Source organism: Pteronotus mesoamericanus, unplaced genomic scaffold, assembly GCF_021234165.1.
Source record: "Pteronotus mesoamericanus isolate MK-2021 breed Mesoamerican mustached bat unplaced genomic scaffold, CSHL_Meso_final contig_65, whole genome shotgun sequence".
NCBI classification, from domain to species: Eukaryota; Metazoa; Chordata; class Mammalia; order Chiroptera; family Mormoopidae; genus Pteronotus; species Pteronotus mesoamericanus.
Genome location: NW_026555228.1, coordinates 5,137,189 through 5,209,277, shown reverse-complemented (window position 1 = coordinate 5,209,277; position 72,089 = coordinate 5,137,189). Strand labels below are relative to the sequence as shown.

At 40.6% G+C, this 72,089-nt stretch overlaps 1 protein-coding gene and 1 pseudogene across 3 annotated transcripts; both read left to right on the top strand.

Annotated features, from left to right (window-relative positions):
* The first annotated feature begins 36,672 nt into the window (after positions 1–36,672).
* GEMIN8 (gem nuclear organelle associated protein 8) lies at positions 36,673–58,284 on the top strand. Of its 3 annotated transcripts, XM_054581076.1 has the most exons (5): positions 40,906–41,002; positions 44,316–44,361; positions 44,946–45,091; positions 45,239–45,414; positions 54,941–58,284. In XM_054581076.1, the coding sequence occupies exons 1-5, from the start codon at positions 40,998–41,000 to the stop codon at positions 55,195–55,197; spliced, it is 630 nt and encodes a 209-aa protein (XP_054437051.1). In that variant the 5' UTR covers positions 40,906–40,997; the 3' UTR covers positions 55,198–58,284. The 3 variants fall into 3 exon arrangements, with proteins under 3 accessions (XP_054437050.1, XP_054437051.1, XP_054437049.1); XM_054581075.1 differs by lacking the exon at positions 40,906–41,002 and adding an exon at positions 36,673–36,854 and having other exon boundaries at positions 44,946–45,414; XM_054581074.1 differs by having other exon boundaries at positions 44,946–45,414.
* A 2,462-nt stretch (positions 58,285–60,746) lies between these two features.
* Positions 60,747–61,138, top strand: LOC129076840 (cytochrome c oxidase subunit 7B, mitochondrial-like; annotated as a pseudogene).
* Positions 61,139–72,089: the final 10,951 nt, after the last annotated feature.

The window sequence follows — 72,089 nt, the reverse complement described above, 5'->3', positions numbered from 1 at the left end:
TAACCATCTAAAAATATTTTTAAAATCCTTCTTAGCTCACAGGCTGCACAAAAACAGGTGGCAGGCCATATTTAGCCAGCAGGCCATATTTGGCCCATAGACCAAAGTTTGCCAACCATGTTTTCCTCCCGTGTGTGTGTGTGTGCATGTGTGTGTGCACAATCAGGCATTTGGAGAAATAAATCTTTGTCAGAGTTTCTAATCAATTCCTTTGAAAAACCTGAACAACTAAGCCAGGGAATATGAATGTCAGGCTATGGATGCGTATTGCTAAATTGATCTACAGAAAAGATGGACAGCTGGTCTTCAGGAGTGGAGGGTTGGACAGGGCAGGGGAAAGCAATAGGGGGGAGGGAAATGGGGAGAACTGTAACCGAATAACAATAAAAAAGAAAAGAAAAGGTGGACAGCCTGACAGCAGCGTCCAAAAGTGCCTATCTCATTGTAACCAGGCCAGTTTTTACTATTATCATTTCTAACTTTTGATAATTTGATAGATAAAAAATTAGTGCCATGTTTTACAATGCATTTTTCTGATTGCTATTGATGTGGAACCATTTTTCATTTTCACTGACCATTTGCATTTCCTATTTGTTACTGAAATATTATCTGTTTTTTTGTTAACGTCATGGGAGTTCTTTATATACTGGGCATATTAATTCTTATTCTTGGCAAATATTTTCCTAATGTGTTGATATTTTCATTTTATTTTGATATTTTCATTAGTAGAGATGATTTTAAATTTAATAACTTGATTATACATTGAATATAAATATACATTGATTAATTTTAGATTTATAAATTTATTAGCCTATTCATTTTAGTTTCTTCCATTGCTTTTTTACATGAAAAGTCATTTCCTACTTGAGATCATTTGAATACTCAACCAAATTACCTTCTGAATTTTATTGTACTTTCATATCTTATATTATTCATAACTCTGTATATCATCTGGTATACATTTAGTGTATGGTGTGAGGTGAGGTCTAAAACTATTTTCTTTCCAAATTGATTTTTTACGAATTTGATTTTTCCACTGCCACTTATTACATAATCCATCTCTCTCTCCACTGCTTTGTGAATATTATTTTTTAATATAAATACTGGGGTCTAAATAAGGGTAAAATGGAATCTAATCAAAGGTAAGTATAGGGGACATTTCTAAGGCATCCCATTTATCTGTCCTTTCTTACACTAGCTCAGCAAAGTAGTTCTCCTTAACTACAGTTTTCTTTATAGGATTTTAGTTACCTGCGCTCATCCATGGTCCAAAAATATTAAATGGAAAAGTCCAGAAACCAACAATTCATAAGTTTTAAATTGTGTGCCGTTCTGAGTAGTGTGATAAAATCTGAAGCCCCACTCTGTCTGGCCTGGGGTGTGAAACGTCCCCTTGTTCAGTGACTCCATGCCGTATAGACCACTCTGCCCACTCGCACTCAGGAGCCCTGTCGCTTATCAGTTCTGCTGTCTCTGTATCACAGTGCTTGTGCTCAGGTCACCCTTATTTTACTTAATCATGGCCGCAAAGTACAGAAGTAGCGATGCTGGCATTTGGATATGCCAAAGAGAAGTCATAAAGTGCTTCCTTTTAATGAAAAGGTGAATGTTCTGGGTTTAATAAGAAAAGAAAAAATACATGCTGAGGTTGCTAAGATCTACAGTAAGAACAAATCTTCTATGTGTGAAATTGCCTAATTTATAAATTAAACTTCATCATAGCTATGTAGCGTTTTGTACGATGCGTTTTCCTACACATACATATAGGGTTCAGTACTATCTGTAGTTTTGAGCATCCACTGGGGGTCTTGGAACATATCCCCCACGAAAAAGAGGACACTATTTATTGCATTGTCACTTTAACATACAGTTGAACATCTGTTAGTGTTCAAATGTATAGTAAAAGGCCACTCCACTTTATTGCTGCAAGTTCTTCTCAGAATACATTAAAGGGCATCTTGGAGTATTTATGTTAGGAAAGTAAAACCCAGCATATACACAAATAATCTACACAAAAACCACAGAGAGATTGAGTTTACTAAGAGAAAAGAACCAGATGTGAGTGCCCCCCCAAAAAATTATCTGAGAGAGTGGCAGACACACCAATATTTCAGGAGAAATTCTTGCCCCATTTACTTTAGGCCTATAGATAACAGTCAATTCTCAATTTTTCCTTCCAGTTAAATCTATAATAAAAATGTCTAAAACTCCACGGAACATCAATCCCATATTAGCTATGATGTTAGCCTTGTCCCTGACCAAATGTATTAACAGAGCCTTCACAGAAAATGTGCTCTGTGTAAAGAGCGTCTCTTTCGGCCTTCCCTGGTCACTTTCCTTGGGTGAGTTGTAAACACAGAAATCCTCAAAAGTGTGCCCGCAGGAGAAAGAAATGCAGCAGCCAAGCCTCAGATTGATAGTATAGACCTAGATTGGCAAACTACCACCTGCCAGCAGGCCAAATCTAATCTGTAGCTGTTTTTTGTACCTAAAGCGAGTGAAGCACAGCCGTACCAGCTCCTTCTCCTACTGTCCATGCAGTGGCAGAGCTGAATAGTTGCAACAGAAACTCTGTGGCCTGCAAAGCTAAACATATTTAATATCTGGCTCTTTATAGAGAAAGTTTGCTGAGTAGGTCCCAGAATATGTGCTTCGCCACTCCCACTAGCACAGGCCCCTGCAGAGACGCCTCACTGATTGTAAAGGCACTCATATCTCTAGTTCACCTCAGTAATTTCTGTCTTCCTTTAATTAGAATCAAACCCGGACCTCAGCCATTCACACAGAAAACCAGAGGGTTAATGCAGTCAGAACTTTTAATTTTCTTCCACTAAGGCTGCAGTCAGCTTCTAACTCAATCTGGTTGTCAAGGCCTGAGAAATGCTCAAACTGGGACTAAAAAATCAAGGTAAAACAGCTAAGAAAAGGGCACTGTGCCTCTTTCGTTGTGCTATTTCTGATGCATAAGAGAAGCCTAGACTAAGATGAAAATAGCAATGTGGAAATATCCAAGTTTTGGGATCTCCAAAATAGATGCATTATTTTTAAACACATTTCCAGTGTCAGTGTGAAGCCTCTTCAGGTAAGGAGCCGAGACATTTACAGGCCTTTGCTAACAGAGAGGTAATTGCTGGCTCTAGGCCAAGTGGTTAAGTTCCCCAGCCATAAATTGAGTAACACTTTGCACCAATAGTCTTGTGTTTCTACACAGGCAAATGAGAACAGAAAAAGATCAAATGATAATGATGTTTTCAGTTTTACACTGTGTTTCAGACTTCAGTGTTCAAAACATGTAAATTGTCTTTCAAATCATTTCCTTAAAACTCAGCCACAAATTTGGTGAACAAAATTATAGGAGCCCTTTATTGATTCTGCTTTACCAGAAAATTAGGTATTCCATGTATGTAAAGGTTCCAAATAATTAAATTTGAAGTGCAGAAATCTTGGTCATAATCATTTTGGAAAAAAATTTTTCCAAAATATATTGTTTTATCCTCGATGATATGCAAAACACTCAATTTTTTCATGACCAAGGGCCATCATTTTGAGCATTTAAGGCTCTGTCAAGAATCATCTATGCCCTCAAGGAATTCATAGACTAGTGCCAGCAAAGATTTTCTGTAAAGGACTAGATAGTAAATATTTTTGGCTTTGTGGGCCACATATGGTCTTTGTTGCATGTTTCCTGATTGTAGGGAAATAGATTCTAGCTGGGAACATTAGACTTTTTGGAGGATCTGAGTTGAATCCCCAAAGGACAAGTATCATACTTTGTTTCCAAAGGTAAATATATAGCCAAAATATATAAAGAACTCTTATGACTCAACAACAAAAAGACAAACAACCTAACTGAAAAAAATGGGCACGGGACTTAAACAGACATTTCTCAAAAAAAGATATACAAACAAGCTCCTGAAAAGACGCTCAACATTATTAGTCTCCAAGGAAATGCAAATAAAAACCACAATGAGATACCACTTCACACCCACTAGAATGGCTATAATTTTTTAAAATGGAAAATAACAAGTGTTGGAGAGAATGTAGAGGCATTGGAACCATTATACATTGCTGGTGGGAATGTAAATTGGTTCAGCTGCTATGGAAAACAACCTGGAAGTTCCCCAAAAGCTTCAACCTAGAATTAGCATATGACCCAGCAAATCCACTGCTAGATATATATCTTAAAAAAAATGAAACAGGTACTCAAACAAACATTTGTGCACACATGTTCAGGGAAGCACAATTCACAGTAACCAGAAGGTGGCAACAGTCCAAATGTCCATTAACTAATGCCTGGATAAACAAATGTGCCATCTAGCCACACCATGAAATACTATTCAGCCATAAAAAGGAATGAGGCTTTGATACACGCTATAGTGTGAACCGCAAAAACATGATGCTGAGTGAAAAAAGCCTGACACAGAAGGTCACACGTACGATTCCATTTGTATGAAATGGTCAGGATAGCTAAGTCCATAGAGACAGAAGCAGATTGGTGGTTCCCAAGCTATGTGGGAAGAAGGGACTGGGGAGTGACTGCTTAACAGATATAGGGTTTCCTTCTGAGACAATGGAAATCTGTTAGAACTTTCTACAAGTAGTGATTGCACAACATTGTGACTATACCAAATGCCACTGAATTGTTCACTTTAAAATGGCTAATTTTATGCTATGTGCATTTCACCTCATTTAAAAAATAACTTAAAAAATAAATATACAGGGTAGTCATAAAATCAGGAATTGTAGATGCTATTTCATTGTATTGTGATATAATAGCAATAAGTCATTATATATAAATATGTGCGTGTGTTTCCACACTTTGGGGATACCTTTCATATGTATTGCTTTCTTACTGTTAAAGTGGCAGATATTTGTTGTAAAGTTCAAGGCATATAGAAAAATGTCATTATGATAACTAAGATGTATTAAGCCCTGGCCACTTGCTGGCACTATACTGAATCAAAACAATCAACACATGTATGAATACTTACAACTATCCTGTAAGCTGGACATTATGTCTATGCCCAATATAAAAGATAAAGAAATAAAGGCTGAAAGAGATTAAGAAACAGGCCTAACAATGGAAATCTAATAAATAGCAGAGCCAAAATTGGAACCTCAGAGTTTGACATCAGAAGTCTGCCTCTGAAACATCACCTTCCATTACCTGGAAAGAAGCGATAGAGTCTTTCCCAATTCTACTCTCCAGAGGTCATCACCATCGACTAAACATTTTCAGATACCTTTTTAAAACAAAATGAGGATCCCGCTATAGTCAATATTCTAAAACCCAGTTTTTCAATTTAATAGATCATGAGCATATTTTCACATCTAAACACTTATTTTATCCTTCAGAGCTCCCAGGGATTGGGCTAAGCCTATGACTTCTCTGCCCTGAAAAACCACAGGCCCAAAATGGAGTCACCTGTGCTAGGCCACATCACCAAATGAGGGCTTAATACCTAACTGCAGTTTCAATATTCCCTCCCTTAATGTAATCCTCAGGTCTATCTAGAATTTTCTGGTGAGCACCAATGCGATAATCTGTCATATAGTCCCTCTCTGTCTCTCCAAGGAATATGAGGTAACCCCTAAAAAGACTTTTTTGTTCCCCAAAGGGAAGTGACCTAATCTGAAATAATCCTTTTTTGTTGATTGTTTATACCTTCCTTGTCTTGCCCGTAAAAGCTTTTCCCATTCCATAGCCCTTGGAGGCATCTTTCTATTTGTTATAAGTTGCACAATTCATGAATTGTTTAATGAAGATGCCAATTACATCATGAAGATTTACTTGGTTGAAGTTTGTTTTTGACAATCCCATGAAGCAGTCCCTACGTCGTCTTCGGTGTGAAGCGGAGTAACAGATGATTCGCTTGGAAGGGAAAGCACAAATGTAAAAGAGCAGTCATCATTTGCAGAGCAGACTTCTTAAACTAAGGGGGTGGTGTGACAAGTCTTCAATTACCAAGGCTCCTGAGACAGAGACTTGCCCAGTCATCAAAGCACAATTTTCAGTGTTATTCAGGCAGTCAGATGGCACTCCGTGAGATTTAAAGACTTCATTTGCTGCCTTCAAGCCAAAATATTCTTAAGATAAACATAAAGCCCTGCTTAAACATGAACATATGCAACACCAAGGAGCAAAACCATTATTTTGCTCTAATGAAGTAAGTGAAATAAACTCCACTGGAAAAACACATACTAAATGCAAAGGCATAGTTCCCATTTTCTTTCTCTTAAAAACCATGTTTTATTCACATAAATAATACAAGTAATCTGAGAAGGAACAGAAAAGGAAAGAAATCCTCTCTTTTAACTAGGCAAATGAATCATCCAAAAATTCCTTTGATGCCTGAGAGACTGCTTGAATTATAGAATTATGGCTTGATGCTCTTCACTCCTGTCACCGTCATCCTGTCATTTTTCTCTTTTGTTGTAAAAGGAAAGTCTGAATTTTCCCTTTTCAACACCAAAAGTTAGCAGCTCTGCCCACATGAAGGTAAAAATGCCGAACAAAATGTTTTTAAAAATTAGTCATAGGTACATTTTATCTAAATGATGACAACTTACAAAAGTTTGTTCAAAGTGCTCATTTAATAAGTCAACATTTTAGAAAAATTAGAACATATAACCCCATAGAAATAGTATGAAACAAGGTCAAGATAATCTAAAATTTTACTGAGTCTATTGGGTAGCTACATATGATATAAATACATAGTGTCATTGTACCTCCAACTAATTTCTATGTATTTCTATGGGAAATTTGTCCAAAATACTCACACGATATGCCCTAAATCTGGCTTCCTGGCAATCACATTCTTAAAGAGAAAGGTTATGAGGTGCAGTAGATAGATCGTCCAATGCAAAAAAAAAAAATGTTTGTTACATCAGCATAGGTATTATATAGATAATTTCAAATTTCTTTTTAATACATATTAAATTTTCAAGGTTTAAAATTCAAAGTTAAAAGTACCAAACGGGATGAACCCAAAGAGACCCATACCAGGACAAATCATAATTAAAATGACAAAGGTTAAAGACAATGAGAATCTTAAAAATAGCAAGAAAAAGACAGTTAGTATTCTACACGGGAGCTCCCAAATGACTGTCAGCTGATTTCTCAACAGAAACGTTTCAAGCCAGAAGGGATTGACAAGAAATATTCCAGATGATGAAAAGCAAGAACTTACAACCAAAACTATGTAACTGAGCAAGGTTATTTAAATTGAAGGAGAAATAAAGAGCTTCCCAGACAAGAAAAAGCTAACACGATTCATTACCAACAAACCAGTATTACAAGAAATGTAAATTTCAAAGGCTCTTGAAGAAGAAGGAGAGGAAAAGAAGGAAGGGGGAAAGAAGAGGAGGAAGGGGGGAGGAGGAGAAGGGGGAGGAAACAAAGGAACATAGTTGTGGAAAATACAAAATGGCAATTAATATGTGCCTATCAATAATCACTTTAAATGTAAATGCTTAAACACTCCAATCAAGACATAGGTTAGCTGAATGGATAAGGAAACAAGACCCAGGTATATGATGCCTCCAACAGACCCATCTTAGAAAAAAAGATACACACAGACTAGAAGTAAAGGGGTGGAAAAAGGTATTTCATGCAAACAGAAATGAAAAAAAGCAGGGGTAGCAATACTTATATCAGATAAAATAGACTTTAAAACAAAGGCTATAGTAACAGACAAGGACACTACCTAATGATAAAAGGAGCAACCCAACAAGAAGATATAACCCTTCTAAACATTTATGCACCCAACATAAGAGTGCCTAAGTATATAAAGAAAATCTCGATGAACATAAAAGGAAAGTTTGACAGTAATACAGGCATAGTAGGGGATTTTAACACCCTATTGACATCAGTGAATATATCTTCCAGATAGAAACTCAACAAGAAAACAGCAGCCTTAAATGACACACTAGATCAGATGCATTTAATTGATATCTTCAGAGTATTTCATCCCAAGGCAGCAGAATACACATTCTTTATAAGTGTACATGGAACATTTTCCAGGATACACCACATGTGAGGACACAGAACAAGTCTCAATACACTTTGGAAGACTGAAATCATATTAAATATCTTCTCTGATCATAATGGTATGAAACTGGTAAAAATCAATCACAAGAAGAAAACTAAAAAACATAAAAAGACATGGAGGTTAGATAACATGTTACTAAACAATGAATGGATTAACAATTAGATTAAGGAAGAAATCAAAAGATACCTTGAAACAAATGAAAATGAGAACACAACAACCCAAAATCTATGGGACACAGTGAAAGCAGTGCTAAGAGAGAAATTCATAGCATTACAGACCTAGCTGAAGAAACAAGGAAAACTCAAATAAACAATCTAAACTTACAGTTAAAGGTACTAGAAAAAGACAAAACAATAACAATGCCCAAAGTGAGTAGAAGAAAAGAAATTTATATTTATACACATAGACACTAACACACACACGTGCGCACACGCATGCGCACACACACACACACATACTGAGGAATAAATTTAACCAAAGATGTAAAAGACCTCTATTTGGAAAATGATAAGACACTGAAGAAAGAAATTGAAGAAGATACCAAAAAGTGAGAACAAATACCGTGTTCATGGATATGAAGAATTGACATCATTAAAATGTCCATACTACCCAAAGAAATCTATAGATTCAATGCAATCCCTATCCAGATGCCAATGATGTATTTCACAGAACTAGAACAAATATTCCAAAAACATGTATAAAACCACAAAATGTCCAAATAGCAATAGCAATCTTTAGAAAGAAGAACAAAGTTGGAGTCATCACGCTACCTGATATCAAACTATACTACAAGGCCATAGTAAACAAAACACCATGATACTGGTATAAATAAAGACATATAGGCCAATGGAACAGAATAGAGAGCCCAGAAATAAACCCATAACCTTATGGTCAATTAATATTTGACAAAGGAGGCAAGAACATACAATGAGGTAAAGATAGTCTATTCAGTAAATGATGTTGGGAAAATTTGACACATAAGTGGATAAAGTGAAATTAGACCATCTTCTTATACCATACATAAGAATAGACTCAAAATCGATTAAAGACTTAAGTGTAATATTCGAAACCATGAACATGCTAGAAGAAAACATAAGATGTAAAATCTGAGATTTCCTGTATAAACCTTTTTTTCTTATATATCTCCTCAGGCAAGGGAAACAAAGAATAAACAAACAAGTGGAACTACATCAACTAAAAGGCTTTTGCATAGCAAAGGAAGCCATCCACAAAATGAGAAGACAACCCACTGAATGAAAGAAACGTATTTTCCAGTAATACATCTGATAAGGGATTAATATTTAAAATTTATAAAGAACTTACACAATTCAATACCAAATAATCCAATTAAAAAATGGGCAAAGGGCATGAATAGACACTCCTCCAAAGAGGACATACAGATGGCACATAGACATATGAAAAGATGTTCAACATCACTAATCATCAGAGAGGTATAAATCAAAACCATTACATGATATCACTTCACACCTATCAAAATGGCTACCATCAATAAATCAACAAACAACTCTGGAGAGGATGTAGAGAAAAGGGAACCTTCTGGCACTGTTGGTAGGGATGCAGATTGGTGCAGCCACTGTGGAAAACAGTATAGAGGTTTCTCAAAATATTAAAGAGGAAGTGCCTCATGACACAGAGATTCCACTTATGGGAATATAGCTGAAGAAACCCAAAACACTAATTCAAAAGATCATAAGCACCCCTATGTTCATTGCAGCGTTATTTATGATAGCCAAGATTTGGAAGCAGCCCAAGAGTCCAGCAGTAGATGAGTGAATAAAAAAGCTGTGATACATTTACACAATGAAATTCTACTCAGATGTAAAAAGGAAAGAAATGTTATCTTTTGCAACAGCATGGATGGACCTGGAGAGTGTGATGCTAAGTGAGATAAACCAGTCAGAAAAAGACAAATACCATGTGATTTCACTTATATGTGGAATCTAATGAACAAAATTAACGAACAAAATAGAACCAGATTCATAGATACAGAGGACAGGCTGACAGCTGTCAGAGGGGAGGGGGCTGGGAGGCTGGGTGAAAAAGGTGAAGGGCTTAAGCAGAAAAAAAACTCCTCATAGACACAGACAACAGTATGGTGATGGCCAGAGGGAAAGAGGGGTGGGGGGAAGAGAAGAGAATAAAGAAAGTATAAATGGTGATGGAAGGAGACTTGACTTGGGGTGGTGAACATACAATACAATATATAGATGATGCATTATAGAATCATACACCTGAAACTACTATAATTTTATTAACCAATGTCACCCCAATAAATTCAAAACAAAAAAATTCAAAGTTACCAAAGGGCATTTAGGAAAAAGTCTCATTTTACCATGTCTCTACCCACCCATTTCCCCTCCCATGTTATTAGTTTCTTCTGTATCAGCTAAATGTCTTGTCTGCACACCCAAGCAAATATGAATCCATTTTTCTCACTTTTTATACCCATAATGGAAACATTGGAATCTCCATGGCTTTTGTGCACTTAATGATAATGGTTTATTTTAATAAGGGACTATTAGTAAGGTCTTTGAACCTCAATTTTAATTCAATGTCATAAAAGGAGTTTTTCAAAGTGACATTCACTAGACAATGAATATCTGAATCACCGAAAGCAGATTCCTGGGCACAGTCTAGACCTAGAGAATCAGAAATGTATACACACTAAAGTGTGTGATCTGAAGATGTGGGGGAAAGAGCATTGGCCCTGGAGTCAAGTAGATCTGGGTTGGATTCAAATCCTGTCTCTCTGGAAAGCAGGGATAATGACATCTACCTCCATGTCCCTAGGAAGTATAGAAATGATTGCATGATCATGTTAGAAAGCGATCTCAGGAACTGGTTTGCGAGCTCATGAGCACCCATTGTTGCGTCACTTTCCCACTCGACTAGAGTTTCTTTTCTCTCCCAATAAAATACTTGCATTTGAATTCTTTCTCAAGAGCCTTCTTCTAAGGGAATCCAAGTTGATGTTATAAAGATGAGGAGTGAATATCTATAAAGTGCTAGAAAATTGTCAATCATAATAAGCACTATATAGATTTGCTATCATTAGTACTATTATTATATAATAAGCATATGGATTTGCTATCGTTAGTACTATTATTATTACTACATCTCCATTTTTTAATGGATGGCAACCTCACTAGTAATAATTGTCCCAAAATTCTCCTACTTTTTTTTCGCAAAAGAATAGTTTATTCTCCAAGCAATTGGACAAAATTTCTATTCCCCATGGGCTACAGCAGGCATTTACCCTTGGCAGTAGTTCTTAAAATCTTAATCACATGTTTCTGAATTACATTTTTTGTTGTTGTAATCACTCTCCAAAGCCTTCACACTCTTCTTTCTCACTCAGATATGAGGCATGAATTATTAATTAAATGACAACATTATTACAGCAAGTAATTGAATTACTCCATAGCTCGTGCCTGCAGTGATTAACATCCATCAAAATAAAAGAGGAGGAGTTGTGTTGCCTTTATTACAGATGGTTTGGTTTCATGGGTTTTTGATCAAATTAAATAGAATCAAACTAACAAGTAGTTAAATTAAGTGAACGTCATCATGCTTATATTACCTTTATTTGTTCCCAGACATGACTGAACATTGAGGCTCCACTTTGTAGTCTACATATTTTTCATTAACACACTTTTTCCTTCTCAGTGCAGACCCAGGAATGTGATTGTGTTTTTAAGCTGATGAACCATGTTCTCATCAGACCATATGCAGCAGTTGTTTTGCACACAAGAAACTACTTAAAAGTAAGTCGGGAACAACCAATTAAATCAAAAAATTATTTTGCAGCCACTGTACCAATTATAAGCATAACCAAGAAGCAGTTTGTGTGCAAAACCACTCATAAAATCAGAATGGTGTCAGAGCTGGTCGATAGCTATCAATTTTTATTAGTGTAAAGTAAAACAGTAATGCAGGGGAACGCTGAGCAGGCCAAAACTGAGTCAAAGGGACGTTTTCTCATGAATAGACAAACACATTGTCTCTCATAAACAGACACAGAATTGCATGCAGGGAAGTCTGTAAAGAGAAGACAGACCACCTGCAGAATAAGAGCTCCCCACCAAGCCATATCTCCGTCAATATGCAGAGCATCATGAACCACACAAAAGTAATGAAATCTGTACTCATAAAAATATTCATGTCAGCTGTGGACTTCAACAGAGACATAGACTACTTTTCTTCTTAAACTCACAAAGATGAAACCTGCCTTAACTGGAATCTCCCTCTCTTTAGACACTGTTTTCTCACTCAACTTCAGTGCACAAATACACATTTAACTGCAGCCATCACTCACAGGTTGGCTAAAAGCAGATTAGAGGAATTTGTTCTAGTCTAAGTAGCCTAGGATAGTCCCATTTATGGCCATTATGCTAGCTAAATTGGTAATAGTTCCATTTTCTCTCTCAAAAGTGTCCTCATTAGGAAGTTTCTTGACAAGTATTTCCTCTCTTAATACGTAAATGACAGTCTACTAGATAGAAGAAGGCATGGATGGGTACCATGCCTTTATTCTGAACTAAAGGCAAGATATCACTGTGGAGCTCAGGTGCTTCCATGCTTAAAATTTCTTACATAATAAAAAGAAGTTGTCCCTAAAGAAAAACAAGTTTCATGCATACAAACAGCTCTTTAATTTCATCAAAGACAATAGAAACATCGACCTATAGAAATATCAGTTATGGAGCAATAGGATCAGGTGGGTGGAAGAACATTCTAGAAGTCAATAACCTCACTTTGTCCTCAATATAATAGTATGCTATCTGACTTTTACCTGCCTCAAAGGGATCTTCTAAGCAATTATCCATCAAGAAGATAAAGTATTGAAAGAGGCTGGCTAAAGAATGTGGTGGAAGCTCTGTACCTAGAGATATACCAGAAGAAAATTAATAACCACCTCTCCTGAGTGCTATGGACATTAATCTTTTTGGACCAGCTGATTTTTCGATGTACCTTTCTGCCATACAAATGTATGATTCTTTAGAACTTTGAAATCATCTGTAGGCAATATGCTGATACAAATGTTATAGCATTAAGTACATCTAGAGAAAAGGTGATCTTGCGTAGATACCAATTTGTAAATGGTCAAATTAGAAAAATAGCTTACCAGCTTAAACAATGAAATTATTTCTTAAAAGTGTATTCTAGTTACTCAATAAATATGTGTTCCTTAGGAAAAACCTGGAAAACACAGGTATAGGAAGTGAGAAAACAAAATCACTCAATTCCAACATGGTTAACATTTTAGCTTATGTCTTATGTACAATTAGATGAATTATGATGAAAATATACACCCATGGAACCTCCACTTAAATCAAGAAATACAAATTTTCATCTTCCCCAGAAGTTTCCCTTATGGCTCCTTCCAGTCAATTCCCACCTTCCATAGACAACCACTGTTCTGATTTCTGCCTGTTCTTGAACTTCATAAAAATGGAATCACACAACACAGTGTTCTTGAGATTCATTCACATTTCTGCACACTGTCAATACATGCCTCTCTCACCACCTGTGACAAGTCGAAGGCTGGCCAGAAGGAATGTGCACTGTTTTGGGAATGGATTGTAACTCCCTCCTTATCTCCTTTTGGGAGCAGCTTCTTGTTGTGTGACTGCTTCTTGACCTTTCCTTTGTGCATGTACACACTGAGGTCATGTAGTTTAGAGTCATGCATAGGACACGTGCTTCCTTTGTCTGGGACCATTTACAACGAGCCTCAGGCTGGAGGAGGTGTGGTCTCTCTCGCACTGACCCAACACCGTAGGGGTGCTCCCCTGTAATGTGAGTAATGAATGGCATGTCCACATCTGCTAGTCCTCTGGGTGGGTTTTTTTGGAATATCATGAACACTTTAGCAGCTCCCCAGTTTGGGTCTCCTGCACTACACATGTATAAGCATTTCACTCATTTTTATTGCTGAGTCATTTTCCACCATGTCAATTTAGTAGCATTCCATTGCATGGCTAACCACATTTTGTACTCAATCTCCTATTGATAGTCGAGGGTGAAAAGAATGTAGAATGGGTAGTAGCAGAGAGTACTGATCAGTATCAGTTGTGGCCTCAAGAACAGCCACAGAGATGAAGTCTGTAGCACCAAGTTTCCTCATGACATTTTATTCAGGAAAAGAGACTGACCAGACTTGTAGAGAAGCTGTTCCTAGAACTTAGTATAAGATGCAAGGACATCCAAGTGGCACAAAGGGTGAGTGGTAGTAGATAATCTGGGGCACCAGCCAAGATCCCTTTTAAAGACTGAGGCACTCATTTCTCCAGCTGCTGGAAGTGGTAGTAGCTGATGGCCCTCAGCTGAAGAATGTTGACTTACCTGAGGTTACAGTCCCTCCCTAAGGGAAGCCAGCAGCCCTCGAGTAGTCAAATTGAGGGTATAAAAGCCAGGCCTCTCTTACCTCAAAGCAGGGCAGCTCTGAATGGTTATCTCAGTCGCAGGATTCCCTGAGAGACAGACTAAATCCTCTGTTGCAGCTCCTTCGTTATTCGAGTTCTCCCTCTGCTTAATCATACTTCCCGCACCCCTCACGAGCATTGTTGCTGAGAGCAGTCGTGGATGAAGCTTCTGCTTGCACATGTCATGGTCTCAGCACCAGTTCCTCATCACATCTGACCAAGAAGCAAGCTTTCAAGTAAGGTAATGTTCTCCAATTTTGTCCCTCTGTTTGAAGATGGTTTTGATATTCTAGGCCTTTTGCATTGGCATGTAAATTTTAGAATAACCTTCTGGATGTCTACTAAAAAGCCTGTTGGGATTTGGATTGGAATCGTGTGGAGTCTGTGGATCAATTTGGGGCTGGGATTAATCTTTTTCTATATGGATATTTAGTTGTTCCAGAAACATTTGTTGTAAATGTTTTTTTTCCTCCATAGGATTACTTTGACATGATCATATCACCTGCATGATGTTGGATAGAAGTTGTGAGAGCCAACGTCCTTGCCTTCTTTCCAATCTTTAGAGGAAGCAATTAGTCTTTCGCCAATGAGCCTTTCACCAATATCAGCTGTAGGTTGTCCCCCACCATCATCACCACCGAGTTGAAATGCCATCTCTATTAAATACCAAATTCCCCTATATTCTTGGGCCTTTTCCCATTGACCTTTTTCTACCTACACTAGTATCATAAAGTCTTAATCACTACAGTTTTTATGGGCCATTTTTATATCAGGTAGAACAAGTTTTTCTTTTTTGTGATTTTCTTGGCTATTCTTCATTAGTTTATTCTTCTTTAGAATACCATTTGTTTTATTTGTCCCTTTTTTGTTGTTGTCCCTCTGTTTCTTCTTTCTTGCTTCCTATGCACTTAATCAAATGTCATTCTACTAGTCCATTTTAATTACTCTATTGATTTTTTATCTATATCTCTTTGCATTTCTTTTACTAGGTATTCTAAATATTAGAACATGCATCCTGAACTTATCAGAAACTATGTTGGTTTAACATTACAGCACTTCACATAAGATTTAAAAACCTTGTAGCAGTATAATTCTATTAACCCTCCCTTCTTATCATTGTTGTATATTATACCTGTATATTGTTAATGTCAAAAAAATTTTTGCTTTAGAGTCAGCTGTATTTTACATAAATTAAGATTAAAAACAAAAGAGCCTTTTACACATATGCAAATATTTATCATTTCCAGCATACTTTATTCCTTCTTTTGTATTTTACATGCCATTTCCCTTCAGCCTAAATAAATTCTTTTTCATTTCTTGCAGTTTAGTACTGCTCAGAACAAATTCATTTAGCTTTTAGCTTTTATTCTCTTAAAAATTTTTTCTTTTTTTAAATTATTTATTTATTTATTTTTAGAGAGAGGGGAACGGAGGGAGAAAAAGAGGGAGAGACATCAGCGTGAGAGAGAGACCTCAATCAGTTGCCTCTCGTAAATGCCCCCACCAGGAACCAAACCTGCAACCCAGGCATGTTTCCTGACTGGGAATCAAACCGGTGACCTTTTGCTTTGTAGGATGACGCCCAACCAACTGAGCCACACTGGTAAGGGCTTGTATATTCATAATTTACTTATATTTAAAAAAAACATTTTCTCTGCATATAGATTTATGTGTTTGTTTTTATTTTATTTTTATTGGATATAGAATTCTTTTTTTTTTTTTTCAGGATTCTCCTTCTAGGCAACTGTTCTAGGAAACCATCTGTATCAATATATAGAATTCTGATTGAATTTTTTTGAGAACTTTTAAAGTGTCATTCCATTGTCTCTGTGTCTCTATGTTATATCTGATGAGAAGTCAACCACAGTTCATTGCCATTGTTTTCTGAAATGCCTCCCTCCCCCTCAAGCTGCTTTTAAGATTTTTCTCTATACCTTTGGTTCTCAGCAGTTTGACTGTGATGGACCTAGGGGTGGTTTTCTTTCTTGTTTTCTTATTTGTTGTTCTCTGAGCTTCTCAGGCCTATAAAGTGATAGTTTTCATCACTGTAAACCTTGCAGCCATTATTTCTTCAAACATTTTTTTTCTGCTCCTTCCTCTCCAATTCTTCCCAGACAACAATTATACTTATGTCAGATCACTTGACCTGTCACTGAAGGCTGTTCATGTCTTAAGTCTTTTTTCCTTATTCTTTAGTTCAGATAATTTCTATTGATTTGTCTTTAAAATTAATTGAGCCTTTCTTCAGCCAGTTCCAAGCTACTGTTAAGCTCATCCTGTGAATGTCTCATTTCTGTTATCATATTTTACACTTTTAGAATTTTATTTGGTTCCTTTTTATAGTTTTTATTTCTCTGGTTCCTGATCCAATCACTCATTTTTTAAAAAAAAGATTTTATTTCTTATTAGAAGGAGGGGAAGGGAGGGAGAAAAAAACATTGACGTGGAACAGAATCATTGATCAGTTGCCTCCAACACACCCCCAACCAGGGACCCTGCCCACAACCCAGGCATATGCCCTGATCAGGAATCCAACCAACAACCTTTAGGTTTGCGGGATGATGCCCAACCCACTGAGCTACATCAGTCAGGGCTGATCACTCATTTTAATAATTTTTTAATTTAAGTTTTTGGATGTGATTATAATAGTGCTTTCAAAGTTCCTGTCCTCAAATTTTTGCTTCCATTCACTGCTTTTTTTCCTGGCCTTAGGTCATATGATACTGCTTTTTTTGTACATCTTATAATTTGTATTATATATTGAACATTATAGATAGTATATTTTAGAGAATCAGAACTCTTGTCATACCATGTGAAATTGTTGAAATTTGTTTTTACCAGGTAATTAAATTACTGGCTAACCTTGAACTTGTGGAGGCTTCATTTTACAATTTATGGGGGTGGAATTGTTTTGATTTGTCCTTACTCTTAGGGTTAATGTTTTAGTCCTGTGACAAAGTTTTAGCACTCTAGGCATGGTCTTTCTAGGCTTTTCAGTGGAAATCCCAAAGTATTTGCCAAACCTATGTAACTTGGCAGGACTCATACTCCAAACTCTGTCTCCCCATTGTAGGCGGGAGTTTCAGTGTCTGCCCACATTTTTTAGCTTTACTGCTTTTGCCTTCCACTAGTTTCCTTGCAGGCTCCTTGGTGCAAGTTCAACTCAGGGATCAGCCAAGGATGTAAGGGGAGATCATACACAGATTTGCATGCATTTATGAGATGCATTTATACCATCTAAGGGGAGATTATGTGCAGCCACCTCTGTGACTCCCTACTTTGAGGATTTTACCAGTCAAATTCCAGTCACTCTTACATGTCCTAATTCAATCTTCTGGCACCTCTAGCCAATGTGACATCAGCTTTCTGTTTGAGCTTTAGTGCAGACTGGAGTATACCTTCAGAGGAAAAAAGCTATATGAACTTGGATCTTACCCAGTATAGCTTACTTCTTTCAGGAGTCAAATCCAATTTCTGTAAACGTTTTTGTCACTTTCTAGTGCCTTCAAATACTTATGTTGTTGATATTTTTGTCACACACTTACAATTTATATATGGAAGAGGGTTAGTCCACCCCAAGCCACTCTGCCATCGCTAAAACTGGAAATGCTCTGTACATACTGCTTGGTAACTTGCAGTGTTCACCTAACAATTTAGCTTGACCATTTCCTTTAGAGTTAGGATTTCCTTCTACAATATAATTATTTCATATTCAAGCATAATTTTTTTCACATAAACCACACTACATTTGTGTCTAAATCATGGAAACTGCTAAAATACATAACTTTCGTTTTCTCATAAGATTAGGATGACAGTCTGGTTGGTGGCACCGCGAAGATGGTGAGAAAACATTAGGTTACCTTCTGTGAAACCCCAGAACTTTACAAACAATTCCAGTGAGAGCTCGTATAATTTGTGTGATTTCTCCCTTCCGGCTGTACCTTAACTGATATACCAGCCAAAGGGATACTCAAAACCCGTGACTTGGGATCTAAAAGGAACCCTTCTCAAAAAAGCAAATGCTCTTCTTGAATTGCAAATATCTAGAAATAAATGATGAGCTTTAAGTATTAAAAAAAGGTACATGCTCTACAAACGAATAAACAAGGAAAACAAACAAAAGCTCACAGACACAGACTTCGGTATGGTGGTTACCAGAGAGAAGGAGGAGGGGGGCTAGTAATAGGAAAAGGGGGTCAAATACATAGTGTCAGAACATGATTTGACTTTGGGTGGTGGGCACACAAGTCAATACACAGATCATGTATCACAGAATTGTACACTTGAAACCTATATAATCTTATTAACCACTGTCACCCCAATAAATTTAGGGTTTTTTTTAAAAGAGGGGGAAAAGCAAATGCTCTATGCATGTTTCAGATACTTTCCATTCCTCAGCAATTACCTTGACCCACTAGTATTTTCTTCATGGGAGCTCTAGGTAAATGTGTAGAAAGAAAAACCGACACTAATGGGAACCTTTTATTATACATCAGAGTTTGCCATTGCTTTATATTTCAAGCATGCTCTATGATTTACAAAAACAGTAAAACAAGAGAGCCTGACAGGATGTGCTGTCTGTGGAGAAGTCTTCATATATATTACCAACTGCGAACCACCCTATCCAAAGGCAAACTGGGGTGCTTTGCTTAATACACTCTTTGGCAGCATTTACCACTTAGAGTAAATAAAAATTTCAGGCATTAGTTAACAGGTGTGACAAGATTTATGTTTAGGGGTTTTTTTAAATTCTAGAGTTTTCTAGGCAATTCCATCTCCTGGAAAAGAAAATACCTCTTTCAAGTTTATGCCTGTGTTTATTATTCACCATGAAGAGGAAATAGCTGAAATGAAATGACCACAAAATGAGGTTTTTCTTTGGTCATCAGAATGTGGAACACAGCTTTTCTTGCATTATCATTCTGCTATTGGATTCAGAAGTATAGCTGCAATTGTCTTTACTCATGACACCTGAGCCCCTGCGTTTAAAAAAAAAAATGTAAGCGTACTGGAAGATAAAAGATTCCTCAGCACCACAACCTGTAAGGATCCCACTGAATAGAAATGCTGACTGAAAATTTAAGTAACGAATTTGATAAATCATCACATGGTACTTATACGAACCTGTTTTAATAAGAAACATATTTTGAAAGACAATAGGCAAGGTTTATCTTTATTTCAATCAAAAAGCTTGCCTGTGGCCACAAATGCTGTTGAGTGGCCACCATCCAGAGGTGAGGTAGCAGAGTTGCAAGCGAGGTGGTAATTTCCTTTTGTTTTGTTTAGGGATAAATAAAAGATGTTTAATTTGAACCATCAAACTTTAAATTATCACATCATCTGTGAGGAAAAGCAGACAGCTGTCTGGTGACCACTAGTGTAGCCTGTCCTGCCTGAATTTTCCATGCGCTTTGACCACCCTATAATTGTCAGAATTTTCTCAGCCTACTCTCAAGAAGAGGTTTGATTTTTATGTACAAGAATGTTCTTTAAGTACTCAACTCGGTAACAAGAAGCAGGCTGAAATAAATAAGAGCATGAAAATGATGCAAATAACATATTTCAGCCAAAGACTGAATGTTCTGAATAGGCAATTAGTGACATTTGAAAAGCAGGAATAGTAAAAAAGAAAGGATTGAAAATGAGGGTCACTGCGGGAGAGGCAAGGACAAGTGCTTGGGTAAACAAGATCCTTAAGTCTGTAAAATTAGATGAAAGTTGGACTCATCAATGCAATAACCCCGCGTGAGTTATGAGAGAGAGAGAGAAAAAAAATCTGAGACGGTTGTGGATACAGACAGAAGACAAACCTGGACCTTACACAGCAGCTCCACAGAAGTGCTGCACTGCCACAGAAGAGTTTGCATCAGTTCAGGGTTCCTAAAAGTGATGCCCATATGTAACTGAGAGAAGAGGCAGAAAGAAAAACCTCTACTGTCCCCAGGAAATTTCCATGTGGACCTACAATGCAGAGGGATAGACCTCTGAAATAAGAGTCTGGAAGAGTTGCCTTCTTGAAAGGAAGAAGTATGGCATTTAAATGCTTGCTGTGGCTCTGGCTGGTGTGGCTCAGTGGACTGAGCACCGACCTGCAAACCGAACACCACTGGTTTGATTCCCAGTCAGGGCACCTGCCTGGGTGGCAGGCCAGGTATCCACTTGAGGGTGTGCAAGAGGCAATAGATCAACATCTCTTGCACCAATGTTTCTCTCCTCCTCTTTCTCCCTCCCTTCCCTTCTCTCTAAAAATGAATTTAAGATTTTTTTAAAAAAGAAATGCTTTTTTAAAAAAAAATTTTGTTTATCAAGATCTTCATGTGGTATTTCAGTTGATTTTCTTTGTAAAACAAATTCATTATATTCATTCTAAAAATGTAAAGTGAAACTTAACTACCATTTATTAAGCTCTTATCTATGTGCAATGCATGGAACTAAGCACTTTACAAGCATTATCTCATTTTATCTTTACAACTCTTCAATAGGTATTATTATCCCCAGTTTACATATAGTACAAGTATTAGCTAGAATGACCCTCCCTTTTGAGATATATATATATAAGCTTGGTGTTATTTTCCACTTCAAGAAAAAACAATGCTAGTCCCATGATTTCTAAAACTTCCTTAGGGACTTACTTTCTTATGGTTTCCCCTGCCTCTGACCTCCTGCTTTCACTAAGTGCATTTAGCTTAGTAATTGTCTAATCATCCCATCTTTTCCCCTTTTCATGTAGTTGTACTCCAAACATTGAGCCATTCCCTTACCTGATTCACACACAGACACACTTACTTGCATACCCATAAACACACACACAAATCCAACCAAAACAGTTGTGTTTAGAGCAAATGTTACCAAAGATTTGGAAAGAATGAGAAGGTCTACAACACAGTAACAGAGAGAGCTTGGAACTAATCTTAGCCCTTCCTCTTCCTAGAGTCCTTTGGGCTGCCCCAACATGTGCTGTAGCCTCGACCTTTCTTACTGGCTCCTCTTCCCATTTCCATCAGGGCAAACAATGAATGGTTTCTCCCATGTTGTTATAAAAGTGACTGACCCTTCCTATTCTGTGTTTCCTTTCCAGACCCTTCTCTGAGACCTATATTTGCATAGCCAAATTACCTATCAATTCATTTGCTCAAACAAAGAGGGTTCTGTCCCTAAGAGGATTCAGATACCAGCAAATAAGAAATATAGCTGAGGGAACCGAAGGCTGAAGAAGTCTAAAAATTTGCCCCAGGTTAAGCGGGTAGTAAGTGGCAGAGTCAAGATTCATTCTCTAGAACTGCATTGTCCAATATGGAAGCCACTCGTCTCGTGTTGCTACTTACGTTTAAAAAGTACTTAATTAAAATTAAATAAAATTAAAATTTCACTCCCTCACTCTCACTAGCCATATTTGAAGTGCTAAAGAGCTCATGTGGCTGGTGGCTATTGTACTGGGCAGGGCAGATATAGAACAGTTCCACCATCCCAGGAAGTTCTATGGGGATAGTGCTTCTGCAGACACTGTACAATTCCAAGACTCTGCTGTCTCCAGCCTGGCTGCCACATTGGAGGTGGTGACAGATGCCTCTCATTCTTTGTATGTTGGACTTCCATTTGCTGTGCCACTGATAAATGAGATGAAACACAGCTCAACGTTGCAAGTATGGAGTCTACAAAAAATCAGCCTGGTTTCTCTGTCACCTGTGTAAAGGCTGCCTCTCCCTCTTCCCATGTCCGTTCTCTTCCCATGTTTCTGTGGGCCCTGGAGGACTGTTAAGCCTGCCCATCTTCTGGAAACAAAGGCCTCATTTCATAACCAAGGCACTGACCACTTTATGAACCTTACAGAAACAGCAGGTCTTTTAAAGCATGGTTGTGTTTCCAGCCCCTCGCCCCCTTAGATGATAAAGTACGGCTGTCTCTGAGAGAAAGTGCTCTGAGTGCTGCTGCGTTGATAACCATGGGCCTACTCCCTCTGCAACTGCTGTGCTGAATCCTGTTCTCTCAGTTCTCTTGAATTCTCTGGTTCAATTACTCAAACTGCCACCATTTCTTCATTTTGAGCTTTGATAGCAAGAGGGATGATTTATGAGGATTGATTGTCATTAAGCCAGAGTTTCTCAATCCAGCTGCCCATTGCAATCACCCGGAGAGCTTGGGCAAATCCTGGCACTCAGGCCCACCAAAGACCAATGTGAGACTCGACGGATGGGACCCAGCATCACCTTTATTAACAGTCCCCAGGTAGCCCTGACTGGTGTGGCTCAGTTGGTTGGAGTCTTGTCACATACACTAAAAGGTTGTGGGTTCAATCCCCGATTGGGATGCATATGGGAAGCAACCAATTGATATTTCTCTTTCACATCGATCTTTCTCTGTCTCCCTTCCTCTCTATCTAAAATCAAATATTTTTTTTTTTTAAAAAGTCCCCAGATGATTCTGACACCACTGAGTTCCATGGAATGACTACACTGTAGAGGTTCCCAAACCTGGCTGTGCGTGAACACTGACCCAGGAGCTTTGTAAAAATACACATTCCCAGGTTCCTCACCTACCAACTGAGTCAGAATCTTGGAATCTGGGATCAAGCTATTTGTGTTTCTTAAAGAGGCATGAGAGAATCCAAGAGAAGACAGTTCTGCAAATACCTACCTAGGGGCAATTGCCATCCTATAGGGACCGGGGCAAAATTGCTCCATGAGATAGTCTGCCCCTCTCTTCTGCACTTCCAGCCCTCAGACAGACTTCCTGTTCCTCCCCAGTCCTGCAAACATGGCGCCTCCACACCTTCAGCCCTGCTGGTCAAAGACCCCCAGGACCCCCCTGCCTCCATCATATTTGGGGTTTATCACTGCTTTCTATAAAAGGAAAACAAAAAGGATTGACCCTTAAAAAGAAAAAGAAAAAAAGAAACAGAAATAAGGCTGGCATCTAGAAAATCCTCAAAGAATCTCTTTGCAATGGACCTTTTTCCACTCATAATATAACTTTTGTGCCTCAAGATTAATCTTGTTTCTCTCTAGCACCCAACCTATTTTGCAATTTAGTCCATGGTCCCAGCATCTTGCCTTATGTGTAGCAGGTACTCAAAAAAATATTTGAACATAAGTGATAAATGTACAGATGTTTTCCTGTATTCCTAATTTAACATTCATAGGATTTTTTTTAAGGGCTGGGTTTTTTTTACAGTCAAAAAGCAAGTCCCTTTTGTGACAATCAAATTAGTTCAGTGGCACATCTTTGCATACAGAAGTGGTAAAGCAGAACTAAGGGAAATAATTTAAATTAGCAGAAGATGAACCCTGCAAGTTGTCTAATTAATGCATTGGGAATTAATGTCACTGTAGTTTTAAATCAATTTTCTGAAGTGGAAGAGCCCGCTGAAACTTTCCCCACATATTTGTATGAATTTTGCTCTTAAATATATATGAATGAATCTGCAGACCAAAGAAATAGAAACAAATGTTACTTTTCTCCAAGGAGATTTCCATGAAGAAACTCCAGCCGTTTCAGAGCTCAGGGCTGCTGGTCATTTATTAGATCTGTTTGTAGGTTATTTTTCTCAGGCTCAACCACTGGCGGTAGTTCAGACCTGCTAATGAATCAAAGATGCTCATCCAGGGACCCTGTGGAGAGAGACAATGATTATTGCCAGGGAAGGGGATTTTTTCCTTCCTTCCTTTTGCTTATATTTCCTGTTTTTTATACAATGAAAAACTATTTTTAGATAATAATAAATTTAAGTGTCCAAGTTCAATAGTGAACATGGGGAGTTTCATTTTTATTCAACTGGAAATCAGAAAGGACCTTTCCGTTTCTGTTCAAAGATGGATTAGATGGCCAAGCTAGTGTTCACTGCTTGGTTGGAATCCTCTTTATTGGAAACTTGTTGCCAGTTTAAACCTTTGATGATTAATAGTAACCCATGATGGATTATTTTTCTCCATCACACAACGTTTTCCAGTTGCATATTTCCTTATGTGTTCTTCACAGATAAAGCCTTCAAAATGGGTCTTGAAAGTAGCTTAAGAAAAGGACCCAAACATTAGAAAAATCTGCATGCAGGTAAATCTATCTACAATGGTAAAAAATTTGGAAACAAACATCCCCAGATAGAAGAATAGTCTAGCAAATTCTAATATAACTATTTGAAAGAATATTTTGAAGCCATTTGAAATATTAATTATGAATGATAGCAACCTATAAATGCATATCAAATAACACTTTTAAAAAATATATACAATCAACACCAAAATTACATTCTCCCTTCATACTCACTAAAATGGCTAGAATAAAAAAGACAAGTGATACGTATTGACACAGATGTGGAGAAATTTAAAACTTGTACATTACTAATGGGAATGTAAAATGGTATGACCGCCTTGGAAAGCATTCTGGTACTTCCTCCAAAGGTTAAACATAGAGTTACCATATGAAGCAGCAATTTCACTCCTAGATATACCACCCCCCTCAACTGAGAACACATGTTCAAACAAATACTTATACACAAATGTTCATAGCAGTACTATGATTTATGGTAGCCCAAAGGTGGAAACAACCAAAAGTCCATCATCTCATGAATGGATAAACAAAATGTGGTCTATCGCCCTGGCTGCTGTGGCTCAGTGGATTGAGTGCCAGCCTGCGAAGCAAAGGGTCACTGGTTTCATTCCCACTCATGGCACATGCCTGGGTTGCAGGCTGGGTCCCTGGTCGGGTGGTACACGAGAGACAGCCACATATTGACGTTTTTCTCCCTCCCTTCCCCTCTCTAAAAATAAATAAATAAAATCTTTTAAAAAAATGTGGTCTATCTACACAATGTGTTTTTATTCAGCCATGAAAAAGGAATGAAGCACTGATCCATGTTACAATGTGGGTAAACCTGGAAAATATTGTGCTAAATGAAGGACGCAAGACACAAAAGACCTCATATTGAATTAATCCTTTTATATTAAATGTCCAGAACAGGCACATCTATAGAGACAGACAAATCTCTGGGGCTCGGAAGGGCTGGGGAGAAGTGCGGAGTGACTACTCATGGGTACAGGGTTTCTTTGGGGGATGATGAAAATGTTCTAAAATTGATCGTGGCAATGGTTGCACAATTCTGTGAATATACTAAAAACCATTGAATTATATACTTCGAGTGGGTGAATTGTATGGAATGGGAGTTATATCTCAATATAGTTTTCATAAAAAGAACACCCAGTTATAAGCACACTATGACTAGGAAAAAGCATACGCATAAAGAAAAAATTCAAATTTTAAAATATTTTGCAATGTGATTATATTATTCCAATAATAAAAATTTTTTTTAAATGAATCCAATAAATGTGGAGACATTAGTGCAGGGATTTCCAAGCTAGTTTTGTGAGTATCCCATCTTGTCTTTGGTAAAGATTCATTTTATTTACTTACAGCACTTGGGCACAAGGCTAAGGGAATAGGACGTGACTCTCCCTAGAACAGGAAATAGTGTAATAGATTAGAAAGGTGCCCAGCAAGCACACAGCAGGTGTGCAATAAATATTAGCCAAGCAGGTATTTCTTGGGCTGTATCCTGAGTCCCCTCCTTTCTTCTCCCTAAACCCTTCCTCTCACTTTTATTCTCTCCCAGAACTCTGACTCCTTCTATAATAATGACTCCCAAATGTATTTCCAGCGCAGAACTCTTTCCTGAGTTTCACACTCCTATAGCCATCTGTCCCTTGTTAATTATAAATATAAAATTTATTAATAAAATGTGTTGATTGCTATTAGGCCCTCTTCCCTTAGAATCAGCACTTAAAAGAATGTTTTTGACTTATGTGAACCAGTACAAGCTTTTTTACTTGAACAGCCCACCTCAACACAAGTAGTAAACTGGGAGAGGAACACAAAAGGTGGGAGAAGGAAATTAACAGTGTCTGTAGGACTGTCTCCTCTGAATGTCCGCTTGTAATCCAAAGCAGGTGCATATTCAAAGATAACTCCACCCTTCAGCCCCTCTCCCACTCCTACCACCAAGTTACGAAATACTAATGCTGGGATTGTCGAGAGTGCGGTCAAACGTGCTCTCAAGGGCCCTGACAAGAGGCTATAAATGCTCCAGAACAGGAGACACATTTTGGTGATAAATAGCTACTTGGCACTGTGTTAAGGTTCCACATGCCTTAACCCATTTAAACTTCATATCAACTCCAAGGTGAGTGCTAATAATAGTTACATTTTCAGATGGATTCAGGCAGGAATAGTAAGTTGCTCAAGGTTACACAGCTAGGAAGTAGAGGAACAAGAATATGAATACATACTGTCAGACTCCAGAGCCTCACTCTGTTGATCAAGGTTCCTTAGCGCCAGCACTCATGGCATTTGGACCAGATAATTCCGTGCTGTAGAGGCTGTCCTGTGCACCATCGGATGTTTAGCAACATCGCTGGCCTCTACCCACTAGATGTCAAAAGCAAACCCCAAGTGGCAGCCATCAAAAATGTGTCCAACACTGCTAAGTGTCTCCTAGGGAGTAAAATTACCTTCCGTTGAGAATCACTGCTATAGATGGGGGTGGGGAGAACCTAGTTTACCTAGTTTAGAGATTAAATACATTGCCAATCAACAATAACTAGTAAAGAGCCCAACTTGTATTCAAACCTAGGGTGGCCTGATGCCATATATTTTGTTATATTGACCAATATGGCAGAAAAACCAAGAGCCAAAAAGAAAAAGGAAAAAGGAAGAAAAAAAGAAAGAAAAGAAAAGAAATAAGATTATTCTTTTCAGATTTGCTTTTGTTTAAAGCAAAAGAAACAGAACAGAAATGGTCCCTAAAGACTGTTAAGGAAACAGACTGTCAAAGATTGTTTTTTAAACGAGAGTCCCTAATGTACTTAAACTTAACTAAGAGTGAGCAAGGATATTCTATAAAGCAATGTTTCCCAGACTCCGCTATGTATTAGAATCACCCAGTGAGCTTTAAAAATACTGATATCTGAGCCTCAGCCCCAGGAGATGCTAATATAATTGGTCTAGGATGTGGCCTGGCTTTAGGATTTTTAAAAACTCTCCAAGTGTTACTAGTATGAATCCAAAGCTAAGAACCATGGCTATAAACAATTAAACTAGCCTTACCAATTACGCATATTAATTGATTGCATTTATTTAGCTTAATAGAAAACCAAATGGCTACTTAATAAACTGAGTACATATACTATTCTCAACATCCATGGAGCTACTGATCGTCAAATTTGTAGACGTTCATAGCATTCTATAGACAGAAGGGAACGTATTCTCCAGTTTCTAACCTTTGGGCTATCTTGTCTCCCGTCATCATTTCCAATAGAAAATGAGCAAAACTGATGGAAAGGATATTGGTTATTTCATAATTTTTCACAACATTGTAAAAAGAATTTTTAAAATTATTGGTTAAAATATGATTTGGAATGGTTTCAAGGCTCTAAACAATTTTTTTGACTATTCTAATATATTTGATTAAATGGTTTTTCTAAAAGTTAACCTTCTCCATGGTTAACCAAAAGTTAACCATAAACAATCTAGAATTCAATAGATGTATCAATTTCTAACATGTGATTTATTCAGATGACAATAGGACATTGTACATTTTCATTAAGATAGCCTTCAAACTGTGGAAATAACCATTTTCTCAACTAGCTTTCTATCACAGAGACCAGCGAATCTTATCTGATGTAAACACAACACTGCTGTTCACTACAAGCATACTCCCTTTCCTTTCCTGGACAGTCTACGCCTGCACATAAGCAATAAAACAATTTTTACTTTCTGATCATTTCTCCAATACCAATGACCACTTCTAATCACACTGAACAAAATTTGTCCAGCAATTTACATTGATTCTTAGAAGATGGTCATTTCTCAAACACGGATCTAAGTGTAGGTCATGTCTCACATACTGATCCATGGACTCTGTAAGGTTCTTCAGAATTAAACAAAAGAAACTAAAAATTATGTCCCATTACAAGTTATCCTTCAATCACTACTCTGAAGATTAAGGGGTGGGTTTGCTTATTTAATTTTCTGGTTATTGCCCATTTTATCAGGCATTTTTTGGAGTAAAAAGAAGGCTGGGAAGTAGAAAAAGCATTACTAAGCCCTGAAGATTAAAAACACCTTTCAAGAGTGGGGTGGAGCTCAATAAGCTATGGTAGAAATGCTCTTCAAGACAGTGTCTATAATCCGTAATGGTTAACATTAGATTGGAGTCTTATGTTAGACACCAGAACTAAAAATAGCACTGACTCTGGGTAGCAGCAATATCTGAATTTATATAACACCTAAATTCCCAGAGAGTTATGTGTAATTTAATTTAATTATACTTTATTTGATTTTAATTGCATAAATGGTCCACTCTATCCTACAGTTAATTCTCTTATTAAAAAAATGAGGGTAAGAAGCATAAATGCCTACTTCTTTTGACTCTCCATTACATCTAGTAACCTGATTTATATGTTTAAAATATGCTTTTATGTTCAAAATATGCACTATTTATTAGTTGGCTAAGTGAAATGATTCTTGCATCACATAAATCATTATTCTCTAATTTATGTTTGGATAATTTCTGCTTTTCCTTGTTCCATTGCTCCTCTCTAAACTAGATATAAATTTGGACCAAGATGAAGTCTGTGAATGGAAAGGATGAAGTGACAAGGAAAAAGAATGAAGCAGATGCAAGCGTGGGTTTTTTGGATGACTATTGATTGCTTGACTCTGCTTTCAGTTTTCATCGATTTGTTGGGGTCGACTGGATTTACTACTATTATGCTTTGTTTCTGAGAGCCGGTATTTTATTTTCCCTGCAGCAGCATGTCCCTTGTGCATAGGTCATTTCCCTGAGACCTCAAGTATCCAGGAAGCAGCCAAGAGCTACCAAACACTTCTGAGCAACCAATATAGATATGGCCATTTCCCCACTGTCCAAAAACGTACATAAAGTGGGAAGCCCTTTGGAGCTGTCTACACATAATTCTAGTAGATTGCATTGTGTGATTTTCTAACAAGGCATGTTAGAAGCATCAACTTAGTTAGAAAAAATAAGGCTGCCAAAGGCTGGGACACTGGCATCCACGAAAATGACACCTAAGGGACTGCAAGAGAGAAAAAGACCAAACAACAACAACAACAAAAAGAAAGCCTGTAAAAACAAGCATCAAGGAATCAAAAGTCAGAGGAGATTTGATCGTGCCTCGTAGAGGCAAATAACGCTATAGCTGAACTGCACATGAGGACAACATTGTATTGTAATGCAGGAGAGAGATTGACGGTGGTCGTGGCCTGAGAAAGAAAAGGGTAAGATATGCCCAGGAAACTGTTGGAGGAGGCAGGAAAGTATGCAATGTGCTTTAGATAGATTGCTCGCCAAAATGGTCTTGTTGTTGTTGTTTTTGTGTTTCAATGAGTAAAAATCAGGGGGGTGGGAAATGATCTCTTAATCTTTTAATCGGATTAGTTAAAATTTTTTAACAGAAAAAATCAGATTCTTTTTTAAATGACTTAAATAAGTCATTTAAATGTGCCACTTCTTCCCTAACATGCTGGATGCATTAGGCATTGCTGTATTTCAAACGAAGCATGAACATCTCTTTAGAAGTGCTGTGTTGTACAAGTATCACTATTACAGCGGTGATGTGATTTAGGAAGGAAAGTCAGAGAGACAGACAGAGGGAGGGAGATACAGAGGTACAGAAAGACAGAGGCTGCTAAATCTGTCAGGGGTTATTACTGTCCCATCTTTCTTGCCTTTCTTTTGCAGCCACATATGCTTTCAATTTTGACATAGTTATTAACATGATATATAATTCATTCTGCTTTTATTTTACTTGCCATTCATCAGACTTACTTTTCATGTACCTCTGTAATAGTCACAATTTTTATTTTGGTAGCTGCCATCAAATTGTTTCCCTAAATTACTTCCAGTTTCACTAATTACCCATAAACAATACTGTAATAAATAAACATCTATACATATATACCTATTATGTCCTTTTATAGTTCTGGATTACTATCGAAGGACAAATTCCCCAAAATGACATTAGAAATGTATCTAAATTAAGAAATATATCTGAAAAAGGGAACAGCTTGACGAGGCTGTGGGAAAAATAAGGTGGGAACACTAATCAAAGCCCTCCTCCCAAGAATAGCAGAAATCTAACCTGTAGAGACCTCTCTCTCCCCCTGCTCTGAATTGCCCAAGAACCCAGAGATTCTTTCAAATTCTTCACATAGAGAAAACTAGAGACTGACCGCCATCTGGTGGACGCTTCCTGACATTGCTTCAGGTCATCCTGTACTATGGCCCAGACAACCCCATGCATCTCAATGGCAATGAGCAGGGCTCTTACGCTGTGAGCGCTCATCGCCCATCTGTGAAGGGGGCCCAGCGGGCATAAGCATTCCTCTAGTAACAGATGAAGGCAGAGAGGCTCCGAGTAGTTACTTGGCCGAGGTGTCACAACCAGTAAGGGACACAGTCAAATCTTTCATCCCTTTCAACAAGCCTTTGTCCATTTCACCACATGAGCTCATCATGCACAATATGCATGCGAAGCAAAATCTGAAAACATTGGGGCAGGGGACACTATTAACTTTAACTGCGAGGGAGACACTGCACCGTATATGTAGGTATCTTGTGAGAAGAGAAAACATACCATATGTGAAATTATGCTCTAAAACACCCTTACACGTTGTTGGGTTCCAATGATTTTAGCCAGCTGGAATTATCAGTATTATTTTTTCCTTTTTATTGAACTTATTGGGGTGACACTGCTTAACTAAATTATGCAGGTTTCAGGCGCACAATTGCACAACACATCACCTGTGCACTGGATTGTGCGTTCACCGCTCCACATCAGGCCTCCTTCCATCACCTTTTATCCCCTTAGACCCCCCCACCCCCCGCCCCTCCTCCCCTCTGGCTATCACCACACTGTTGTCAGGGTCCATGAGGTTTTTTTCCACTTTCTTGCTCAATCCCTCCACCACCCAGCCTCCCAACTACCTCCCCCCACAGCTGCCAGCCTGCTGTCTCTGAGTCTGTCTCTATTTTCTCGTTAGTTCATTTTCTTCATTGGAGTCCACCTAGGGGTGAAATCATGTGGTAATATTTAGAGATTAACCTAATCCTGAGCTTGTTAAAGATACAACATAAAAAACAACGTGAAAGAATAGAGCTGGAAATGCCGCCTCCAAACAACACATTATTGAGCTTCAAATGTGTAATTACACTCATTTACATGTGATCACACGTCACTATAGTGTATGGCTGTGAGATTAATGCATCCCTATTTGCCTTTGAAAGTGTTTCTCCATTAATTACTATGTATAGCTGTGCCCTCTGCTGGATGGAAATGGGTACTATTTTGTGGAGCTATACATAGACGACACGGTGTGTTAGAATCACATCTATTAAAGAAGAAATTTTCATTACTTGAATTCTGAGTAATATTTCATAAATTAGTTGGCCCCATCCCACACCAATCCCCTAATCCTCTTTATAAATTACTGATAAAGAATCTCATCTACTGAAGATTCAAAATACTGTTAAAGATTAGGTCAGTCCTGTCTATCAGCTCATAGTGACTTGTTACTTCCCCCAAAAAGTACTCGTGATTTAATATAATAATAAAAATATAGATTAATCTTTTTGAAGCATCCCACAGCTCAAGAAAATGCATAATAAAGCCTTTCATTATAGTATTTAAGTTTGCAAATATCCAAATAACCACAAGAATCTTCCCATTTAATTTCATTAGGTCATTTAACCGGTGTTTATTCCCAGGTAGTATGCTATGTTTTAATGACACAGAACCAAATAAGGCATGGCCCCAATTCTCAGGAGTTTTATCATTGAGTAGAAGATGCTGAGAAGCAGATGACCAATTCTGGAGTTGCATGTATCAGGAACACTGGGACGGCCCAGATCCCCCTTTAATGAAGCACCTGTTGCTGCAGCCTCACCCAACACCGCACCCCCTTCATGTCCAGTGACTGCTCCATATGGGAGAATAAAGGCCCTGACATCTCAGCCTAACTTCCACAACTGAAAAGGGTCATTTTGGGTCCTGAGATGCTGCGGGGTCCATGGAGACTGATGTTAGGCCACATCTAAGTTCGACTCTTCTCTCTATCCCAGTACTTCTCAACTGGGGACAATTTTGCCCTCCCACTGCCATACTTAGCAATGTGGGAACATTTTTGGCTGTCACAACCAAGGGAAGGAGAGGTGTGTATATGTATGTGTGTGTGCTACTGGCGTCTTGAGGGTAGAGGACAGGGATGCTGCTGAACATCCACATCTAGCAGCGCCACCGCAAAGCATTACACAGTCCAGAAGGTCAATGTGCTTGCTGCCAGTTGAGAAATCCTGTCGACCTAATTGCTTTATTTTCCTTTCATAGGCTTTGGACCCAAGGTCATTCATTAATAAGCATCCTGCACCCTAAACTCCACAGTTGAGTCAAGTTTCTGCGGAACAATTACAATAGGATCTATCACAAGAGACCATTTGGTTTTATATAGTGTGTATATAAGCAAGACAGCAGTATGTATGCCTTTAAATATATTAATATACAACAGAACTGGAAGGATGACTCTAAAAAGTGGGTATTTTAAAGTACTGGAACTGTTTCTTGTTTTCTTTTGTGCTTAAGTGCCTATGTTTTCTGAGATTTGTATTTTTGTTCTTACGTTTGTCTTCGCGTTTTGGTTTTTCTTTTGTTTTTTGTTTTTTTGTTCTGTGCATGAAACACATGTTCTTTTTGCAATTCGGGGAGGGAAAATGTGGTAATTGTGAAGACTGAGGGCATGGTCAATAGTATCAAACACTGCAGAGAGGCCAAATAATACTGGATAACAGACAGGAAGATGTCAGCAGAGAGCCTCGGTGAGGATGATCTCCAAGGATTTCCTTGCCATGGGTTTGAAGAAGCTCTACATCTTCTCACCGGCTTTTTGGCATACCGGTCAGTCTGATCTCCAGCTGTGGAGTGTTCTCCAGAGTATTAAAAACAGGACATGTCATGCTGCAGCTGACCCTCGTTTTCTTCTCACTCAGACTGCCTGCCTCTCCCAGACACCCCCTCCCACCCCCAAGAAACACTAATGGGAGATTACTGCAGCATATGGTCTCAATAGACCGTGGAATTTTTAGGTGCTCTATTAAAAGGAATGGTTCTCAACTGGGACCAATTTAACCTCCCTTCCCAGGGGAGTTTTGGCAATTTTGGCTAAACATCCTACAATGCACAGGGCAGCCCCCACAATGAAGAATGATCTGGCCCCAGATGTCAATAGTGCTGTGGCTGAGAAACCCTGCTTTAAAGAGTTCCTTACCTGCAAGGACCTTTTCTCTTCTTTTTTAAACCCTCACCCCAGAATATGTTTATTAATTTTGAGAGAAAGAGAGAGGGGAGCGGGGGGAGAGAGAGAGAAACGGATGGGTTGTCTCCCGTATGCACCCTCACCGGGGATCGAACCCACAACCTGTTGGTGCAGGGTAGATGCTCCACCAACTGAGCCACCCAGCCAGGGCTGTAAGGGCCTTTTAGAGTCTTGCTAAAATCCATATAAGTGTTATTTATAATTTGAGTTTCACATCTAAAACAATCAGAAAATACCTGACAACAGAGTGATGAATGGTACGAGTGATGAGTGGTAGGATTTATAAATTTCCACAAGGTGGCACTAAAACACACATGAAAATCCAACCTTCTCCAGCCTCCATTTCAGAACTCAGTTTCTCACTCACCCTGGTTAGCTCCCTGGGGTAACAAATGCCCATCCTTTTCAAAAGGGATTGTCACTTTTTCGTGCTTACTGTTCCCCACCACCAGTATTTTCATGCAAGTGAATTAAAATGATTAATGACTAAAACTTACCCCGGAAGATAAAAAGAACAGGGCCACCTTCTCAATCAGCTACAGAATTTCTACTCCCTGTACCTACAAGGATGTGGAAGAATCTGCTAGACTCTTGCCTTCTTTAGCTAACATTTAGCTGGGAACATTTCAAAGATGCCACTACCCTTAGGATGGCTGAGTGATAAAGCTCTGGCCGTGAGGGTGATTTAAGCAGAAGTGCTGTTGGAGACTTCCGGGTAATACCCTTAAAGCAGTGGTTCCCAACTGGGGATAGCTTTGCCCCTAGGGGACATTTGGCATTGTCTGGGACATTTTTAATTGTCACAACTGGGGGATACTGCTAGCATCTCCTGGGTGGAGCCCAGGGATGCTGCTAAACATCCTATAATACACAAGAGAGCCCCCAAACACAGAATTATCCAGCTGCAAATGTAAGTTGTGCCAAGGTGGCGAAACACTACCTTAGAGGGACAGGGCATGCCACAGCTTCTTATTCCTCTCTTCCCACTGGCTGGAAGGAAGGTACAGCGGTGCACCATCTTGGGCCATGTGGGCCAAGGCAACAAACCAGGGAGCATGATGCTACAAGATAGGTGCGATCTCAGTCCGCAACCCAGTGGCTCTACCTCACCACTCTGGACAACTTCCAGCCAGAGAGACAGAATATATACACACATTCATGGTACTGTGGTATATATACTCATAATACTCCAGTAACTGCTCTACCTGAAACATAGCTACTCTCGCCTGCTTGTCCTATCTTTCCCAGCAGTCCCTCAGCTTTTTCTCCCTATCTTCCCCCTCTTCCTGCTTTTCTTCCTCCCCTGCTGCAGCCTCTTCCATAAGGCAGGTATTTCAACAGGCCCCAATTGATTGATCAGCCTCATTCCATACCTGACTTTTCCCAGAAGACACTACACTTTCACCATTCCCTAAACCCCCTCCTAGCCATAGATATCTCGTTTCACCCCACATCCATTTTTTAAACAGTAGGGGAAGAACCTTGTCTAAAATAATCCCCCTCAAAATATACTTTCTGTCCAGTACCCTAATAGATTTTCTTCATATAACTTACCATGGTATACAATTATATTGTTTACTGTCTATGCTCAACTGAAGAGTGTTAATTTTATGAGGTCAGAAATGCCTTGTTCACTACTGTATCTGGTAAATAGAACAACATTTTACAATAGACATACATAAATACATAATGTATGACACATGTATAATTTTAAATGCTTTACTAGCTGTGTTAAATAAAGTAAAAAGATATAGGTGGAATTAATTTTAATCTTATATTTTATTTTATCTCAACAGTTCTTCCCTAACATGGTCTCACTATTAAAAAAAGGAGATTTTTATCATCTTTTTCTCATACTATTTCTTCAAAATCCACTGTGTAACTTACCCTTACAGCATATCTCAATTCAGCTACATTTTTAGCTGTGAACAGCCACATGTGTTGAGTGGCTGCAATGGACAGCAGAGATAATAATACATGAACACAGTAGGTATCCAGTACATCTTTGTTAAGGTTAATATTCTTCTGTATTATGTGATTCTTCCATAGCACAAGAAGAGCATAGCAATAATGTCCATGCTATTAATTAGCCTAACTTAGCCATCTCCTGCTATTAGGCATGTGTCCAGTATTTACTTCTTAAAATAATTCTGCAATGAGCATCCAGTTCACATCTTTTTTCTTGGAATTCCCAGAAGTGAGAATTCTAAAACTAAAGCCCTCTTTTAAGGACTTGCCATATTTTACTAAGATACCCCAGACAAATATACCACTTAGACTTCGAGTGGTTTATACTTGGTTATTACTGAATCCTTTGCGATACTAACAGGGAAAGTATTGCTGATAATGATTGTGATGATAAAAATAATGTTAATAGGCACTATGTGTTTGCTGTAACGCTCCAGGCGCTGTGCACAAGGTATTATTCACAAGCTGAGGCTCGCGGAGGTTAATAAACTAAGCGCTAGATTAGCTCTCAAACTCAGATCTGGGTGGCTATTTCCAAAGCCTCGTCGTTTCCCTGAGCCAGGACCAGTCTCCCTTGAGAGAAGAGCGAAATGTCAAACGCAAAATAAGTACTACGGGGACCTGGGTAGTGCAGAAACGACCCTCTTCTTCTCTCCCCGCTAACCCGTCGGCACAGATACGGCCGACCGACCCGGGCGCTGGTCCGGGTCTAAATCCTAGTGGCGCGACCACGGCGCTGCACGGAACTCCTCTGCACCCAGCACCTGCCACCAGCGGTTCCCACTCTCAGCCCACAGGTGGACCCTCAACCTGCGCCCGCCCCACAGCCTGGTGAAGAACACTCCACGAACGTGGCGTCACCCAGGGCGCGGGCGGGACTTCCGGCGCGCAGTGCCTACCCAAATCGGAAGCTCACTTTTAGTCGCCCAGGCAACAGCTCCTCCCACTCACGACCCACAGGAAATAGGTCCCTGCTATCCCACCGCCCAGGATCGGCAAGCCACGCGCCCACGAGGTGACTCCGGGGGACGGCTGGGTTTTCTTTGGGAAGCGAAGGTGGAACCTGGAGGCCCCGGAGTCTGGAGGCCCCGAGAGCTGAGAGCTTGGCTGTCACGTTGTCGTAGTAATTATCTTCCCGCAGTTATTTGTGAGAGGGGACTCGTTCCAGTAGCTCTCAGCTCTGATGTGCATGAGACTCACTATATGACTTTTAAAATTCTGATTGCCAGGCCATCCCAGATCGATTAAATTCATATCTCCAGAAGTAGGGCCCAGGCATCTGTATTTCTATTAAAGCTCACCATGTGATTCTCATGTGCCAGTAACATTGTGTTAAGCTGGGGGCAGACTCATTCTTGAAGGAACGTCCGGGATATTGGTCCTTATACTCAAAAATTGCTGCTTTATTTTCCCTGGCGCTTTGCTCTCTGGGGGAAGTCAGGGGATTGGGTGGAAGTTGTCTGGAGAATATTTGCATCAGTGGTCTTTCATGCGCCTTGCCTGCGGAAGTGGAGAATGTCTTTGCCCTTTTTTCATCCGCAGTATTTGAATTGAGCCAGTAACCAACGAAGTACCTTTTAGCTTTGAAATCCAGAGTCCCTTAGTACAGACCAGTTGGTTCTGAACAATTTAATTTTTTTCGGGAATGATTTGTAAAGTTGTTTCACAGGCTAGGTTCTGTACTCAGCTGTCTTGCACCTGAATTCAGAACATTACTTGAAAGTTCAGACTAAAGATTAATAACACAAATAAGACTTCTGGGGTTATTTACTCTCAAAATACAATTTACAAGTATATAGCTTATAAAATTAACAGTCTCTTTGCGATGACAATGCGAACCGAAAACCGTATATTTTAAAAGATTTTTAGTAACTCCAGATAGGCATAACTGACGCAAGTTCACTGTAAGGCATGCAGATCCCCTATGAAAGCTCCTTACCCTGCTGGGGAAGTATATAAACTAAAGGTCCAGAGAGATTTTCATTCTAAAACTGTTTTACAGGTGGGGAAGGACTTGTTCTTAGGATCCACAGTTGAAAGTTGGGCTGAGATGAGAGGGAGAGGGGAAATGGAACAAGTAGGCTGGAGTAGAGACTGGAGGGTGCAAACTAGCAGAACTAGCAGAACTGCTGGAGCTACTGCCCCACAACAGCACAGAACAGTCACAAAAGTGAGCCAGTGAAGAAAGTACAACTATGGTTGATCAGATGAATTGAAAATATCTTTGAAAACGTTAACATATTCAAATGTCTGCTTTCTGAAAGGATTTGGAGCTTTATAATGTTTCAGTGACTAACTATTGAGGGAGTTTAGGAAGGGTAGCGTTAGGAGGAGAACGTGTTATCAGAAAATGACAATCCCAGCAGCATCCAAGAACAGGAAATATTAGCTACAATTTTTTATACTAGAAGGAAAATAGGAAATTTGAAAGAAATAGATTGCAGAATCCATGCCTACAGGTAACTGACTGAACACCCAAGTGGGGCATAATAAGTGCTGTATACATTCAGAGAAGAAAGATTGAACATGCAATTACCATGTATGTGTTTATAGAAGTAAAACTTGAAATAAGGCTCCTAACACCTACTGGTGGTCTTAACCACTTTAAACTAGTCATGAGTTTTGCTGGTAGGCTCTTAGCCTGTAATATCTGACTGGTCCGCCCTTATTCCTTTATGCTCACATGAGGTTTTACTGTATGAAGGGTAAACTTGCAGTGAAGAGATCTTATCTGTTTCCTTTTATGAGTTGTATTATTATTATGTCCTCAGTTACCCCTGTTTTCAGCTCTCCCATTGCCTCTTGGGTTCATGAATCAGAGGGCAACTTTGCTTTGGGGTATCCATATTTCACTTCTGATTCTGATATTAGCCACATAGGGATTCGGTGAACTTGTAAATAAATCCATTCACAAATCTAGCACTCTTGCTGACCAATTAAACAATGCCAGTCTCTGGCAGAATGTTCGTTTTGTTAAAAAAAAGAACTCACTACGTCCTTTCAGTCTCCTTCCCTATGCTATGCCTTCTTTGTGGCATTACTTATTGCAACACCCAGACAAGAGTAAACTGGGGCTTGAGGTTGAGGGAATAGGAAATAAAACTCCATTTGGGGGCTCCCTTGCCCATCAGTTTTAACAGTGGCTGGTAGAGACGGAAAGATGTGGGCTTACTGAACGCCGAAGCCCATGCACTTGCGGGAGGCCTGTGTCTGGAAGATGGAGCTTGGACTGCTGAGAGTGGAAGACCATTCAGACTTTAGCCACCTTTGATGTCCACGACACTAAGCAGGAACCATGCACAGCCACAGGAGAGAGCCCGTGAGGGCAGCAAGCCAGATGAACTTGCCAGCCTTACCATGTGGCTGGGGGTGGGGACAGGAAACAGTGCGCTCAAAAAGCCTCATTTTATTATTTCTCATGGTTGAGGAGGTTCCTACCATTGCATGTTGTTGAAAGACATCTACTCCAATAGGGTTATTGCTGCATAGACAGAGATTCCTTAGAACCGCACAACTCAGTTTATAGAATTCAGATTTCTCTCTGTACCTTTGCTTATTTTGAGTGATCTCCAGCAGAAACCCCTCTTCCCTCTACCTTGAAACTACTGAAGGCCTCATTAGATCCCTGAAATTATCCGGTTGGCTCAGAGAACCATATTGGGGGTGGGGGAAGCCTTATAGGAACCGGTCAACTTTCAGGGCTTTAACTGACTTTCAGGGCTTTAACCAGCATAACTTATTTAATGACTGACTTTTCATGTGTTTCTTTGCAAAAATCAAAGTAGGTGAGGTTTCATATATTTAATTTTCAGAATTCTAGTGGAAAAGAACGGTAGAGAGGAAAATCCGGTTCCAGGTTTATCATTTTTAGGTGTATTTGTGGTTTTATTTATCGGGTTGCTGTGATACACCCTAGATCCTATATTTATAAGACTATAAAAATGCAATAAATATGCAATGGAAAGAAGATATCCAATGCCACTACATTTCAACAAAGCCACATTACTTCTTTGGGAAATTTTTTTAATTGATGAAAATAGTCACAGTGTATCCATTGAAAACTACAAAGCTCTTGTCTGTTGTTATTCATGTATTTTTATGCATGTAAAACTGTATCTTCCAGGATAAGCAGATTCAAAGAAGAATGAGTACATTTTTTCAGAAAGGCTTTCTGGGAAGATACATTGTTGACGACTCAGAGGCAGTGTCTTGCCCCTGGGCCTCAGCAGCGTTCAGTGAATGACCTCAATGCTGTTTTTATTCCTTCCTTTTCTGCTGGTTGAGGACAGACGATGAATTCAGTCTCTGTACTTGCCGGGACTCAGCTGGGCAGTGACTATTCTGCCATTGTACTCACTGGGGAGAGCTGCCCGGTTGGTAGTGCTGTGGATCCGGGCCTGCCCTGACATTGCCAATATCTTTTCTTTCAGCTGCACCATCCCATTAGAAAAAAAACTTGCCGTTCAGTCCCCGAAGTGTGTCGTTAGAGTAGGAGACACTCCCAGGGAGGTGGGGAATGAAAGATAAAAGTGAAGACCAGTGAGAAGACATCAGAGTGTGCAGCGACCATAAGCTTTCTTTTCTTTGAGATGGTACTGGTATCTGTTGGTGGTGGTGCTATAATGTCTAGAATGTTTTTAAGGTTTGCCTTTCAGAAGCCCCGGTGGCTTATGAGGTCTTTAAACATTGTCTGTGGACAGAGTAACAAGCTTTAACAAGTTAACAGGACCCTTCCCTTGGGAGCTAACTGGTAAGGCCAGCAGGGAAGGATATAGATCCCTTCTTCCAATGATTAGACCCTGGGAACTCTCTCCCGTTTCCCCTCCTTGTAGGCAGTGCCAGTGCATTCTAAGCCCTGTTGATTGATACTATTTTGTGGGAGCTGGTCTTTTTTTCCCTTAAGTCTCTAAATGTCTATGTAGATCTTTAAGAAATGTTTCAATTTGTTTATTTAGTCATGGAGATCATTTTTTTGGGGTCCCAAATATGAGAAATTGGTCGTGAGATTGTTGTTGGTCATAATCTGTATTCTCTTGCTTCTACTCATTTTATTCTGTGTCTAAGTGTGAGAATCTGACATTGCTCCAGTGATTTCCAAGTGGAAAGTGAGAAGCAATTAGGATGCTTGGCATATTCAGAGCAGAGTTCATACATCTTAATGAGGTAGGCACATGCAATGGGTGGGCAGCTGATGGCCCCTTGCTTGTTTGTTGTACTGCGCAGGAGTTAAGAATGGTGTTTACATTTTTAAATGGTTGGTTGGGTTTCTTTTTTTGAATTAAAAAAAAAGAGTATGAAGAGTATGTGACAGAGACTGCATGTAGCTCTTAAGCCCAAAATATTTACTATTTGACCCTTTACAGAAAAAAAAAATTGCCAGTATAAAATACCAAGAGTAATACTGGAAATAGCAAGCTAATAATAATTATAAAGCTCTATGCAAGCTGGTATTCCTTTTGATGTGTTTTTTTCTATACTTGATCTTATTTGACTTCTCTTCTCTCTCTCTGATTTTTGAGAGATCAATTGACTAATTTGTCATTCATTCTCAGGAACCATTTTTAATTGACTATGGGATTTTAGGAATCTTTAAAAATGCTTAAAATGTAAAATGATATGATATGTACATTTTGGAATTTGAGAACTGGAAATAAAGCCAAGGATGAAATGAAGCATATTCAACATGAAACCCTGGGACTCCATACTTGCTGGAGGATGGCAGCAGATTTGATAGTAAATGTCCTAGTGTCCAAAACACTGCAGAAAGCATAACCAGATTAAAATTGAGGACAAAGTTGCCTGTATTCCATCATTCATATAAATCCATCTTCCCCTGATGGCCTGGGTCTTAGGAGAGGCTAGCACTTTAGCTGATTAATTGGTACACTTTATAAATAGTCAGCACACTGGGCTGAATCAGAGCTGCTTCTGCTTTAAATGCTGGAATTGGCTTTCTTCGGGCATCTCAGCTCATAGTCCTGGAGTCTTTCTTGCAGAAATGTTCAGTGTGCCTTGTGTGATCTCTAAGGCAGTGTAACATGGCAGCCCTTGTATCAAATTACTGGGCGAATTAAGGGCATAAATAAGTAATCTCTCCTCAAATTAGCACTCCCTCCGCCTTTTTAATCACAGCCATTGACATTGAGCAGCCTGGCGGGCATGATGGATTATACTGGAACTTCTTAAACAGTTGCCTACTTTATCATGTCTTCCTACACTCCTCACTCCGTGAAGTGGATCCTCGCACACGCCATCTCGTGCATTTGCAGAATATGGTACCACTGCTTTTAAAGCCAGGCTGGATTGTCCCAATTATAAATAAAGTCAGGATTTTCTGAGGTCCGCAGTAGTGTTCAATGACAATAAAGTTTATTACATATTTGAGGCTGTCAGACTTCCCAGTTTGGGGTCATTAATATTCACATTAATCTGGGTCTAAGTACGTTTTATAAGGCATAGAAGTCTGGATTCAAACTTTAATCTCCAGAAGACATGCAGATGTCTCCTCGACTTTTCTAATCGAATTTCTATACTCCTTGTTAATCTTCTAAAACAAATTTGATTAAGACACACATGGAGTTCACTTTAATGTCATTATGCACTGTAGGCTTTCAGCGATTCAGATATCAGTGCTGGATGAAGACTGGCGGGAGTGAATTTGCCACTTAAAGGCTGCACCTTACAGTTTAGCACTCAAGTGTGAGCTGATTTGTACCATAATTTCATTTTGTGTCCGTCTTCTCTGGGTGGTTAGCCCCTCAATTATATTGACTTTTATATTTCTTCAGTAGCCTGTAAAGCACACAGCAGCTAGCCAGGTTTTCAGATAACGGCTCGGGTTTTAAACCTTTAAATTATAGTTTAAAAGTAATGTGAACTGAATTTGCACTTACATTTTAACCGCATCTGTTAACTTTTTTCCAGTTTACATTCACTGCATGTGTGTGTGCTTCTGCATTTAGAACAGTGAACAGGAAGTGCAGGCTATGTGTAAGATAAATTTACAGAAGGTCATGTCAGCCCTCTTGGAAATACCCTATTTGAAAGTTTTCCATATATAAAAAGAATGCGAATGGTTCTCTTTTAGGTTAAATCTTAAAAGAAGTGGTCATTTTAACATCTCAGTTTTCCCATAGTACCCATAGCAAACCATCTGATCAAGATTATGAAATAAGTTTATTTCTTAAGACTTGGAGGTTTGTAAATGTTATCGTGCTAATAAGAGAAGTTAGGGACAATAGGACTCCTTCAGTGTCTGATTTCTAAAGTTTAAATCCTAACTAACTGCTCAGCAACACATGGTGTTAGTGGTTTCATCTCACAGGCGCTTCAATTCTCACGCATTTTAGAGTTATTTTTATTTCACTTTTTAAAGTAGATTCTGGCATAGGTATCATTTGAGCAGCTCTAAACTCCTGAACAGGAAGACAAAATATTAAAAGTCTGTTTGAAATAGGCTGTAAAAGGTGCAACCTGAACTTTACCTTTAGGTACTTCCTGTCCTATCAGTAAAGCACAGGCAGGCAGGGAGGCAGTGGGGGCAGAGCAAGGCTGGCAGGGAGAGGCCCTCTGCACGGTGACTTGGTGGAGAGTCCCCGTGGATCAGCCTCCCCGCTTGCGCAGGGGCAATGTGGTTAGACAGGAAGAGCACGGGGTCACACACTGGCTGAGAGGTGCTTGTCACCATCCACACCAAAATAAGGTCTATTGAGGGGACTTGGGAGACCTGTCTTGCAAGGGTGTCCAATCTGCAGCCCGTGAGCCACAAGCAGCCCGGGACAGCTGGGAATGTGGCCCAACACAAAATCGTAAATTTACTTAAAACATTATGAGGATTTTTTGTGTGTATGATTATGTGGCGCAATGTATTTAATATGTGGCCCAAGACAACTCTTCTTCTTCCAGTGTGGCCCAGAGATGCCAAAAGGTTGGACACCCCTGCCAGAGAGTCTTCTCTGAGTCCTAGGTCTAAGGCAAGACCCAACAAAGGTTTCCAGTGAGTTGGCAAGACGTAGTCCATTCAAGCCTTAGAGACATGCAAGTTTAATTTAAATAGGCATTGGCATGAGTTCAGGATTGGTAAATAAAATAATATAGTTGTCCATTTTTAGTTCATGCTCTATGTATTATTTTTTTATATCCATACTAACTACTATTTATATGTACTCCTGAAATGAATACAAAATAATAATGGAAGTAAACTGTAACTGAAAAATAAAAACAAAAAATAGGGAAACCAATACTTGAAAAATGGAGTGTCCTTTGAGCCATTTAATCACACCTGAGGGGCTCTGTCCTCTTCAGACCGCAAGGCCATGACCATGTGCCAGGCTCCCGTAGGGGCGTGTTGCGTGAAGACCAGGCACTGTACTGGGAAGAGGCGCCCTCTGAGGGGCTGCCTGGCAAACTACAAATACCCGCGAATCTCACACACCTGTGCTGACCAGCCGTTTGCACTGTGGTTGTTCTTTCCTAGTTTTCGGTGCCCCTTTGGACTTCCGCAATCAGAGATGGCAGCAGAGGTAAGATTTTTTTTTTTTTCACTTAGTCTTCAAAGTCTTGGTGTTCTCATTCCATGATGGAGAACAGCAAAGGAATACGTCAGAAATGGGAAGGAAAAGCACCACTGGGCGGGTTGCCCCACATCTTCTGTCCCTGGCACTGAGGAGCATTTGGGGACAGAGGGGCGTGTAGAAAACATCACATTCATGAGTCCATGTGCTTCTTGGCTTTCTAACCTGGAGCTAGTTGCTCAACTACAGTGGATAGAAACGGCCAAGGTGATAGATGTCCGGGCCTTATCTCTCCCAGCATCCTATCTAAAAATGATCATTATTAGCCTTTGTCCCACTTTTTAATGGCGATAGCCTTAAGCTAATTGTCCTGTGTGTACATCTTGTACCCATACAGCAAGTGTGCGCATACTCGGCGCCCATGGTGAGCATGGACCTGTCATAGCCTCTTCGGCCCAGCAGCATCCTACTGTAGAGTAGGTTTTAGTAGATACTCTGTCTGTAAACACATGTTGATAAGTTGATTAAACATTTGAGGATTTCTCTTGAGGATGACTTGTGGTATCTAGCCTATACCTCCCTTGATTTTATAGGCGACATCATCGGAAACTGAGGAGCCTTGGTCTTGTCATCCGGCATATGCAAGATACTGGCGTCATTATCACCAAGCAATGGCTTGGATGCGAAGCCACCAGAAGGCCTACCGGAAGGCCATGGAGTCTTACTTCCGGTCCCCATGGTACCTCACTCCCGAAGGGCTTCCCCAGGGCTCTTACGCTGAGGAGGGCAGATCTCCTCAGTCCTTCTGGGGTGGGCACTTGGCTTCCCAGGACACCCGCTGTGGTTATGCACATTCCGCACGTGCTGAGCAGCATCCTCCTGACAGCATGAGAGGGGCCCAAGCTTGGGCCACGGAGGAGGAAGAGGAGAGAGAGGAGGAAGAAGAGGAGGAGGAGGAGACCGACTCAGACGAGGGGGTGGAGTGCGACCTGAGCAACATGGAGATCACCGAGGAGCTCCGCCAGTACTTTGCAGAGACCGAGAGGCACAGGGAAGAGCGCCGTGAGTGCATGCTTCCTCTCCTTGCCCTGCATCCTGCAGCTTTCTCTTTCCTAAGCTACATCAAGTCATTTTCCAACTCCTCAGCTGAGTACAGATAATATTCCGTAGCCAATCCTAACCTTGGAAAAGCTGTGGTGATCTTGCACCTCAATTATATTAGTTTCCAGAGCTATTTTAATATAGAGTTTTTTTTTAAGTTCTAGAACAAAGCTCAACCTGACAGTATCTCTCACATTTATTGAATGTTACGAGACTATGCCAGGCGGAGAGTGTGTGTGTGCGCGCGTGTGTGTACACGTGTATACACACGTGTGTTCCCTAATGTACACAACAGTCCCTCAAAGTACGAAATGCATTTTACCAATGAGGAAAGTGAGCCTTCAGAAGGTTAGCTGGCCTGCTCCCATGGCATGCAACCAGTCATTTGCTGTTAGGGTTCCAACCAAAGTCTGCCTGACTCTGATTCCGGTGCTCCTTCCCCATGCAAACTTGGGGATTAGCTTCTGTCCCTACAGCAGCTAGGTTCCTAAAATCCTGTGGCCAATTCACAGATACACAGCTCTGAGCCTGCCCTGGTGCTCCGAGCTATCAGACCTTAAATGGTAAGCTCCCTCCCCTCAAAGCAGAGATGGGTGTGAACTTTAGCAGAATAACAAAATGCCTGGTGCTTAAAGTTTCCAGATGCGGGCATTGAGAGCGTCTGCCCTGGGGGCTGGAGCCTTGTGGGAATGCTCTTCTATCTTTAGTCACAAAGAAACAATTTCTTTCTTTCTCTTTCTGTCTCTCTCTGTCTCTCTCTCTCTCTCTCTCCCAGAATTAGAATTTCTTTTGTTGCTCTCCTTACTATTAAGATTATCAGACTGTTTACTTAAGTGTCTCTAACAGATATACACGTACCTGTTATTTTCTGTCTCTGATAACCAGTAGATTGTCTCGATATTGTTTGTGTTGAGTTCCAATGATATGCTAGTTTACCTGTAATTGTTAGTAAACAAAAACCTAGAAGCCTCGGAGGAGTTTCATTTCCACTGTCAGTGATCCATGTTTTCCTTGGGCTAGCATTTGTGGATGCCACAAGGTGCCCTTCAGTATCTTTGCCTGTCATTCTTCCTTCAAGTGAGGTTTTTTTTTTCACTTCCTTTCTTTTGATTAAACTGTTGACTTTTTTCACGTGCTTTAGAAAGTATACCCAAACAAGTATTTTGAAAACAGGACTTTATATTACACACAGAATACATTTCTTTCCTGGATCACCAGGAATGAAGTCGTGCTTCTTTCAAAATACATACAAAATAACTGTTAATCTGATGCATGAGGGAGAGCAGCCAGTGGTTCGTGTGCACATTTGGTTGGAGTGCTGTTTGTTACTTTTGAAAAAGAAAATATGATGGCGATAGGGCTTATTTCTGTTGTCCTTACCAGAAGCTGTTTTTCCCCCAAGAAACTGATAATTTGATAGTAACAGTTGTAGTTAAGGATAGGAGCAAACCGCAGTCGTAAAAAAGGCCATTTTCAGTTATCTGCTGATTTAAAATAAACCCGGTATTCAATGAAAATAGATATGAATGAAATAAACATAAAGTCATGAAATGTGTTCTTCCAGGGTGAGCGATTCCGTTACAGATATGGGTAAGAATATCTGTTTAAGTGCTAGGCATTTTGTTACTCTGTTTAGGTGCACACTGAGCTGTTCCCCCTCTTGCCTTTGTCAGAACCCTAGGTAGCTTTTAAAAAGTCATGAAAATTATCTCCTGTTTTGTGCCTGGCACTCAATATTATTTTGAATGAATGAGTGAAGTATTTCATTACTAATTATGAGCCTTACATCAGAGGTTTTCTAATCTTATCCCACAAAGTGCTAGCCTTGCTGTGGTTCTGTGAGACATTTTACAAAGTGAGTTGGGCTTGAAATACTTTATAAACTTGTTGACCCTCATATTTTGGTTGGTAGTGCTCCTAAGTCTTCTTAACTTACTTCAAGGCTCAGATGGCACTGTTCCCATCACTGTTACAGCTTGAGTTGGGTCCCTTAAAAAAGATATATTGGAGCCCTAACCCCTACCCTCCAGGCCTCAGGATGTGGCCTTATTTGGAGATAGGGTCTTTAGAGAGGTAATCAAGTTAAAATGAGGCCATTAGGATGGACCCTGATCCAGTGGGACTGGTGTCCTCATAAAAGGGACTTTGGACACAGACATACCCGGGGAGAATGCCACGTGAAGACTGGCGTTCTGCTGCCAGGAGCCAAGGAACTACCAGAAGCTAGGAGGGGGCCCCGAACAGGCCCTTCCCTAGCAGCTCCCCTGCCCGGGCGGCGCGGCCCTGCCGACCCTTGATCTTGGACTTCTGGCCTCCCGAACTGTGAGACCATGCATGTCTGTTGTTCTAAGCCATCTATTTTTTGTCACTCTGTCACGGTGGCCCTAGGAAGCTAATACACTCACCCTGCAAGAGTTGTCTTATGGTGGGACATAAAGTGAACTGGAAAGGTGTTATTGCCTCTGTGAGGAAAATGTGGTGTGTATTTGTCTTACTGTAATCTAGATAGTAAACCAACAGAAAGGGGAATTTTATGGAAACCATTACAACCTTCATCCTTAACCTCACTCCCCAGTATTTACATTATTAACAGTAACATTATACAGAGGCAACTGTGGCAGAACCACTTACTAGCCAGAGGTTCTTACCCATTTGTGGGCCACCTTCCCTAACCTTTCTGTGCCTCAGTCTCCTCAGTGTGAAATGGCGATTCTAACTGATGCAGTGGCAATTCTGAAGGTTAAAAGAGATAATGGAAGGAAAGTAAAAGTAGTGCTTGGTACAAAGTCAGTGCCCAAGAATCATTAGTTGTTATGGTCAGTTGCTTATAAGTCCTCCTTTATCATGGACTATGCACCATAAACTGGTTTTACTCTGACAACTGTTTGTCCTGATCAGTGCTTGATTCAGATTCTGTACCTTTTGGATAAAGATGTTCTGTGACTTCAAGAAAAGTCACGTATTTCTGCTCTAGGCAGCACTTAAACACTAAATTGATCTAAATATTTAATATTGAAATATTTAAAGCATAAAAGAATTAAATGTTGAGGTCTGTCAAATTTAGTGATTGAGTTCTGTTTCTAGGACATTCTTGCTTCACAGAACTTGATATAGTAAAATACCTGGGCGGGAAGAATGAACCCACTTCTACATTACTAATCACAGCACTGAACAAATCAAGCTTCCACTTCTTTGTGCTTTTTAAAATGTGTAGTCCTAGCAAAATTCAAAACTACTTGTCTCCGCCACGCTTCTGTGCCCAGCAGTTAGTCCTGAAAGCATTATGAAGTCCCTGGGAGATTGACAAGTGTCTGGTGAGGCTGAGAACAGGCTGCAGTGCCAGAATCTTACTGCTAAAGACCTGGTCTCCATTAGAAGTGGCTGCCAGGGCTTGGCCTGCACCCCCAATAACAAACCAATGCGCAGTGGTTCACCAGCATGATTTTTTTCGCCAGCGCTTTCGGTGGTATATGGGATGAATATGTGTTCCTTTGAGCAGTAATGAATGATGGAATTCAGATGTAAGTAATTTGAATGCCTGGGATGTTTTCCAATCCGTTGCCTTTACTAGAAATGTTCGTGGAGGTTTAGTTCCATACACAGTGGGGAAATGCTTAATAAAGAGATGAGGTACCTGAGTAGTGTGAATACTTGGTTAAAGCTGTTTTTGTTCTGCTCTTTGAACCACTAGAAGCTACTTCCTCAGTAAGGGCAAATTCAGCTTTGAATATGAATCATTTAGAGAACACAGAATTTTATAAAATGTTACTAGCAAAGGAAAAACTGAGCTAAACTTGATTTAGCTTTTCATCATCTGAATCTTATTTAATGTTTTCTTGTGATGAAATCCTTCGGATTAGATGGCATGGTCTTGCTTGTGATTTCTACTCTTCCATATACTCTAATTTAACATCTTTCAGTGATAACAAAACATTAAGGAAGATAAAGCCCTTTTGTGCAGTGGGAACAAGCATGCTTTTGATTATGTTCTATCATCATTTCCTCATGAGATGTTTCCATTATTTAAAACTTCAGTGGTAACATGACTTATGGGAAAATATGCAGTTGTGACGTTTTAAAGGTCAGCTGTGTTTTCACCTACTTCTTAGGAAACATCTTTATTGTCATGTTAAAAAAAAAACATTTTTTAGGCATAAAGAAGCATCGGCTGGGTCTGCAAGTTTATTGTCCTAATTTTTAGAGGGGAAAGTGGATGCATGTTATCATTCCCAATAGAAAAGAAGGCCCCCCCAAAAAACAAGCACTGCTACTGTTGCATTGGGTTTCAGCCAGTCAGATATATATCATGTGTTTTGGGGCCAGATGTGGGGTCGAAAGAGGGACATGTTCACAAAGAGCAAACCCAGATGGGAAGAGGAGATTGATTTAAAATGATACCTAGAAGAGCCATCTGTGGTGTGATCCATGGTTACTTCTGCAAATGTGGGGTAGAGCCAATGAGCTTGGTGGACAGGGGAGGAGCTCCAGGGCTAGTTGTAGAGAAATGGAATATGCCCTAGGCTTTGAGGGGTGGGATCGATTGGGAATGAGAGAGAAAGAAAGGGGATAAGTCCACCCCCATGTGGCACTCAAAGTACTGTTCTTACCAAAGGGCCCAGATGTGTTTTTCTTACATTGGCTGGGAGGCCTCTGCTCCATTGTGTCATGTCTACCTGAGGAGGGACGTTTAGACTCTTGTCAGTTTGCTGGAACCCCATCTATTTGGTTCTCCTTCAGTCCCCCTGTACGGAAAACCTAGAGGGTATAGAGAAGGTTACGGCCCAGTATTTAGTGAGTCATTTTGGTTTAGTCCATGACATTCCAATGTGGAATCACACTGATTGAGCATAATTCGGCCATGTGTGCGTTTCATCGAGTCCAGATGTTGAGACATGCCTAAAGCCAGTCAGTGAGAGGAAATGTGTGAAAGGCTGCAGAAAAGCAGAAGGGAGGGACAGAAATGCACTTTTCTTCTACAAATGGAAATGGGGGTTGTCCAGTGGCTTACATTTGTCACGGAGTGAGGGATGTGGGGTGGGGAAGAAGAGCTACCAGACATGGCTCCGGGTCTGCACCTGAGTTCCGAGTGTGTTACTGACAAGTCAGAAACGAGGCATTCGGGATACAGACGAAGCTGTGCTTTCACTCCGTTGTGCGAAGATCATTAATGCCAGCAATGTAGCAGTGAATATAATCAGAAAGACATGCAAATGCTGGAAAAACAACATTCTTTAACACTCATTTGTCTTAGTGCTTCATCCTCCAAAACGGTCTGCCTATAGGCTAATTATCTGTGGAATACTGAAAGCATGTTTCCCTGCTATGCGAGGTTCTCTAGAGTCCCAGTCACTTCCCTTGGCTTTTTTCTTCTTTTATGGACTCCAAGTCTCTACTGGTAACATCATGTAAAGCTATAGACTGAGGCAAAAATATCAATGTACTATGTCCCGAACCCAGATGAATCCACTAGAGTTTCTTCTTAACAGTATAATACGGACCGTTTTCCGTGCGCCAACCCTGTCTGCATGGCAGCCCTGTAACAAATCGCCACCAGCTGGATGGCTTAGAACCGCAGGAATTTACTCTCGCAGTCTTGGAGCCCAGAAGTGCACAGTCAGGCTGTTGGCAGGACCACACTTCCTCCCCAGGCTCTGGGGCTTTGTTTCTTCCAGCCTCTCCTGGCTCCTGGTGTTTCTTGGCTTGTGGCAGCATAGTTCCAATCCCTGCCTCTGGGTTTGCATGGTTTTCGCCCTGTGACTCTAGGTGTCCTTCTCTGTCTCCCATAAGGCCGCGCTCCTTGGATAGGGTCCACCCTCCTCCAGTGTGATCTCATCTCCATCCTTCCCCTCATTGCATCTGCAAAGAGACCCTACTTCCAAATAAGGTCACAGTCAGAGGTTCCGGGTAGATGTGAATTTTTGGAGGACACCAGTCAACCCACTACAACTCTGTTTTAAAGTTGGACTCTAAAAGGATTATGATGTGTATTCGAACAAATTCCCATGACCAAATATCCTGCAAGAACAGAGCTCTTGATAAGGTCGAGTCCCACAGCTATTTCAGTACAAATGACCCGCTTCTCCATGACCATGCACCCGTTCAGCTATGTCTGAGGTGTGAGGGTCCCCTCCTCTGCGTCAGTCAGCTGACTGTCTGTCGGGCTGGATGAGCCCTCGCCATGTTTTGATATGAAGAAAAACTGCCAGTGACTGCAAATCCTTCCTTTCAGCGGGAGGAAGGAAGCAGGAAATAGAAAACAAGTAAGTGGGTGCCTTCAGAGAAATCTCTTCCATGCTAAGGCTTGCTTGGTCCCTGAGGTCAGCACACACCAAAGTACTGTCAGCCAGTCTGAGGGTATTTGGTTTTAAGCTGGCTGGCTTCCAACTCTGTAGTCTAGCCTTAGAACATTTTTTTTAATTGTGTGAGTAAATGCAGGTGAAGAGAGTCAAGTGGAAGGGAACAAGATCAGACGCCAACTCACCGGGGCCCTCCCCTGCCTGCTCCCCCAGCCTCTCCACCATGGGGGCTCTGAGGAAGCCAGCGAAGGGGACCTTCAAGCACCTTTTGTGATTTGAGCATCTGTTTCTCTGTCCCTGGGTTGTCGTCATTTTTCTTTAACAGCATCTGGAAGAAACAGAGCTGTTTACCAAAAAAAAAAAAAAAAAAAAAAAAAAAGCATGGCCTTGGTCCACACTTTCTCTCAACCGTCATTTCCTGAGCACCTGCTTTGTGTCAGGCATTGTGTCCTCCTGGGGCTGGGGATAGGGGTGAATATAGGTGACAGGGCCCCTCCCCCATGGGGGGCTCCTGCAGCCCTTCTACTAGCCAGCCTTTCAGTGCAAGGCACAGGCGTCCTGCCCCTTAGATCTATGTTTTAGGACAAGCGTCCACCCTGTGGGAAACCTGGAAACCTCCAAACCTCTTGCAGGCAGGGAAGGGACAGGGTTGGGCCTTACATTTTCATGAGGAAGGCTGGATGGGAAGGAGATATGAGCAGAGAACACAGCAGAGGGCTGTGTCTTTTATTCTTCCACTGTGTGAACTTTGTTAAGAACTAAAATCCAGTGATGGCAACCCATGAGCCCATGCCGAGCAAGAGCTTGGAAAATTGCACAGGCCTCATGGACTGGCAGCAGAGGTTGCTTTGTATTAACAGGGTTTGACCTACAATGTCAACAATGAGAGACGATGTCTCTTGACAGAGAATGATGACACAAATTTAATATGGGTAAGATAGTTTTTGTCAGAAGAGTGGCCAAAAGAAGCATAATTATAACCATGTTAAATTATCAGGAAAAGAAAAATGAAGATGCAAAAGTAAAAAGGTCTTAGTCACATATCCTAACGGCAGAGAGCAACACTGAGATAGCGAAGATTCCACTGTGTATTCAAACTTCGAAACTCAGAGACTCCGATTTAGACAGGAAGTTGAACATCTGTTGGGTCACTAAATCTGTCAGGAAGGCTGATGATGGTCTTGGGAGAAACTTGAGATTGAAAGGACTGTGGTCGGGGGACCTCTGTCCTCTAGATGCAGAGGCTCTGAGGCCCTGGCGGCCCCACGCGTGGGATCGCATCCTGCGGGCCAACAGCAAGGCTCTTGTAGATGGGGCCCTGTTGTCCCTGGCTAATGTGGCAGTGCCAGGCCTTCAGAGGAGTAGTCCTTGAGGGATGGGGTGGGGAACAGAATGTAAATACCCAGGAGGACTGAACAGCTTACATCCTGATGTTTCAAACTTGTCAGAAAAACCAAAAATGAGAAACAAATGCTTGTTGAGCTCCCATTCATTTGCATGTTAGGTTAGTATTTTGGTTGAGGTCTGCATTTCACAGTAAGTCAATTATATCTTTTCCATGGATAAGGTAACAGTGATATGGTATTTATTTTGACAATCATTTGGCATATCCATGTATTGCTTCCTTGTGTGAAAATGAACTGCAGATGTGCTAAGACAGAAATGGCCACATACATTTTTAACAATCTTTCCAAGTTGACAAAACTCCTTCCCTCCAACTCCAAGGTGTCATTTATAAAGAACAGGATTTATGAGAGTGACTATGCATAAATAACATAAATAACTTTCTGTTCACACTTGATTCACTCACTTTTGTAGTCCCTTCCATACTAAGCTTTCTTGCTGCTGCTTTCTTCTTAACAAGGAAAGAATGATTTATATTGTTGTTTTATCCCTTACAACCATCTTCACTCCTTACTTAGTAGCATTTCTCTTGGTAGCAATAGCAGCTATAGATGTATACATTCTACTATCAATTTCTCTGTTCTTGACAGTAGCTTACAAACATCTATGTATTAGATTAAGCTAAATTTTACTTTCTGCAGCATTGTTTTGCTGATATTTTTTAAAGCCAATTTTTTTCTACATGACATTTAAAAATTTTTTTCTACTTACGGATTTTAGAGAGAGAGGGAGAGAGAGAAACATCGATTTGTTGTTCCACCTATTTATGTGCTCATTGGTGACTTACATGTGCCCTGACCGTGGGTCGAACCCACAAACTTGGCATATCAGGATGATGCTCCAACCAACTGAGATACCCTGCCAGGGCAATTTTCCTGATATTTTTATGTTGTTTTTATTTACATGAAAGTTATATTAGTACTTGTTATAATAAAAAGGGGAGAGGATAATAAATTGAATAAAGACTTCTTGCTATACTAGAATCCATTTAAATGAGTAGAACTGAACACATGTAGCAATAGCACTTGAAATGGAGCCCAAGTTCACCTGTGAAGTGGAAAGTCAGATCCCATAGTGAGGATGTTGACACCATGTTACAAGTTTAAGTAGCAGGAAGGTTAGACATCAGAGGTTCCCCTTCCATTTGCACAATTGCCCTTGCTTAGCCCTTTTCCCTTCGGCAAGTGTTGAATCGCTTGACCTCGCGTTGCCTGGTACGGTTTGTTTTGCACGCGTGGAGAGATCATCGGCCATCGTGGCCATTCTCTGTTGCCAGCACTTGCCCCTTCTGGACCACCTAAAATCACTCCCCCGCACCACCACCTCATTTGTGGTTGGAAGTGCTACTTATTTCAACACTGGCCTTTCCAGGAAGTGCCGCGTTTCCCTGCCAGCCTGGTTTAGCGTTGAAAACCCAGTGAGCTCCCCCAGCCCTTCCTCGGAAGGCAGGCTACGGGCTGGCATGTGCGTGAGGGGAAGAACCCAGGTGGTGTCGTTTTCTCCTGTATTTTCAGGGGTCCTTCCAGAGATTTGATACTTCGGGGTGGCATGTTTGCTTGTAGCCTTTGGCTGTTTCTCTCAATGTATAGCCCCCTAATAAGTGAACAGTGAGCTTCATAACTAAGTAGATAAGAAGAGGCAGGCTGTGCCTTAGAATCTAGAGAGCATCTCAGCTGGCACAGCTGGGTCTGGCCTCACAGTTTGAGAGGGGAAAAGCTAAGGAGGCTTGGCCACATGTCGGGCAGCCATGGAATTCACCCCAGTTGACTGTGTTGGCTTGTTCTCAGGGCGGCAGCAACAGCTGGATGAGGAGCGCCTGGAGGACTATGTGAATGCCGACCATGACCTGTACTACAAGACATGCCGCTCCGTGGAACCCCCGTCCGAGAGGCCAGGCGAGCGGCGCCAGGCCGAGATGAAGCGCCTGTATGGGGACAGTGCTGCCAAGATCCAGGCCATGGAGGCTGCTGTGCAGCTGAGCTTTAACAAGCACTTCGACCGAAAGCGGCCCAAATACTGGCCGGTCATTCCACTGAAGTTCTGAGCCCTGGGCCCCAGGCCCCCTTCCACTGGGATTCGCTCCTTCTTCTGCTTCTGTGCATTTTCTTGGGGAAAGGGGACTTTATACTGAGAAATTAGTATGCTCACCAAAGTGCCAGGGGCCTGGCATGGGGGTGATATAATGTCAGGCATTTTTCAGCATCAGAGCCTGTACTGTTGTCAACCTGAGAGATTTTCTTTTGCCATAAAATGATCATTCCATATGCATTACACTTTCAGTTCGTTGAAGTTCTCATTTAGAGATACTGCTGGGGTTTTTTTTCTTTTGGTCTTTTTCTACTTTCTTCTATATTGAACCCAACTGAACTAGGCAGATGCCTTAAATGTGTCAGATTGGTGTTCTGCTGGCACTCCGTTAGCCCCTTGACAACGACCCAAAGGCGTAGCCAAACGATGGTCACTTCTCTCCCACACAAAAGTCAGCATGCATATTCTGCAAAGAGCCAGAGAGTTCATATCTTTGGCTTTTCAGAACACGCGGTCTGTGTCATGACTAGTCAGTTCTGCCCTTGCAGCCTGAAAGCAGCCATAGATGATAAGTAAACAAGTGGGTATGGCTGTGTTCCGATAAAACTTTATTTATAAAAACAGGCCGTGGGCCAGATTTGGCTTATGGCCAGTAGTTCGTGGACCCCTGCTCTAATGGATGAAACGACCTGTCTGACATTGTTCTTGTCATCTCTCTACAGAGCTTGAATGTCACACAGAACTGAGCAAAGAACAGTAATTCCCAAACCTGCTCCCCTCTGCAGTCTCTGTTGTCGAACAGGTATAATTGAACTCTTACTTTGTATAGCAAATATTATTTTGAAAGAGAATGCATTTCTGAGAATGAAAATTTGAAGATTGATGGAACAGTCCATTTTAAAAAGCCAGCTGCCTTTTAAATAAGTTATTACGGTGTGTTGCCAGGGTGAGCCTTGTTGACCTGAGAAGATTAGCACATCCATCAAAGGTTGGTAGAAAGATTTAGTATTGACATGTTTTTCCCTGAGAACACTTAGCTCCACATTTCAGCCCCTGCCCTGTGACAAATGCATTACTTTCATCAGCCTTAGGTGCTTGTTTTTCCAAGCTCTTGTTTTATTACTGGAGTTGCAATTTGAGCTTGGGTATTGCAGACCAAAATCAGTATTAATTTCCCCTGAGGTGACACATGACTAAAATTTCAAGTCTTTAGTAGTTCTCTCTCTCTGTCTCTTTTTTTTTTTAAATTTTAAACTCATATACCTCAGTAGAAAATAGATGCAACCCAGGCACAAATACAAACTAACCGTATTTGCAGCCGGTTCTTAGCTATTTGAGAGCAAAATGTTTCTCTTTACAAAGAACTCTCCTACCTTTCCCCCGAAGAAACCACCATGCCAGTGCCCACCCTCTGGCTCTGTGGCTGTGGACTTTGAGTTGCTTTCACCTCTCAGTGCTCTGCATTCCTCACTCTTCCAGTGGGTCTTAATAATTCCCCCACATGGGGTTCTTGGGAGGACCGCATTGAGTTAGTGCCTATAAAACACAGTGTTGGCTACACGGTAAATACTCAGTACATGTTGACACTTATTTATTCCCTGTCTTTAAAAATTGCCAAAGAGAACCAGTAGAAATCCTGGGTATGAGCCTTCTTCCAACTATGGAGAAATGTTCCCCTGTCAGCTTTTCAGAGGGATGCATAGGCTTCTTAACGTCTCATTCCCACCTGCCCTTCTTCCCAAATGCCTCATGGATAAAGTGTGACCAGGAGGACCTATGACTTGTTCACTCATTTATTCAGCAAATACTTGAGTCCTTCCAGGTAGCTAAACCATAGCCTCTGCCCTCAGGAGATTTGCATTCTAGGAAGGGCAGACAGGTGTGTAAAGATAGCAATTGCATTTGTGCACTAAAATTGAGAAACCTGCATGCAAATGATTCATATGCGCCAGCTCCAGAATAGTGGGTAGTTCTGAGCAGGGAAGGTATTGGAGTGCCATTTAAAAGGGCTTTTTCTGTCTCTAATGTTTATTGTATTTCTCACTTCATTTCTAGGGTTAACTGCTTCATGAAATGTTTATCCAATGTTTATATAGGGCTTACTGTGGGCCACATACTGTTCTAATTACTTTTCAAATATTAATTTCTCTAGCAATCAACCTATGACAAATCTATGAAGTAGCTATTATAGGTACACAACTGTTTTCCAAGCCATGAGGTCAGGCGTGTTTCAGAATTCAGATACTGTCATATTTTCTTTTCCATTCAGGTCAAGTTTTGTCATCAGACCCTTACAGTTAAGCCAAGTTTGGCTGCCAAACAAATTATTTTTAACAAACTATAGAAATGATCCCAGAAAGTATAGCCTTTGAATGAATTATTTTTAAAAACCAACAATAACAAAAAACAACTTCTAGTTTCCAGAGCTTTGGAGATTTCAGAAAAAGGGCAAAAGAATATTCTTATTTTTGTAGATGAGAAACCTGAAGGACAGAGAAATTAACCAACTGAACCAGGTTCACTTTCAGTGGTGGAAGTGGGTATCAAACCCAGATATTCTGACTCCTAAACTCCCCACCATTTGCTGCTTTGCCCTGCTGACCTCAGCCTCTACAACTACACTGTCAGTACATGTAAGACACACTGTTCCCAAGCATCTCGGAGAATCTGGAGCCACTTACAGCCTTCAGCAAGATTCTAGTACATTCCATGCTGGAGCATGGGGTTAGGTTCTAGTCGTAGCTCTCTTTGAGAATGTCTGACTCTGGATAATGCATTTGTACTTTTTGAATGAATTTAAGAGCTGAGGCTACAGCAACAAGAAGAAGAGGGATACACTTGAGATATTGAGGAAATAGACATTCCATGGCTTAGTGATTTGGGGCAGGTAAGAAGAAGTCTAGGATGGTAAGTTTCTGTCTTGGATGGTGGTTCTAGTCATTGATGTAAAGAAAACAATGAAAAACCAGTTTGGGAAGAAGGATAATGAATTCTATTTGGGACACAGCGAGTATGAAAGGCTCACAGGACATCTAGTGACATCCTGTCAGCCATTGACTATTTGGGTTTGGAACTCGGTGGAGAGGGTCTGCATGCATAACCCATAGACAGACAACAGTGGCGGTGGCCAGAGGGAAGGGGGGTTGGGGACTGGGTGGAGGTGGGCAAAGGTGAGGGGGTGGGGACATCTGTAATAGTGCTTCAACGCATAAGAGGAATCTGTGAAGGAAAACTGAGGGGAAATGACGAGGAAAACCAGGAGCTACAGGTGTCTCAAAGGGAAAGTCATAAGTGGGACAACCGGACAAAATGGCTTCTGCTGGAATGCATTGGGAAGTTGATAGGCCCATCAATGAAATATTTTCACAAATATGTATATGCATATATCTATATCAAATACATTGCAAATATTTTTTCAAATATATATCTATACACATAACAGAATCTAATTAAGACTCTATATCTAACTACCGATTTAAAGGACGTTCAGGGAGTAGACTAACATTTTAAAACATACCGAAGATACAATCAACCAAATCTAGAATGAGGGAAATTTGATAGGACAGAAAACTCAGTTTCTTCAACAAATGGACTTTCCAAAAGTTTATGTTGGAGAAGAGATGATAGCAGGGGAAGAGCTGTCCTAAGATGTAATGTGTAGACTTGATATGGATTGTAATTTGAACAAATTAATTATGAAAAACTTGGGGGGATTTGAATGTGGCTGTTAGAGGATATTAAAAATTATTAAATTTCTTCGGTGCAATGAGTGTTTTGTGGTTATGGTTTTTTTTTTATTTCTTATCTGAACTCTTTATGGTTGCACTCATATGCTGTCTTGGATTCCCTTTAAAGTATTCCAGGGGCAGGCAGAGCATGGGAGAGGTGACAGTTGAAACACGATCAACAAAATGTTGAAAATTGCTGAAGCTGGGAGATGGATACATGGAGGCCCCTTCTGCTCTTTTCTCTAGCTTTGTTTATGTTTGAAAATTCCATAGTAAATTTTTAGAAAATGAAATGGAATTGGAAAGAAAGAGATTAATAGTATTGTCACAGAAACTGGTAAACTAAGAACAGAAAAGGAGACTTTGGCCTGACAATCGAGAAGCCATTCATGTAAAGGATCTCAAAGTGATCTCAGTGGATAGGCGGGGAAGAAAACCAAATTCTACATCAAAAGCTAATGTGGGGGCGCGGAAGGACTGGGGCATGTCAGAGGGACACAGGAACCAATCTGAAAGAGCCCAGCCCGGTGGCCAAAAAGGAGCAATTTGAGCAAGAAACCAATATAGCATCAGATTGTAACCCAAAGTATAAAAGAAATACAAATCTATACTGATAAATGATTGAATAATAAATGGGGAGAAGAGACAGAGCTTCCTTACAGAAGAATTCCAAATATCTATAGATACTGCCCCCTGTAGGAGGGGGACCTTATTCTCCCTCCCCCACTGAGTAGGAGCTAAATGAGGGACTCACTTCCAAAGAACAGAATCTAGAAAGGGGAAAATAACTTTCAGTGGAGAAACCTAGCAGACCACATCATTTAAGCGCTCAAGGGTAACATCACCAGTGACAAATTCCATGGGTACAGTGTGCTCCCTGATGTGATCTGATGTGACAAGAAGGGCACTTTGCCCCTTGTAACCTCAAAACCCATCACTCCAGCCTAATCATGAGAGAAATATCAGATAGACCCGAATGGACGTACATTCTAGAAAATACCTCACTTTAAAACCCTCAAGGCCATGAAAAGCAAGGAAGACAGAAACTGTCACAGAAGAGACTAAGCAGACATGATGAGTAATTACAATGTGGGACCCTGGAGAAAAAGGATATTAGTGGGAAAAGTGAAATCCAGATTAAGTCCATAGTTTCATTTACTAGGAGTGTGCCAATGTTAATGTCTTAGTTTTGACACATATACCATAGTTATGCGAAATGTTAACAATATGGGAAACTGGGTGAAGGTATATAGGAACTCTGTATGATCTTTGCAATGTTTCTATAAATCTAAAATAATTCCAAAATAAAGAGTTTTGAAGTAAAAATAGAAATTTTATATTGGTTTTTGCTCATTGTAGTTATATGTAACTCTTGTTCTGCCTTTACAGAGGGACATATATTTTTATTGTTCTAAAGAAAGAATTCACAAAGCCTTATTTATTCTTTTGTGTGCTATAGAATCTGACACCTCGGATACCAGAACGATAAGGGTGAAGGGTAAGTAAAGTAAGGATCCAACCTTTGTTAGGTGCCTAATGTGTACAGTGCTGGACAATTTGCACATGTTACCGGCTTTGTTTCTCCTAACAACCTAATGAAGCATGATCCCCAGGTTTCTGAGAGCAAGTTGATTCAAAGTCAGAAGAAATAACATGCCTGATGGCTGGGAGTTGGGTGAAAAAGAGGAATGACCACTAATGGGTTGAGGATTTCCTTTTGAGGGGATGAAAAGGTTTGGAATATAGAGGTAGTGTGTACAACACCGCGAATGTACTAAATGCCACTAAATTGTTCACTTGAAAATGGTCACTTTTGTGTTATATAAATTTCACCTCCATGAAAGAAAATGTAATAATAATAATAATAATAAAAAAGACCGAGAAGCTATGGTCTAGTTTTCCAGGGTTCTTTGTAAGGATACTCAACGTGGAGTTCCAACAAACCAGCAACTGCAGTTGCTGCAGTTCTGTCTTCAGCTTCACGATGTTTCCATTGGCCAAAAAACGTGCCGAGTTGTCTCCCAGTTTGAAACATTCAGCAAATAATGGCAAGGTAGATCCACCAGAAACAAATACCTGATTTCCATGATGAAATATGATAATGCTGTATGAGCTAGTGGAACCACTTTCTGTGTTGCTACATGGACATACACAGCAACACAAATTGGAATAAAGTGGAACTTGTCCCCTGTTGGCAGAGTCACCCCAAAGGAATCGAGAGATCAGTGATCATCCCAGCTGGTGTAATAATGAATTGTCTCAAAACGAACTCATAACCGATGCCAAGCAGAAGCACTGGGTACACGATAAAATATGGAATGAGAGAAGAGATAAAATCCATTTGAAACCTTAAAAAACAAATCTGTGGTCTAGGGATGGGAGAAAAACCAGGGGGGTGATGGATAGAAATCACGTGGTGCATAATATTTCTCAATTTTTTTGTGGGGGGTCAAAGAACAGTTGTTCCACAAAATAGGTATTAGTACATGACAGAACACTAATAATACTCCATAGCACACAGTCTGAGAAACACTTTTTCATTGAATGAGTCCTCATTTTAACAAATAGAACAATGTAAGAGTCTTATTTGTTTCCAGATATCACAGAAGCCACCCATGTGGCTTCAGGAAACTGAGAGAAAAAAAGGGTCAGAGACCAGTTTGAGGAGAAGCTGTATTTGGGCTCCTTGTATTCCTAGAGAAGATAGATTTGGCGATATGCAGATGGCATGGACACACTCCAGGTGGAACTACTAGCCAAAAGCAGAGTGTATGGTTGCGTATGGAAAGTAGAATGTACATCCATCAGGCTCCCAAGGTTCTCGGACCTGGCTGCACATTAGAATCCCTTGGATCCTCCTCTAGCCGATTAAATCAAAATCACAGGGGTTGGGGCTCAGGCAGGCACCACGAGTGTTTTTAAAGCTCTCCAGGTAATCAGTGTGCAACCAGGGTTGAGCTGTTCTCAAATAGGTGTAGAGCTGTACTGATGTTCGTTTGGAGTGTGGTGGTATCCACTGCCTCTCAAACTTGAGCGTGTGTAACAGTCACCAGGGGAGCTTGCTAAGACACAGATTCCTGGGCTCTGCTGTAAGATTCGGATTCAGTAGCGTGGGGTGAGGCCCATAAACCTGCCTTTCTATTAAGCTCCCAGGTGCCACTGTCGCTGCTGGTTCACGGACTTTACGTTGAGTAGCACTGACGACAGCAATGTGATAACAATAAAGGAACAGTAAAGGAACGTTTGCAAATGACATGCTTTCTTCAAGCACAATCCACAAAAGTGAGTTCAAGTGCTCAAATGGGAGACAATGCCGGGGTGTTGGGCAGCCATGCCAGGACTTCCAACTATCCCGCAGCTCTTCATCCTCCACGCCAAGTACATCGTGGTGGGTAGAAGGTCGTGAACATGTGGGTGAGAGTAACGGGCTCGTGGAGGAGCGTGATAACCCAGAAACCTGGGAAAGGGCCAGTTTACAAAGGGCCTTCCCTGCTAGACTATGAACTCGAAGAAGCCGCATGGTCTTTACAAAGGCCTGGACCGAACAAAGCCATTTTTCAAGAAGAAGACGTTTGCAGTATTTGTTCGAAGGCGATACAGTAATGAGAATTAATGGGGCTTGACTACAGAAGTGGCAGTGGCACTGGAGAGAGAAGATAGATGTGAGGGATGGGGCAGAAATAGCAACTGCATCCTTGCAGGTGCTCAAGAAACTCCTCTTTCACTCCCCCAGCCAATCGATTAGAAATGCGCTTGGCACTACCGACCTTCTCACATCCCCGCTGCTGCCACCATGCCCAGAGCACCACCCTCTCTCCCCTGGACTCGTTCAATGACTTCCTAACTGCCTTTGCCCTCCTACAATTTATTCTCAGCACAGCGCCTACAGAGATGCTTCTAAAACATAAGCCAGATCACGTCACTCCTCTACTCCCATCTCATTTACAATAACAGCTCAAGTCCTTACAGTGGGCGGCCTTAAGGGATGGCAAAGCCTGGTCCCATTACCTTTCTGACTTTGGTTCAGTTTACTTGGCCACTTGTTCATTTTCCTCCAGCCCCACTGATCTCTTTTTACGACCTTGCTACTCAAAGGAGCAGTGGTCGGTGCCTAGACCTGCAGCACCAGCATCAGCTGGGAGCTCATTAGAAATGGCGTCCTAAATTCCACCACGGACCTACTGAGTCAGGATCTGCATTTCAACAAGACCCTCAGGGGATTCCTCTACAGCAGTAAGGAGGAGAGCAGTGATCCAGAACAGCCTGGCACACTGCTGCCCCCAGGATTTTGCATTCGTCATTTCTCTACCTGGACAGCTTGCCCTCTAAATAGCCACATAAATCACTCTCCCCCTCCTTTATTCACATTCCACCTTCTCAATGTTCTATTTAAAGTTACAAACCCCTCCACCAGGAGGGCAGTCATTAACCCCTCTGTTGCCTTCATTTCCCCCATGACCCTTATCACCAGCTGAAAACGGTGGTCGCCGGGAAGTGGAGCCAGGTGTGGCCTGATGGGGTCTGGACCATGGTTTGTTTGCGCCTAAGTCGTGCAGGATTATTTGTCTTTTAAAGCATGTGCATGTGTGTGTTTGTTGAGATTAAAAACTGCCAGAGTCTAGTTCCACATGTATGGAGCATGAGAGTCAGCACTGCATCCTCAGAAGTAAAAAGCTGATGAGACTGAAAAATCAACAACTCTTCGCCGCTCTGTGAGAGTGGAGGACACAGGGCAAACCGCTGCCCTCAAGGCTGGAGAGCAGGGAATACAAGGAGTCGTGGCTTACCACAGCGGAGGCTCGGAGCTGAAAGCACCGTGGGAACCAGCGCTGGGGCAGGAAACAGGGATGGTTAATGACAAACTGCTGGAGGCTCAGTGTGGACAACTCTGAGACTTAAAAGCTCAGGGGGTCCCAGGCATAGCAAGTCCCTGCAATATTGTGAGATTTCTCTCCAGGAGCTTGACCAGTTTCCCACAGTAAGTACTGGGAAAAAAAACCCCTCTGGTTTCCAAAGGAGGAGGGGAAAAGGAACCATTTTGAAATGCTTCAGAGCACTCTGTTGTTAACCAAGCCTGCCCTCAGATGAAACTAGTTAACCAGAGCCTAACCTGCTGGGTTATTATCAGAACCTAACTGACCTGAGGGAAGGGAAGCACCCCACTCGAGCCCTCGCCAGCATCCAGTCTCACCGGAGGGCTGGGAAGGGGAAACCGAGCAGCAAGCACTCGGGCAGCGCACAGCCCAGAGGCGCAGGCGCAGCGCAAGGCAGACCTAAGCCCAGGCCTCAGGCCTCCTGCCTCCCCACACCTCACACCCCGCTCCTGACCGCCGAGGGACAGCAGTTCCCTCATTTGCCTGGGACGTCACGTCCGGCTGTCAAGAAAAAATGCCAAGGCTGCCAAGGGGCAAAGAACAATCTGAAGAGACACAGCAACCATCAGAGCCAGACATTCCAGAGACGTAGGAATGGTCAGGGCTGGAATTTCAAACAATGATGATTGATATGTAAGGGCCCTGATGGATAAAGTAGACAACGTGCAACAATAGGTAAGCAATGTAAGCAGAGGTGGAAATCCTAAGAAGGAACCAAAGAGAAATGCTAGAGATCAAAGGCATCATAACAGAAATGAAGAATACCTGTCATGGGTTGATTACTAGACTGGACATGGAAGGAAAACATCTCTGAGCTGGATGATATATGCATAGAATCATCGCACACCAAAAATCAGAGAACAAAGAGTGAAAAAACCCCCAAAAACCCAGAACATAATATGCAAGGAATGTGGGACAAGTTCAAAAGTTATAACAGACATCATGGGAATACCAGAAGAAGGAAAAAAAAAAGAAAGGAACAGAAGAAATAGTTAAAATAATGAAGATTTCGCCAAATTAACATCAGATACCAAACAGATCTGGGAAGCTCAGAGAAACCAAGCAGAATAAATGCTAAAAAAAAAAAATTTACTACAACTGGAAATATCATTTTCAAATCACATAAAATCAAAAGATAAAGAAAAAAAATCCTGAAAGAAGCCAGAGGAAAAAGACACCCTACGTACAGAGGAACAAAGACACAAATTCTTTCCAAATAGTCCTCAGAATCACGTAAGCAAAAGACAGCGGAGTTAATATTAGAAGTATTGAGAGAAAAAAGAAACCCACCAACTTAGAGTTCTGTACCTGGTGAAATTATCCTTCAAATGTGAAGGAGGAATAAAGACTTTTTCAGACAAGCAAAAACCGAGGGACTTTGCGGCCCGTAGATCTCCCTTTCAAGACATGCTAACAGAAGCCCTTTAGAGAGAAGGAAAATAAGTCAGAAACTCATATTTACATAAAGAAAGGAAGGCCAGCAAAGAAGAATTACACGAAGGTAAAAGAAATACTTTCATTTTATTATTTTATTTTTCATTTCAAAGTTAGGTAATTTTGATGGAATTTCATTGTTCAGGGCAGTATGGATATGTTAAGTGGTTCATTTCCATCCTGAAGAAAACATAGCTCCTATCTTATGTAATTTTATCAAATTCAAATATGACTCTGATGGTTTTTTAAAAAATGTTTTCTTTCCATGTTAAGATTTTTCTTCCAGAACATTTTTCTAAACCTTCAGACAGTATGGGAACATTTGCTATCTGCTCATTCCTCTGGGCACAGCCTTTCCGAGCATTTATGCCACCTGAACTGAAAGTCTGTGTTCTCCCAGCTGGTGGTAGGAGGCAGAGGTGATCACAGAGAATGAGGAGCAAGCGAGCTTTGTAAACTACTTCTAAATCTCTTCATTAGTATGCACCGATGCCCCCAGCTTCTGCAAAGCCAGACATGCAAGACAAGTAGTTGGCAAAAACAAGCAGGGTTTTAACTAGTGTAAAAATAGGTTTTAAATAAAATAGAAACTCTGTAGGAAAGAGAATCAGGTGATGCTTTACATTCCCACTCCTGCTTTAAGGTATCTGTATGTGTAAATGCAAGGGGGACTTACAGTTGCTCTCCCCCAAGTAAAAATTGAGGATGTCTGAGTGCATTCATATGTAAAGTTACAGGTATGGCTCTTTGGGAAATGCTGCAGCACATCCCACAGCAATGGATGGTACTTAGCCATAGAGCCAGTGAACTCTATCAAGTAACATGTAAGATTGAGGTCAAAGAGGGTGAGGCTTAACCATAGGCTAAAAAACAACTCTGAAATGTGATCACTTGAAAACTTTAGCTAATTATAAAGCAGAAAGCAAAACCCATCATTTACCACTATGTCTTGTTAACCTGTCCAGCTACCTCATTTGGAAGCTAAATTCCAACATCGATCTTACTTTAACTTTTTTTTTTACTTTTAATTTGACTTTTTAAAAAGTTTTTAAAATATTTTATTGAGATGTTATTGACATATAACATTGTATTAGTTTTAGGTGTACACCATAATAACTTGATATATGTATGTATTGCGAAATGATTACGACAATAAGTTTAGTTAACATCCATCACCACACATAGTTATATTTTTTCCTGTGATGAGAGCTTATAAGAAAATTCTCTAAACAACTTTCAAATATAGAATATAAATTATTAACTGTCATGACCATGCTGTATATTACATCCCCAGGAATTCTTTATAACTGGGAGTTTTTCCCTTTGGACCACCTTCACCCATTTTGTCTATCCCCTCCCCCCTCTCTCTGGCAAACACCAATCAGTTCTCTGTGTCTATATTCAGGTTTGGGTTTTTTTTTCTTTTTTCTTTTTTTTTTTTTTTTTTTTTTTTTGCATTTCACATATAAGTGACATCATATGGTATTTCTCTCTCTCTCTGGCTTATCTCACTCAGCATAATGCCCTCAAGGTCCATCCATGTTGCTGCAAATGGCAGAATTTCCTTTTTGTGGCTCAATAATATTCCATTGTATCTTTATACGGCATCTTCTTACCCATTCATCTGTTTAGGGAGGCAGGAGTTGTTTCCGTGTTTTGACTATTGTGAATAATGCTGCAGTGAATGTGGGAGTGCAGCTAGCTCTTCAAGACCCTGTTTTCATTGCCTTCGGATATATAGTCACCAGTGGGATTGCTGGATCATATGGTAGTCCTATTTTTAATTTTTGGAGGAACATTCATATCATTTTTCACAGTGGTTGTGCCAATTAATAATCCTGCCAACAGTGCACAGAGGTGTTTATTTCTCCACATCCTCACCAACACTTGCTGTTTCTTGTCTTTTTGATAATAGCCATTATAAATGATGTGAAGTGATATTTCATTGTGGTTTTTATTTGTAGTTTCCTGATGATTAGTGATGTTGAGCATCTTTTCATGTACCTGCTGGTGACTCATATGTCTTCTTTGGCGAAATACTCCTTCAGATTCTCTGCCCATTTTTTAATCGGGGTTTTTTTTCTATTAAGTTGTATGAGTTCTTTGTATATTTTGGAGATAAAATCATCCAAATATTAGATATATGATTTGCAAATATTTTCTCCCATTCCTTAGGTTGCCTTTTCATTTTGTTGATGGCTTCTTTTTCTATGCAGAGCTCTTTAGTTTGATATAGTCACATTTGTTGATGTTTGTTTTGTTGCCTTTGCTTTTGGTGTGAACTCCAAAAGAAATCATTGCTAAGACCAATGTCAAGGAGCTTATCCACTATGGTTTCACTTAGGAGTTTTATGGTTTCAGGTCTTACATCCAAGTCTTTAATACATTTTCAGTTGATCTTTAAGTATGGTATAAGGTTATTTTACTTTTTATCTTTATTTCTTACTTTTCATTTTCTCATTCTTAATTGAGCTAACAGATAACAGTTTGTTCAAAATAATAGCAACAATGTATTCAATTATGTACGTCTGTGTATATTTCTTAGGTACATGCTATGTGTGAACATATGGATATGCTTATGCATGTTTATATATAAGTGAAATGAATGATAGCAATGATCCAAGAAACAAGAGAGTCGTGAACCATATGATTTCACTCTTATGTAGGATATAAAACTGAAAGCAACAAATGAAAAAAAAAGACAAACAAACAAAAACTCAGCACAGACAACAGTATGGTGGTTACCAGAGGGAAAGGGGGTTGGGGAATTAGTAAAGGGTAAGGGGGTCAAATATAGGGTGATGGAAGGAGATTTGACTTTGGACAGTAAACACTCAGTGCAATGTACAGATGATGTATTATAGAATTGCACACTTGAAACATATATACTTTTATTAACCAATGTCACTCCAATAAATTTAATTTAAAAACTAAGCATGCTCTTACCCTACAATCCAACAATCATGCTCTTGGTATTTACCCAAAGGAGTTGAAAACTTATATCCACACAAAACCTGCACATGAATGTTTACAGCAGCTTTATTCATAATTTCTAAAACTTGGAAGCAACCAAGATGTCCTTCAGTAGGTGAGTGGATAAATTGTGTCACATCCAGACAATGGAATATTATTCAGCGCTAAAAAGAAATGAGCTGTCAAGCCATGAAATCTATAGAGTAACTTTAAGTGCATGTTATTAAGTGAAAGAAGCCAATCTGAAAAGGTACGTACTGTGCGATTCCAACTATGTGACATTCTGGAAAAGGCAAAGCTATGGAGACAGCAAAAAAGTCAGTAGTTTTCTGGGGTGGGGCAAGAGGATGAATAGAGCAGGGAGGATTTTTAGGGCAGTGAAAATACTCTATGATATTATAATAATAAATACATAATCATATATTTGTCCAAACCCATTGAATGTATACTGCCAAGAGTGAATCCTAAGTAAACTGTGGACTTTGGGCAATTATGACATATCAATTCTTCCTTGATTTTTTAAAAAAATGTACCACTCTAGTGAGTGATGTTGATTCTGGGGGAGGCTATGCATGTGTGGGGGCAGGGGAATATAGGAAATCTTTGTACCTTCCTCTCAATTTTATTGTAGACCTACAACTTCTTCTTAAAAGATAAAGCCTTTAAAAAAAACTGCCAAAGAATAGACCCCAAACTGAGAACCCCTGGTTCCAGAACAAGCTAGAAAATGGACAATCCTACCACTATGCCGCTGCTCTGGCTATAATGGGCTCAGGCATTGAGTGGCATGGCAACAAGGAAAAAGAAACAGCCTGCAGGCTCAGTGACTAACAAAACTATATGAAGTACTGAGCTTATCCAACCACTGAATGTCCATGGTCAATGATCCGTAGAAGAAGAAAGGAAGGCACACAGTTGCTTGGATGTCTGAAGGATTGTGTGCCTCATCAGTGCTGTGCACAGATGCTTCCAGTCCTCGTTTCAGACAGCCTAGGATGACACTTGAGCGTACCCAAGCCACATGACTTGCTTTGACCAATGAAATGCAAGCAGAAACCTTTAAGAGCCTGTGCACAGTTTTCCTTCCTTTTCCTGGGCCCCAGCAATACCAGCATTTGGATGATGTGAGCGCCAGGATGGTGAGCCCCACCAGGCTGCATGAGTGAGGACGTGGAGATCAGCATCCGGTTGTCCCCATTACAGAGTAGTCCCACAAGGGACACGTAGTATGAGTGAGAAATAAACCTTATTGTTTAAAGGCATTGACATTTTAGAGTCATGCCCACAGCCCAACCCAACTTCTCCTTACTGGCACAGGGAGGGAGAGCTGAAGTGGGAGACACAGTTTTTGAAAGTCAATCAAGATGAGGCTTAGTGAGAAGTCACAGTGGTGCCATCTCCTCTACACAGCAATTGTGGCTCAAGTTTATAGGATGTACACTCTTGCTGAAGGGCAGCAAGTAGCCCACAGATATACTTTGTTTGGCAAGGAAAGTATTTCTTTAAAGCTTTAAACCTGAGAGATGGGAGGGTAATTTATTCCCCTCTTAGCTATAGTCTCCACTATTCCCTATTACTGACAGCTGCCTCACTTGACTCAGGTACTTGACCACATAGCCACTGAAGGCATTTGGGTTTGGCCTCCAGCCCCGGTGGTCCATACCTCCAGCCCATTGAGAGAGGTTAGGATAGGCGTTCCCATTCTCACCTAACAGAAGAGAAAACAGAAGCCCTGAGAGATCAAGAGCCTTCAACAATGACACAGCACATCAATGACAGAGCTGGGGCATGAACTCGAGATTCCTGACACCTCTATGCAGGGCAGGCTGTGAATGCCCTACCCCGGAGACAGCTGCCTCCAGCCACTGCAGGCATCCTAGGGGGTTAATTCACTGATTGTATATCCTATGGTCTAATCCACTCACACACTGCCTGAGTTTATCACCAAGCAAATTCCCATTTATTTTTAACAGGAAAATCACGCCACCCTAAAATGCCTTGTTGAGATCTCTGCAGCCTCAACAGACAACTTGCTTTTTAAATCCATAAGCTCAACACAAATCTTTGCATTCTTTCAGCCAAGCCATTGCAGCTCTTTGTTTTCAATCTGAACACTTTCGTGATGAAGACAACCAAGTGGCCCTGGTTGGTGTGACTCAGTGGATTGAGTGCCAGCCTGTGAACCAAAGGGTCACCAGTTCGATTCCCAGTCAGGGCACATGTCTGGGTTGTGGGCCAGGTCCCCAGTAGGGAGTGCATGAGAGGCAACCACACTTTGATGTTTCTTTCCCTTTCTCTCTCCCTCCCTTCCCCTCTCTCTAAAAATAAATGAATAAAATCTTAAAAAAAAAAAGACAGCCAAGTGGAGGAATGATCACAACTAAATATCTCCAAGACAATACTGTTAAGTACAAAAAGCAAAGTGCAGAGAAGTGTATATAGAATGATCCCATTTGTATAAAGGAAAAAAAGAAATAATGTATTTGCATGTATCACGTATTTATATTTATATATGCAAAAGTGTCTCTAAGAATATGCATTAAATATGGTTGTATCTGGAAAACTGACTGGGGGTCAACAGTGGGAGGGGTGCCTGAGCACTGGGCCCTGCCAACCCAACCACTGCCTCTGTGACTTGGCCTGAAGCTTCCCTCTGGCCACAGAGCCTTGTTGGCCCATGCTCTGGACAAGTGGAAGTGTTTGAGAATGAACTGTCCTGGGAGGAACCCCCAGTCAATGACTAATGGGAATCAGTGGAGAAATGCACCAAGTCCTTTACCCCTTGGGTGGGATGATTCTGAGATCATCAGCGTGTGCTCTACGCTGATTCCCCAAGTTCCCCGGTCCCTTGGCTCCCAGGTGCCTGCAGTGTTGCTATGCTCTTTTCTGGGCTGCCCCATGGTCTGTGAAAAGGGGTCTCAGGTAGCCAGGCATGGGCACAATAGGGTGTTTCTCATGTGTCTGAGGGTGGCAGAAGTGGACAGTGTCTTAGGGAACTACACGGAAGTTCCCAGAACAGTTCCTTTTTAAAAAAACTATTAAAAAATTTACTGCATTGCACAAATTTGTTTACATTTCAACAGAGCCCAACGAATACTTTGTTGTGGGTTGGCACTGGTTCTAAGGAGCAGTATTTGGGAGCGACACATGGAGGACAGATCCTAGTGATCAATTTCCGGCTCATTGTGGCAGTGACTGTTGGTTGTCTTCCAATATTCAATGTTCCTTCTTCCATAATAATAGAGACCCTGATTTTTAGCTGGGCACATGGAAAGACTCAATTTCCCAGACTCGTTTGCAGTCTGGTGTAGCCATGCAACTATGTTCTGGAAATGAAATGTGAATAAAAGTGTCCCATAGCTGTTTCCAGGCACCTCCCTTAAAAGACAGCTGGCATATGCCATTGTGCAATTTTCTCCTTCATTGCTTCCTCTCCTACTGCCCAGAATTCTGATGTGGTGGCCAGGATCCTGACCTTCTCTTCGACCACAGACGGAAGGTCGCAACCTGGGGATGGTAGCTCAGTGCGGTGAAAGGTGTTTGGGTCCTTGAGGACTTCGTGAAGTATGACAGCCACACCAGCTCTGGACTGCTCTGTCCTGACTTCTGCATGAAAGAAGTTAATTTCTATCTCCCATAGCTTAGGCTGCTATGATTTGGAGTCTTTATTACCTGCAGTTACACCTTATCCTTTCTGACATGTGCCGCCACCAGCCATACTGTGATAAAGCCCCATTTCAGGACAGGCAGGGTTGGGGCTATTCAAAATGGAAGACAGCCACTAACTTCTTCCCATCACTGACTCACATCCTCTGCCCACGTCATTGCATTTATAATAATTTGCTTTGTCTGACTTTTCTATTTCTCTACATGTAGTCATTTTTCTTTCTACTTTCTGT

Bases quoted from the DNA above. Each gene is read 5' to 3' on its own strand.
- GEMIN8 (XM_054581074.1), top strand. The intron at 44,362-44,945 runs GTAAGATTTTTT...TTGATTTTATAG, and splicing joins AATCAGAGATGGCAGCAGAG to GCGACATCATCGGAAACTGA. The intron at 45,415-54,940 runs GTGAGTGCATGC...GCTTGTTCTCAG, and splicing joins GAGGCACAGGGAAGAGCGCC to GGCGGCAGCAACAGCTGGAT.